The sequence below is a fragment of the Coregonus clupeaformis genome, chromosome 28 (assembly GCF_020615455.1).
Source record: "Coregonus clupeaformis isolate EN_2021a chromosome 28, ASM2061545v1, whole genome shotgun sequence".
NCBI classification, from domain to species: domain Eukaryota; kingdom Metazoa; phylum Chordata; class Actinopteri; order Salmoniformes; family Salmonidae; genus Coregonus; species Coregonus clupeaformis.
In genome coordinates this window covers 27,847,848-27,919,936 of record NC_059219.1, presented here as the reverse complement: position 1 = coordinate 27,919,936, position 72,089 = coordinate 27,847,848, and the positions used below count along the sequence as shown (strand labels likewise).

The 72,089-nt window shown below is 45.3% G+C and overlaps 1 protein-coding gene across 1 annotated transcript; it reads right to left on the bottom strand.

The window, feature by feature from the left end:
• Window positions 1-40,876: 40,876 nt before the first annotated feature.
• LOC121542476 (delta-type opioid receptor-like) lies at window positions 40,877-49,011 on the bottom strand. Its single transcript, XM_041851869.1, has 4 exons — window positions 48,776-49,011; window positions 46,449-46,624; window positions 41,497-41,676; window positions 40,877-41,406 (listed from the first exon to the last, which is right to left on the bottom strand). The coding sequence occupies exons 1-4, from the start codon at window positions 49,009-49,011 to the stop codon at window positions 40,877-40,879; spliced, it is 1,122 nt and encodes a 373-aa protein (XP_041707803.1).
• Between the last annotated feature and the right edge of the window lie 23,078 nt (window positions 49,012-72,089).

Sequence of the window (72,089 nt, the reverse complement as noted above, 5' to 3'; positions counted from 1 at the left end):
TTGGCAAACTTCAGACGGGCCTGGACATGCGCTGGCTTGAGCAGGGGGACCTTGCGTGCGCTGCAGGATTTTAATCCATGACGGCGTAGTGTGTTACTAATGGTTTTCTTTGAGACTGTGGTCCCAGCTCTCTTCAGGTCATTGACCAGATCCTCCCGTGTAGTTCTGGGCTGATCCCTTACCTTCCTCATGATCATTGATGCCCCACGAGGTGAGATCTTGCATGGAGCCCCAGACCGAGGGGTGATTGACCGTCATCTTGAACTTCTTCCATTTTCTAACAATTGCGCCAACAGTTGTTGCCTTCTCACCAAGCTGCTTGCCTATTGTCCTGTAGCCCATCCCAGCCTTGTGCAGGTCTGCAATTTTATCCCTGATGTCCTTACACAGCTCTCTGGTCTTGGCCATTGTGGAGAGGTTGGAGTCTGTTTGATTGAGTGTGTGGACAGGTGTCTTTTATACAGATAACGAGTTCAAACAGGTGCAGTTAATACAGGTAATGAGTGGAGAACAGGAGGGCTTCTTCAAGAAAAACTAACAGGTCTGTGAGAGCCGGAATTCTTACTGGTTGGTAGGTGATCAAATACTTATGTCATGCAATAAAATGCAAATTAATTACTTAAAAATCATACAATGTGATTTTCTGGATTTTTGTTTTATTCCGTCTCTCACAGTTGAAGTGTACCTATGATAAAAATTACAGACCTCTACATGCTTTGTAAATAGGAAAACCTGCAAAATCGGCAGTGTATCAAATACTTGTTCTCCCCACTGTATATATTTTTGGATTTTTATTTTTTTAAGTAATCATCTTTGTAAATGATATTATAAATAGGACTGGTGGAGGTATGTCACACATACAGCTAACAAAAATATATGGAAATGTTTGCTCTACTCAAAATTACAAGCAACTAATTGCAGCATTACCGAAAAATGGAAGAGGCAAGTGGAAGGAGGAGAAAGTAAGGAACTTGTCTGTCGGCCATGCATTAAAGACCAAAATTGGCTAAAGAAAATTGTGATAATTAAAAAGTTTACCAGTTTCATTTAAGGATCTAAAAATGGACAGCTGTGCCATATAGATAGCAAAATAGTTGGGAAGAGATTTTCGATGTACAGATTCCATGGCACATGGTTTATGAACTGATACACAAAACAACGTTGGATTCAAACTTTGAGTTTTTCTATTTAAATTATTATACAACATTCTTGCAAGCAATATAATGTTATACAGTGCATTCGGAAAGTATTGAGACCCCTTGACTTTTTCATCATTTTGTTACATTACTGCCTTATTCTAAAATTTATTAAATTGATTTTTTCCCTCATCAAGTCCCCTGTAGCTCAGTTGGTAGAGCATGGCGCTTGCAACGCCAGGGTTGTGGGTTCGTTTCCCAAGGGGGGCCAGTATGAAAAATGTATGCACTCACTAACTGTAAGTCGCTCTGGATGAGAGCGTCTGCTAAATGACAAAAATGTCAACGTAAAATCAATCTACACACAATACCCCATAATGACAAAGCAAAAACAGGTTTTTATACATTTTTGTAAATGTATAAAAAATAAATACAAATGAAATATCACATTTACATAAGTATTCAGACCCTTTACTCAGTACTTTGTTGAAGCACCTTTGGCAGAGATTACAGCCTCAAGTCTTCTTGGGTATAACGCTACAAGCTTGGCACACCTGTATTTGAGGAGTTTCTCCCATTCTTCTCTGCAAATCCTCTCAAGCTCTGTCAGGTTGAATGGCTGCACAGCTATTTTCAGGTCTCCCCAGAGATGTTCGATCGGGTTCAAGTCCGGGCTCTGGCTGGGCCACTCAAGGACATTCAGAGACTTGTCCCGAAGCCACTCTGCGTTGTCTTGGCTGTGTGCTTAGGGTCATTGCCCTGTTGGAAGGTGAACCTTCTCCCCAGTCTGAGGTCCTGAGTGCTCTGGAGCAGGTTTTCATCAAGGATATCTCTGTACTTTTCTCTGTTCATCTTTCCCTCAATCCTGACTAGTCTCCCAGTCCCTGCCGCTGAAAAACATCCCCACAGCATGATGCTGCCACAACCATGCTTCACCGTTGGGATGGTGCCAGGTTTCATCCAGACGTGACGCTTGGCATTCAGGCCAAAGAGTTCAATCTTGGTTTCATCAGACCAGAGAATCTTGTTTCTCATGGTCTGAGTCCTTTAGGTCCCTTCTGGCAAACTCCAAGTGGGCTATCATGTCCCTTTTACTGAAGAGTGGCTTCCGTCTGGCCACTCTACCATAAAGGCCTGATTGGTAGAGGGCTGCAAAGATGTTTGTCCTTCTGGAATGTTCTTCCATCTCCACAGAGGAACTCTTTAGCTCTGTCAGAGTGACCATTGGGTTCTTGTTCACCTCCCTGACCAAGGCCCTTCTCCCCTGATTGCTCAGTTTGGCTGGGCGGTCAGCTCTGGGAAGAGTCTTTGTGGTTCCAAACTTCTTCCATTTAAGAATGATGAAGGCCTCTATGTTCTTGGGGACCTTCAATGCTGCAGACATTTTTTGGTACCCTTCCCCAGATCTGTGCCTCGACACAATCCTGTCTCGGAGTTCTACGGACAATTCCTTCGACCTCATGGCTTAGTTTCTGCTCTGACCTGCACTGTTAACTGTGGGACCTTATATAGACAGGTGTGTGCCTTCCCAAACCATGTCCAATCAATTGAATTTACCACAGGTTGACTCCAATCAAGTTGTAGAAACATCTCAAGGATGGTAAATGGAAACAGGATGCACCTGAGCTCAATTTCGAGTCTCATAGCAAATGGTCTGAATACTTAGATTGATGAGGGGAAAAAAACAATTTAATCCATTTTAGAATAAGGCTGTAACGTAACAAAATGTGGAAAAAGTCAAGGGGTCTGAATACTTTCCAATTGCACTGTTGCTCTGTAAAATGGTGTATTTTCTCCAAAGGGAGAGCGTCATATGGGAACATGTACAGTTCCTCTGGTTATTTCACATATTTTCAATCCATTGATTAAACCTTTCAAAATGAGCAACTGGGTGGGAGGTTTTTCAATGTGAAACCTGCAGTGTTCATCACAGACGAGACAGGAAACACTCTAAAGCACCTAGACCAGCTAGCATCCATCTCCCTGATACTAATAAGAAAAGGAGCAGAAATAATAATAATTATCTGCTCCTCTAACAGCTCATACAAACCATTCATAACATCCAATAATTTTACCCTAACCCTCATTGGCTTGAGGTGGTTCTTGAATCATCCCCTCTGCTTACATAATGAAGTTGTCATTTAGAATTTGGTTGAGTGCAGTAATCAGGATATCCCAAGTTCTGTGCTGATACCACAGTTTGTCGACAACACAACAGTGGTAGGCCTGATCACCGACAACGATGAGACAGCCTATAGGGAGGAGGTCAGAGATCTGGCCGTGTGGTGCCAGGATAACAACCTTTCCCTCAACGTGATCAAGACAAAGGAGATGATTGTGGACTACATTCTAATCGACGGGGCTGAAAAGATGTGGCATGGGTCCTCAAATCCTAAATAAGTTATACAGCTGCACCATCGAGAGCATCCTGACTTGTTACATCACCGCCTGGTATGGCAACTGCTCGGACTCCGACCGCAAGGCACTACAGAGGGTAGTGCATACGGCCCAGGACATCACTGGGGCCAAGCTTCCTGCCATCCAGGACCTCTATACCAGGCGGTGTCAGAGGAAAGCCCCCCCCACCTCCTCTTTTTACGCTATTGCTACTCTGTTTATTATCTATGCATAGTCACTTTACCTCTAACCACATGTACATATTACCTCAATTACCTTGACTAACCTGTGCCCCCGTACATTGACTCTGTACCGGTACCCCCTGTATATAGACTCGCTACTGTTATTTTACTGCTGCTCTTTCGTTATTTGTTATTTTTCTATTTATGTTTTAATTTTTTACTTAACACTTATTTTTCTTAAAACTGCGTTGTTGGTTAAGGGTTTTTGTAAGTAAGCATTTCACTATAATGTGTATTCGGCGCATGTGACAAATAACATTTGATTTGATTTGACATCAGTGCTTGAGTTGGAATTCAGATTTTGATTAAATTCAGAGTGACCCCAGGATAGTAGTTTTACCTTTGGGAGCTGAACCTGTGAGCTGCATTGATCCAGTTCAGTTTCAGCCATTGATCCAGCCAGTGATCCAGTTCAGTTTCATTCACATCAGCCACTGTATTCTCTCTTGAATGGTTGACTGATAACTTAGCATCAGCCACAACATTAGGGGAGAGTGGGGTAATTTGCTAAATTTTTTACATTCAGCATTTGTTTTCTTTCTAACAAAGATATCTACCTACAACTTTCAGAATGTTGTATATCCCTGGAAATAATCAGAATTCATATAAACATTACATTTTTGAAAACATTGCTTGCCCCAAAAAAGTGGTCTTTTGGCACAAATTACCCCGGGTATGGGGTAAGTTGGGCCACAGGACAGGGTAAGTTAAGCCGCCTACACATTTCTGTACTGAATGAAATATTACAACTACCTTCTTAAAACCATGTCCATCTTTTTCAATTCCCAAAAACAATTCAACAAAATCACAATCGCTTTTGTATCTTTTAATAATTTTAAGGATCTTTTAACGCCTAATAAACACTTTACTTTTTTAAAACACTTATAACATAGTTGTTACCTCATATCCCAGCGATAATGCCTTGCATTATGCCTGAGAAGAAAACCCTTACATTTCCTCAACTTGCCATTGGCTCAACTTACCCCAAAGCAAACATTTTGACGACGTTAGTCCACACAGCTACAAGGATGCACTTTCATACTAGGCTTAGGACCTCATATTGAATCTTATACAGACCCCAACTGATTTATAGAACAAATGTAACACCAAGGTTCCTGACTGTGGAGTTTGAGTGGATGGTGCAGCCGTCGATTGTCATGTTGAGTTGACCCAGTTTCTTCAGCATGATCTCTTTTGCCGTTGTTTAGTTTAAAAAAGTTATTGCTCATCCAAGTTTTCACTTCACGGAGACAGTCAACAACCGAGGGGGGTGGCAGAGTAGAGTTGGGTTTTGTGTTGATGTAGATTTGTGTGTCATCTGCATAACAGTGAAATCTGAGTCCAAATTGATGGAGGATCTGACCAAGAGGTAGCATGTAAATACTAAACAGTAATGGACCTAACACTGAGCCTTGTGGGACACCTTGTGATACAGGGGCAGGGCAGACCTGCAGTTGTCAAGGGAGAAAAACTGTTTTCTATCAGATAGATAGAAGTGGAACCAGGCAAGAGGTGTTCTGGAAATTCCAAGAGGCCTCTCCATGTGGTCAGTTAAAATCTGATGACCGACAGTGTCAAATGCTGCAGACAGGTACAGGAGGATGAGGATGGAGATGTTCCCAGCATCAGCAGCACAGAGGAGGTCATTCACTACCTTTACCACAGCATTCAGAGGTTACCTGCAGTACAGATGTGACTTTGATCTTCAAGTCAGACCGATGAAGGACAGCATGCCCACCTCCATGACTGACAACATGTGGTTTGTCAAAGTAACATAGCCAGATGGTGTTGCTTGGTTAAGCAGGTAATAGTCATTGAGATGTTTGCCATGTCTGTTAGGCACAGAACATCAATACATTTGTACACAATGTCACTGATGAGTAGGGCTTTGTTGTTCAGGAAACAGGTATTAAAAATAGCAAAATTGCCAGCTGACTGGCGAGTTGAGTGAAGTAGAGTGGGCTGAGATGGCTGGGCATTTCGGCAATGTTCTTAAATTGCTGCGGACAATACCATGATGTTCAGCCACGAGAGGGGGAAGAGAGGGAGACATGCAGTTCTGTGTGGACTCTTTTGGCTTATGAGTGGATTTCCTACTGCCTCGCCGTCCTTGAGTTTTTTCCGTAGGATTCCAAGTTGAAGAAGTCAATTTTTTAGTTCCTTACTAAAGGTTTGTTTAATCCTCTTGAAACTACGAAGGAATCGTCCTGAGTAAAATATGCAAGTGTCCCCCATTCTACTTTGTGGTCCTTTGTAGTCCTCCAGGAGATAATAGGTGAATCACTTCAACGCAGGTGTTTAAACCAAGTATTCAATGCAGGAATTAAAAAGAAAACAATCAGCTGGCTATCTAGACTTTGTTGAAGTTTTGAGAGGACATGTCATTTGTCTGCACTTTCACACATACACACATACACACATACACATACATACATACATACATACATACATACATACATACATACATACATACATACATACATACATACATACATGCATACATACATACATGCATACATACATACATACATGCACACACACTGCCTCTGATTCAAATATGTTTCACAATCTGTCATATGCAAGGGACAACTTTGGAACAAGTGGGAATTTCAACTGCAGTGGAATGTTTATCCAACAGCAAACCAACTAAATTCTTAAACTGTTGAACATTATCAGCATCAGTCACAAACCATGACATGCATCTGTGTGCATCACTGACTTTTTTATCCCCATTTGCAGATGTTGAAGGCTTTGTTCACTCTGGGTTGAGAACCCTGTTGATGGTGTGAGGACAGCCAGGTTCATACAGCTACACTGAACAAAAATATAAATGCCACAAGCAACGATTTCAAATATTTACAGTTCATATAAGGAAATCAGTCAATTGAAATAAATAAATTAGGCCCTAATCTATGGATTTCACATGACTGGGAATACAGAATACATCTGTTCACAGACAATTTTTTTAAATGTAGGGGCGTGGATCAGAAACCCAGTCAGTATCTGGTGTGACCACCTTTTGCCTCATGCAGCGCGACACATCTCCTTCGCATAGAGTTGATCAGGCTGTTGATTGTGGCCTGTGGAATGTTGTCCCCCTCCTCTTCAATGGATGTGCGAAGTTGCTGGACATTGGCGGGAACTGGAACACGCTGTCGTACACGTCACGCCAGAGCATCCCAAATATGCTCAATGGGTGAAATGTCTGGTGAGTATACAGGCCATGGAAGAACTAGGACATTTTCAGCTTCTGTTCACAACGTTGACATCAGCAAACCGCTCACCCACACAACGCCATACACGCTGTCTGCCATCTGCCCGGTAGAGTTGAAACCGGGATTCAGCCGTGAAGAGCACACTTCTCCAGCACGCCAGTGGCCATCGAAGGTGAGAATTTGCCCTCTGAAGTCTGTTACGATGCCGAACTGCAGTCAGGTCAAGACCCTGGTAATGAAGAAGAGCATGCAGATGAGCTTCCCTGAGACGGTTTCTGACAGTTTGTGCAGAAATTATTCGGTTGTGCGAACCCACAGTTTCATCAACATTTCTGGAATCTTGTATTTCGGCTCATGAAACATGGGACCAACACTACATTTTGCGTTTATATTTTTGTTTTATATTTTCAATAGCCGCCTTCAGGGAGAAAGCTAGCAGCTCTCAACTGCTGTGCATAACTGTAGATGAGAGTTGAAGTAGCTGAGGGCCAGTGTTTATGGGTGTTGAGATTGAGGTAAAACCAAACAGCCTATGGGTTCATCATGAAGACTGCTGTTACTGTTTAGCAGATTATGAAAAGAAGGCAGCAGAGCTAGTATTGACTCATTCAACCAACAGAATGACAATTACTATTGTGTGACTCTGAAGCACCATCAACCGTTGCCATAGCAGATGTCCAAACCATCATAGGCTATACCGATAAGGCAGCTGTTTACATTGAGTGAACGCCAATTAGAGCCCTGTAAGGGTTGAGAGAGTGTGCACTGAAAGCCAACTAAGGTATTATTTGAGAAAGGGATAACATACTCATTGGTTTGTCTCGCTCTCAAAGCTCCTCCAGTGCCACTGGACCCTACCTCTATAATTAGCAGAGATTGCCTTGAAAGATTGCTTTTCTCTCAGACCTCTTCAGTGCGCTGAGCTCCTCTCACACTCTTGTGAGACATTCTGATCCACTCCACACACTCTCCAGAGCCATGGAAGGTGTAATCCTGGATGTATGCAATGCAACATGGTCCCGTGTTGACACAACGACACAGCGGCAGATATCTCTAGGTGTCCCCCAGTTGTCAAGCCCTTCTGAAACACAACAGTTTGACTCATTCAGTTGAATCCTCCTGGACTTTCCTTGTTCACATGCTAGAATGACAGCAATTTAACTCCCTATAGTCGATTGACTCACCGGTGCGTCAGTCTAAGTTACATAACAAAACAATCCCCATCAAATCTGTCAGTTTAAGCTGGAGATATCAGGTTTTTTGCATTGGATGCGTCTCAATCCACCGCATCTGCCAGTGTCGCACATCCGCATCTGCAGTGAAAGGTGGCAGAGCTAGATTGGTGTTTGTCTTCTCACGTAAAACGTATTTAGTGTCTAAACGGTTTGACCTACTATTATGACCACTCTATGGAAAGGCAATACTCTCAGTAACACGATGTTGTTCTCCGTTGTGCTCTACGACCCCCACAAGTGTTACAGGACTCGTCTGAAGGTAAACGATACTGGTTTAAAAAGACAAATGGAAGGACAGTATGAAGGTAGTTTTGTACCTACCCCAAAAAATTGGGTTACATACAGTGCATTCAGAAAGTATTCAGACCCCTTGACATTTTCCACATTTTGTTACGTTACAGCCTTATTCTAAAATGGATTCAATCGTTTTTTTCGCTCATCAATCTACACGCAATACCCCATAATGACAAAGCAAAAACAGGTTTTTAGCAATTGAAATATTCCATTTACATAGGTATTCAGACCCTTTACTCAGTACTTTGTTGAAGCACCTTTGGCAGCGATTGCAGCCCCGAGTCTTCTTGGGTATGATGCTACAAGCTTGGCACACCTGTATATGGGGAGTTTCTCCCATTCTTCTCTGCAGATCCTTTCAAGCTCTGTCAGGTTCGATGGGGAGCGTCGCTGCACAGCTATTTTCAGGTCTCTCCAGAGATGTTAGATCGGGTTCAAGTCCGGGCCACTCAAGGACATTCAGAGACTTGTCCCGAAGCCTTGGCTGTGTGCTTAGGGTCATTGTCCTGTTGGAAGGTGAACCTTCGCCTCAGTCTGAGGTCCTGAGCACTCTGGAGCAGATTTTAATCAAGGATCTCTCTGTACTTTGCTCCGTTCATCTTTGCCTTGATCCTGACTAGTCTCCCAGTCCCTGCCGCTGAAAAATATCCCCACAGCATGATGCTGCCACCAACATGCTTCACTGTTGGGATGGTGCCAGGTTTCCTCCAGACGTGACGCTTGGCATTCAGGCCAAAGAGTTCAATCTTGCTTTCATCAGACCACAGAATATCACTTCTTATGGTCTGAGAGTCCTTTAGGTGCCTTTTGGCAAACTCCAAGCGGGCTGTCATGTGCCTTTTACAGAGGAGTGGCTTCCGTCTGGCCTCTCTATCATAACGGCATGATTGGTGGAGTGCTGCAGAGATGGTTGTCCTTCTGGAAGGTTATCCCATCTCCACACAGGAACTCTGAAGCTCTGTCAGAGTGACCATCGGGTTCTTGGTCACCTCCCTGACCAAGGCCCTTCTCCCCCGATTGCTCAGTTTGGCCGGGCGGCCAGCTCTAGGAAGAGTCTTGGTGGTTCCAAACTTTTTCCATTTAAGAATGATGGAGGCCATTGTGTTCTTAGGGACATTCAATGCTGCAGAAATGTTTTGGTACCTTTCCCAGATCTGTGCCTCGACACAATCCTGTCTCGGAGCTCTACGGACAATTCCTTTGACCTCATGGTTTGGTTTTTGCTCTGACATGCACTGTCAACTGTGGGACCTTATATAGACAGGTGTGTGCCTTTCCAAACCAATCAATTGAATTCACCACGGTGGACTCCAATCAAGTTGTAGAAACATCTCAAGGATGATCATGGGAAACACCTGAGCTCAATTTCGAGTCTCATAGCAAAGGGGCTGAATACTTATGTAAATAAGGTATTTCTGGTTTGTATTTTTAATAAATTTGCAAAATATTCTAAAAATCTGTTTTCACTTTGTCATTATGGAGTATTGTATGGAGATTGATGAGGAAAACACTTAAATTACAGCCTTATTCTAAAATTGATTAAATTATCAAAATGTGGAAAAAAGGAAGGGGTCTGAATACCTTCCGAATGCACTGTAGATGCAAACGGCTTACACTTCTCTTCACAAAGATTGAATGGTTATGGGTCTGAATAAATAACTGCTATAGCCTACCGCCATCGCGCGTTCGCTCTTCTTTCAAACTACATTTACATTTTACATTTACGTCATTTAGCAGACGCTCTTATCCAGAGCGACTTACAGTTAGTGAGTGCATACATTATTATTATTATTATTATTTAAAAAAAAATAATACTGGCCCCCCGTGGGAATCGAACCCAGAACCCTGGCGTTGCAAAAGCCATGCTCTACCAACTGAGCTACATCCCTGTCATCAAGGCAAAGGGTGGCTATTTGAAGAATCTCAAATATAAAATATATTTTGATTTGTTTAACACTTTTTTGGTTACTACATGATTCCATATGTGTTATTTCATAGTTTTGATGTCTTCACTATTATTCTACAATGTAAAAAATAGTAAAAATAAAGAAAAACCCTTGAATGAGTAGGTGTGTCCAAACCTTTGACTGGTAGTGTATATCTTTAACAATTTCGGATGCAATCTGAATGGAATTGGTGGAGAGAGAGACTGCTCGCGCATGCTCTGATTTAAAGCAACGATATTTGAGTGATAGGCTGTTTTAAAACTCTACAGATGCAATAAGAAAAATCTTTACAATTAAAAAATGTGCTGACCCCCGAAAGCTAGATGGAGATGTGTAAATTAGACGCGCATTCGGTTCTTATATTACTGTAGCATAGGCTATGCTGCAGCAAATGTAGCCCTTCCTGTCACAAGAAAAAAAGTTACCATGCATTGTGAACTGCACTCCATACTGAGATGGGCTGTCTGTCCCCACTGTTATGTTTGTTCCTTTAAATAATGACAAACCGGGGCGTAGGTTCAACTACTTTTAATAAACTGATACTTTAGCTTGCAATCTCCTTGTGTAGCCATGCAAGGCATACTTCAACTTCCCCCCCTCGCATAGCCTGCTGGGTAACGTAGTCTTCATGTTATTAACACATAATAACACATCTTCCTTCCTTTAAAAGAAAACTACTTTTTCTCTAACTAAAAATATCACATCACATTTGTTTACTCAAAAAAAGGGGAAAGAAATGTGTGTTATTGAAAATTGCATTTTATGCAGGATAACATGCAATTTTCAATAACACACATTTCTTTCCCCTTTTTGTTTCTCAACTAAATGCAGTCTCTGTCCAACAATACTTTATTGTGGCTCTATTTCTTTTCACATAAACAAACATCCAATCCAGGTGCCCCTTTAAAAAAAAAATATATATATATATATATATATATATATATATATATATATATATATATATATATTTAGCAATTTCAATAAGCCTTTCAGGGGCTCTGACAGTCCTTTTTGGTCGTTCTGCTTAAGTGCTTCCTGAAGCAGTTGGAGAGCGTTCATTGTCAGTCAGGGTGTTCTGACTGAATTGTCCATTGGTAAAGCCATTTGACACTTCAGCAGTATCCTCCTGTTGATCCTCAGTCCCTTGAGTGAATGGCTGAAGCCTTAGATCCACTCTGTTTCGTCTGAGTTGTGATCCATGCTCCGTTTGGATCTCACAGGTTCGCTTGGATCTCACAGGTTCGCGGTGCAACTTCTCTCTGCACGCACCCTTGCTGCATCCAGGTTCCTGTAGTGATGTCTCGGAGTAGTACATGATCTCTAGGTTTCAGTTCAGCTAAGTGTCTTGCACTTTTGTCGTGTCGCTGTTTTTGTTTGTCTTTCTGTTTTTCCTTTGTGAGTTTGATGTTGTGAGCACCTCTGGGTGTTAGAAAGTCCTCATGGATGGGTAGGTTGTTCTGATGCGACGTCCCATCAACATTTGTACAGGTGAATGTCCATTCTGCAGCGGTGCGCTGCGGTAAATCATCAGACTTTTAAGGAAGTTGGCCATTCCATCATGTGCCTTTTTCATCAAACCTTTGACTATTTTGACTGAACTTTCTGCTAAGCCGTTGGACCTTGGGTAGTTGGGGCTTGAGGTGTTGTGTCGGAATCCCCAGTCATTAGCGAACGATCGGAATTCAGAACTTGAGAACGGCGGGCCATTGTCCGAGTACAGTTCAGACGCAACCCCATGTCTTGCGAAGACTGATTTCAGGTAGGTGATTGCAGCTTTGCTGGAGGTAGTTGGCAGTGTTGCTACTTCAGTGTAGTTTGAGTAGTAGTCGGTAACAACAATGTGACTTTTGCCATTGCAGTCAAAAAGGTCAGCTCCAACTTTGTAGTAGTACCTGGTTGGGTACTGGATGAGGTATTAGCGGTTCTGCTTGCTGCTTTGGCCTGTAGGTCAAACACAGTTCACATGAAGCAGTGGTCTGGCTGATTTCCTGGTTCATTCTTGGCCAGTACATTACTTCTCGTGCTCGTCATTTGCATTTTTCCTCACCCAAGTGGCCCTTGTGTATTTTCTGTAGCATTTCTTTGCGTAGTGTCATGGGAATGACAATCTTGTTGCCTTTGAACAACAGTGAGCTCTGCTCTGCACATCCAGTAATCCTGTATTCTCCTTGGACAGTTGTTTTTGTGTGCAGGCCATCCTATCAGTATTGTTTCTTTCAACTCTGTCATTGTTTGGCCAGCTGCTGTCTCTCTTTTGATCTGTGCCATTCTCTCAGAAGACACAGGAAGTGATGCTACGATCATGTCGATGTAGGCCTGAATCTCAGTGTTTTTCTGTGTGTCGGCGCTCTCTTTCTTGTCGACTGCTCGAGAGAGTGTCAGCGGCGAACATGAACTTTCCCATGGTGTAGTTCATTGGACAATCATTCAGTGGCTTAGACATGATTGACACCAATGGTTTGTGGTCGGTTTCTACTTGGAATACTGGTCAAAACTGACTCCCTGTTTCTGATCATGAGAGAAAAACGTGTATCTCTCAAACATTAAGTTCTGGCTTGGTACAAAGTACTCCTCAAATTTAGCCATGAGCACAGTCAATGTCAAGTTTGCCTCGTCTAGCTGAAAGCTATTGTAAATGTCCAATGCATCCTCTCCAATAACATGCAGAAAAATGGAAGCTTTCAATTTGTCATCTCCCCCTGCTCCACTGGCTGCTAGGTAGATATTGAATCTCTGCTTGAAACGTTTCCAATTGTCAGCTAGATTGCCTATTAACTGCATAGGAGTAGGAGGACTAAGCCTATCCATGATGGGAAACAGGTACAGTTTCAATTTCTCTTACTTCGGTAGGTTGCTCATCAACTTGCTCGTCAACAGATTCCAATGCAGCCTCGCTCTCGCTGCTGTCACTCTCGCTGCTGCGGCTCGTTGGCATCGCTCTTGCAAGCTAGCATCTTCGACTACTCACGTCACTTGACTTGTGGTAGAATGTTCAATTTTCATCACGGAAATTTGCAGAGTTACTCCTTTCTTTTCTCTGTCTCGTCATAGCAACTACCAATCTGACACCGTTATGTTTGTTCCTTTAAATAATGACAAACAGGGGCGTAGGTTGAACTACTTTTAATAAACTGATAATTTAGCTAGCAATCTCCTTGTGTAGCCATGCAAGGCATACTTCAACTTCCCCCCCTCGCATAGCCTGCTGGGTAACGTAGTCTTCATGTTATTAACACATAACAATACACCCACCATGAGCGTTAATGATTGATCATGCAGAGAGCAGAGAGAAGGTCGTAGAGAAGCCAGATTTAGACATCGCATATAATTTCACAGTTCCATTTCACGTCATGCTGTTGATATACATATTGTATTATAATTTACCAGTTTCTCTCAGTTATTTATCCTGGGAAAAGGGAGGTAAATCTCGGTAAATCTTGGTAATCGGGTTCCCGCCATTCAACCCTAGTAGGCACCAAAAACAGATATCTTCATTTAGATTTCAAGTTGATACAATTCAATACTCTTATGATACTCTTTTGATATACTGTGTGATTAGATTATCTCTGTTCACTGAATCTTATGAAATGACTGCATCCTGGCTCATGGAACACTTTTGTGTTCAATCAAGGCAAGCAACAAACATGTTAAATATGCCCTACAGTGCAGTCAAGAACAAAATACATGCAATTGGCATAGTTCTGTCTGCAGATCAGTTCACAAACTCTCCCAGAGACATGACAACAGTAAGTACGGAAAAAGACACCCCGCTTTGTTAAAACAGAGTCCCTGCGCAGAAAACTCCACTCCAAAAATACCATGGGCTCAGAGCATTCACAACCATCAGCTGAGAATTCTGGCTTTGCAATATTCAAGGCTGTTATGAACGCTTCAGGAGAAGCAACTCTCTTATGCTCTCTCTCAGAGGCAAACGTCAGTTTTCTCTGTTCTTGCATGAACAGCTTTAGGGAATAAATACAAACCCAAGGGTCAAGGGTCAACCTGCCACTGTCATCCCCATCAGGACCATTGTGTCCAAAGCCAAGGCCTCTCAAACCCATCTACAAAAGGTCCATGGATGCAATTCAGCAATACATACACCCAGAGAGAATTATTTAAATATGTCAAAAAACGATGTCAATAAAAGAGAGTTCTGGTCAAAATAAAGGTGCAAGATACTCCAGATAACCTCCTGAGACCCAGCCCATTGACTTATGTCCACTGTAGTGTACATTTGAGTTTCATCCCTCTTCTTGGAATCTTTTGTGCAAGTCTCTTAATTCCTGATGTACTGTACAGAGGACACCCTGGGCTTTTCAGTGATATGTCATTTGATTGGCTGGGAGGCCGAGAACCGCCTCTATCTTTCCTTTCAAAATGGACGGCATAGGAACAAGCACATTTTATGGAAAGATGAGAGGTAAGTCAAATATTGTTTGTCTATGGTTTTGTTACTATGATAATCATATATTTTCTTGTTCATGAAGGTGTTAGGAATCATATATTTAGTTCTGATAGCAACTAAATTATGTATCTTTTGAAAGATTTGCCATTTTATGAATGTCAATTATAGTGGACATCAGGACTATCTTCATGTAAATAATGACTCCACATTGTCGTAGGAAACAGAACTGAAGCAGAAATAATTCTTTACCGAATAGTCGAGGGAGATTCAGATTTGGAGTTGTCAGATGATGAGAGAGATGAGGATAAGTTTCAACCAGTGATACAAAACGGTGATGAAGAAGAGGAAGACAATGCAGAAGGCTCAGTTGAAGGGACAGATGCAGACACAGACACAGATACAGATAGGGATGAACAGGAAACTCGTCGCCCTCTGTGGGCCAGGAGTAACATGTATGTTTGATGCAGTTCCACAATTTTAAATTCAGCTGCATTGAGTATTTAAACTGTTATTACTTATCATTTATTATTCTTTTTTCCTTCATATCAGATTTGCACCTGTGTTACCTGGGCTTCCTGTGTGTCAAGATGACCCTACAACACGTGCAGACTGGAGTCCAATTGAATACTTTTCACAGTACATTGACAACAATGTCTTTGAAGATTTGGCAACATACACAAATCAAAGAGAGCTGCAAATCAAAGGAGTGTGCATGAACACCACGCCACAAGAAATAAAAATCTTCTTGGGCATTTCAGTCCACATGGCCTGCCTTGGCTATCCCAGAATTAAAATGTTTTGGGCCAACAAAACTAAAGTGCCAGTCATAAGTAGCAAAATGACTAGGGATAGATTCTTCAGGATAAGAAATTCCCTCAAGATTGTCAATGACCTGGCTGTAACAGAGGAAACAAAGAAGGCAGATATTCTTTGGAAAGTCAGGCCAATACTCGATCGTGTGCGCCAAGGCTGTCTCAGCCTTGCAAAGCCAGAAAGGGTCTGCATTGATGAGCAAATCATCCCATTCACAGGCCGTTGTCCAGTCAGGCAATATGTTCCCGGCAAGCCAAACCCTACTGGCCTAAAGGTCTTTGTCCTTGCATCCCCAAATGGTCTGATGCTTGATTTTGAAGTCTACCAAGGGAAGAATACCTTTACAGTCCAAAGGTTAGGAGTTGGAGCTGCAGCAGTTCTACGCATGGTTGAATCTGTTCCAACAGGAAGCCACATATTCTTTGACAGGTACTTCACAACCATAGATCTATTGGATGCATTGCTGGCAAAGGGCCTTCCTGCAACTGGAACTATAATGAAGAACCGTGTCCCAAAGCTGTGCCAGCTGCCAGTAGACAAACAGTTGAAAAAAGAGGGGAGAGGAACATCAGTGTCAGTGGCTAGAAAGAGTCCTGAGCTGGCCATCACAAAATGGTTCGACAACAAACCAGTGCTCATGGCATCCACTGTACATGGGAAAGACCCAGAAGACATCTGTACCAGATGGTCCCAGAAAGAAAAGCACCTGGTCCAGGTTAAAAGACCAGCAGTAATTAAGCAGTATAATGATAACATGGGTGGCGTAGATCTTTGTGATCGCATGCTTAGCTTCTATCGTATGTCAAGCAGGACCAAGAAGTGGATATCGCGCGTGATCAGTCACTTCTTTGATGTTGCCATCACTAACTCCTGGATACAATACCAGTCTGACAGCAAAGCTCTGCACAGACCATCCAAGAACACACATCAGTACCTGGACTTCAAACTACTCCTAGCTGAGGAGCTGTTGGAGAGTCCGGAACTGGAAAACAGCTGTGAAGAGAGTGAGGATGAGTATGAGCCACCATCTAAAATGAGGATCCCACAACCAGAGCCATCTGTGCGCAGACTAGGAGCCATGCACATGCCTGAGATGATGGATACCAAGCATGCAGAAAGATGCAGAAATAAGGGCTGCAAGAGCAAGACGTACATGAGATGTACCAAATGCAAGATGTTCCTCTGCATTACCAAAAAGAGAAATTGCTTCCAGGACTTTCACCACTAACAAAGAAAATACTAAGAACAAAATGAAGAGTGAAGGAAAAAGCTAGATTGGATTCAGTTTGACAGAAGGAAAAAATCCAAAATAAATCTGTTACACATTAGTTATATGTTCATTGTTCAAATAACACTGAAAGGATTCAAGGGGACCAATCAAAGGATATGGACATAACAAAGTGTTAAGCTTTAATAGTAAAGCTATCCTTGCGAAATGTAAGGAAAAGGATTCAAGAATGATTAATGTGTATTGTATAATCAAAATGTCTGTATTCTTGGATAATAATCAATCTACAGCCCAAAATGTATGTATTCTTAGTTCATAAAAACTCTGTAATCTGTAAGAACTCTGTAAAAATTTGTATCTACCAAATGTGTCTCTTTTCGTACTCAAATGATCCTGTTGTCCACTACAGTGGACATGCTGTAAAATAAAAAATATAAATTAAAATTAAAATGTGGAAATTGTAGGATGCTTTTTTAACCCTAAACAGTTATTGAATCACAAAAAATATGATTAGGAAAAACAATATTTTCCTTGGTTCTCAGGAGATATACTGTCCTCATAAGATTGGAGATGGGTATGTCTTGGACAATGTACTTATTTTGTATCTTATTGTGAGAATTTCTATGGACTTCTGGTCAATGTAATTCATAGTTCTTCTCACAGAGTAACTGCTGGTATGAAAAGACCAGTCACAGTGTATTCTAAACAGCCCATTTATTTCAGGCCTGTGTGCCTCTACAGTCTGATTGCTATTCATGAAAACATATTCTCTTCTCTTCCTGAAATAACTCAGAATTCCTGAATTGTATAACAAAAAAGGCTGTGTGTGTGATCACGCACATGTACTTGCGATGGTCAAAACATGAGTGTTTAATTATTTGCTGTGACTCTGGAACGAGTCTCCCTCATTTGCATACTGCATATTCATGACAGCCACTGCTGAAAATGCATAGCCTCCCTGTTGCTTATGCACATACACGACTATTCAGGAGCGAAGTCATGTCAATGCTCCTTTAAAGAATAGCATATTCTAGTCAAGATTTCTGAAAATCTTGATGACACTGGTACAGAATTGGTTTTAGAATTGGCAGGAGAACGAGTTCCTATTTGGAGTACCTTAATTGGACTCCACCAGATTGACAGATCAAACCTTGTGGTTAAGATCAAAGTCAAGGAATTTGATGTCTGTCTCCTCTTGAAATATTCATTTTGTTGCTAAGTTCTCTTTCTCCAGCGGTTTGCTCTCTATCTCAGTAGGCATGTCTGGCACACTGTGACACTGACACGTGCCCTAACCTCACATCACTGTGAAGGAAAATGTAAGCTTAATGACAACTGTGTTAGACAACTGTACTGTGTGCTTTAAAGCTATTATCCAAGTTGAAGAGGAGTATGGAACGTGGCAATCCCACGTGTTATACATTGAAAGGGGGGCTCACTTGGATACCAATATGTACAGAATGTCTTATATAATAGATAAGCTTTCCAAGAAAACTCAGTAAATTTGGTGTACTTTTAATTATGATTTTCTCGACAGACTAGAATATATGGAGAGAACAGTTCAGAATATTAGGGATCAATTAAAGAAAGCCATGTAAATACATGCATATTGGTCTCCTTTTCAGCATCAATTGGTAGATTAAAAGAAATACTCTAATCTTGTACACTGAACAAAAATGTAAACGCCACATGTAAAGTGTTGGTCCCATGTGACATGAGCTGAAATAAAAGATTCCAGAAATGTTCCATATGCACAAAAAGCTTATTTATCTAAAATGTTGTGCACAAATTTGTTTACATCCCTGTTAGTGAGCATTTATCCTGTGCCAAAATAATCCATCCACCTGACTGACAGGTGTGGAATATCAAGAAGCTGATTAAACAGCATGATCATTACACATGTGCACCTTGTGCTGGGGACAATAAAAGGCCACTGTAAAATATGCAGTTTTGTCACACAATGCCACAGATGTCTTAAGTTTTGAGGGAGCGTGCAATTGGCATGCTGACTGCAGGAATGTCCACCAGAGCTGTTGCCAGAGAATGTAATATTCATTTCTCTACCATAAGCCGCCTCCCACGTCGTTTCAGAGAATTTGGCAGTACATCCAACCGGCCTCACAACCACATGTAACCACGCCAGCCAAGGACCTCCACATCCAGCTTCTTCACCTTTGGGATCATCTGAGACCAGCCACATGGACAGCAGAGGAAACTGGGTTTGCACAACCAAATAATTTATGCACAAACTGTCAGAAACGTCTCATGGAAGCTCATCTGCGTGCTCGTCGTCCTCACCAGGGTCTTGACCTGATTTTAGTTTGGCGTCGTTACCGACTTCAATTAGTAAATGCTCACCTTCGATGGCCACTGACACGCTGGGGAAGTGTGCTCTTCACGGATGAATCCTGGTTTCAACTGTACCGGGCAGATGGCAGACAGCGTGTATGGGGTCGTGTGGGCGAGTGGTTTGCTGATGTCAACGTTGTGAACAGAGTGGCCCATGATGGCGGTGGGGTTATGGTATGGGCAGGCATAAGCTACGGACAACGAACGCAGTGGCATTTTATCGATGGTAATTTGAATGCACAGAGATACCGTGACGAGATCCTGAGGCCATCACCTCATACTTCAGAATGATAATGCACTGCCCCATGTCGCAAGGATCTGTACACAATTACTGGAAGCTGAAAATGTCCCAGTTCTTCCATGGCCTGCATACTCACCAGACATGTCACCCCATTGAGCATTTTTGGGATGCTCTTGATCGACGTGTACGACAGCGTGTTCCAGTTCCCGCCAATATCCAGCAACTTCGCACAGCCATTGAAGAAGAGTGGGACAACATTCCATAGGCCACAATCAACAGCCTGATCAACTCTATGCGAAGGAGATGTGTCGCGCTGCATGAGGCAAAAGATGGTCACACCAGATACTGACTGGTTTTCTGATCCACGCCGCTACTTATTTTTTAAGGTATCTGTGACCAACAGATGAGTATTTGTACTCCCAGTCATGTGAATTCCATAGATTAGGGCCTAATGAATTTATTCGAATTGACTGATTTCCTTACAGTATATTAACTGTAACTCAGCTGAGGAGTATTTCTGTCAGTAATAAAGCCCTTTTGTGTGGAAAAACTCATTCTTATTGGCTGGGCCTGGCTCCCCAGTGGGTGTGCCCCTGCCCAGTCATTTGAAATCCATAGATTAGGGCCTAAGTTATTTATTTCAATTGACTGATTTCCTGATATGAACTGTAACTCAGTAAAATCGTTGAAATTGTTGCATGTTGCGTTTATATATTTGTTCATTGTATGTTTCAGATATTTTCTCTTGAAATTCAGTGGTTTTCTACTCATTCTAAGGAGGGGTATGAAAAGAGAACCCGTTTTCAGCCTTTGAAATGGTCTCTGAGGGGGCACCTGTTTGTGATTCACACTGGGGAAAGGTAAACACAGACATTTTGTCACGGTTTCGGCCGAGGCTGCTCCTTCTCCTTGTTCGGGCAGGCTTCGGCGGTCGTCGTCTCCGGAGTACTAGCTGCCACCGTTCGATGTTTCTATGTTTGATTGGTTTTGTCTGTTTTGCTACACCTGTTCCTCATTAGTGTTTATTAGGCGTCCTATTTAGTTCTCTTGTGGTTGGTCAGGTGTTGTGTGTAATTGTTCCTCGTCACGTTGTGTGCTAGTTCGTTATTTCTGTTCTCTCTGTATTTTGTGTTTTGAGAGAGAGTTCCGCACTTTGTGCGCCTTAGCATACTTTACTGTTGTGCGTAAAGTTCGCCTGTAGCCTGTTGCCGTGTTTGGCTCGTTTTTTGGACTTTACTAAAGACGCTGTTCGAAACCTCTGTGTGTCCTGCGCCTGATTCTACACCACCTCTACACTCAACCCTGACATAATTACACACCAGTTATGGAATCAGCAGGAGCTACCGCACCCAGTGAAATCATCGAGGAGCGTCTTCGTGGACAGGAGGACAGGATTAATCAAATCGGACACGCTCTGGATAGAGTTATGAACACCCTCCATCGATGGGAGACCAGCGGGGTACCCACGCTCCCACCTACCACACCATCACCATCGATCAGTCCGCCTGTCCAACTTCCGGAACCCAGTGGGATTCGGCTCTCGCTCCCGAGGGCGTACGACGGCACCGCTGCCGGGTGTCAAGGGTTCCTGCTGCAAGTTGAACTCTACCTCGCCACCGTACACCCGGCGCCCTCGGGACACGAGAGCGTTTCCGCCCTCATCTCCTGTCTCACCGGCAAGGCGTTGGAATGGGCCAACGCCAAATGGAGGAGAATAGACGCCGCTACTATCACCTATGCGGAGTTCTCCCGTCGCTTCCGTGCAGTGTTTGACCATCCACAAGAGGGGAAGGCGGCGGGGGAGCGTCTATTCTACCTCCGGCAGGGGATGAGGAGCGCTCAGGAGTTTGCACTGGAGTTCCGGACTCTAGCGGCAGATGCAGGGTGGAATGAGCGGGCCCTCATAGATCACTTCCGCTGCAGCCTCCGGGAGGACGTCCAGAGAGAGTTGGCGTGTAGGGATACCACGCTTTCGTTTGACCATTTGGTTGACATGGCCATTCGGCTGGACACCCTGCTCGCCACTCGCGGGCGTCCCGGGTGGGGGTCGCCCATTCCACCCTCCAGCGCCTCCGAGTCGAGTCCTATGGAGCTCGGAGGTGCTGGCGCTAGAGAACGGAGGAGAAGGAACCCGAGGGGGGCCGTCCCCTGCACCAACTGTGGCCGTGGAGGGCACACCGCGGCTAGGTGCTGGGGAGGGTCTCCTGGTGGAGGAGAAGGCAGGCCACGCATTGGGGAGTCCTCCCAGGTGAGTAGGCGCCCCACTTACCCAGAGCTTTCTGTCGTACACATAACTATACCTGTTTGTTTTCCACAGGTTGCACCTCGTTCCCAGCATAAGGCGCTAGTAGATTCAGGCGCAGCTGGGAATTTTGTAGATCGTAAATTCTGTGTAGAGTTAGGGATCCCTCTCCTTTCGGTAAATAATCATTTCCCGGTACATGCCCTAGATAGCCGTCCGTTAGGATCCGGGTTGATTAGGGGAGGTCACAGTGCCACTTAGGATGGAGACGCAGGGGGTCATGAGGAGACGATTCAGCTCTATCTGATCGACTCTCCTGCGTATCCGGTGGTACTGGGGCTTCCCTGGTTGATTACCCATGATCCTACTATTTCGTGGCGAGAGAAGGCTCTTAAGGGGTGGTCTGCCCAGTGTGAGGGGCTATGTCTGGGTGTTTCCGTAGGGGCAACCTCGGTGGAGAGTCCGAACCAAATGCCCGCACTGCACATTCCCCCCGAGTATGAGGATTTGGCACTCGTGTTTAGCAAGACGAGAGCGGCGCGGTTGCCGCCTCATAGACAGGGGGATTGTGCGATAGACCTCCAGGCAGGAGCGGCGCTCCCGCGGAGCCATGTGTATCCTTTGTCACAAGAGGAGAAGAGGGCGATGGAGACATACATTGCCGAGTCTCTGAGACAGGGATATATACGGCCCTCCACTTTGCCCCGCGTCCTCGAGCTTCTTTTTTGTGAAGAAGAAGGATGGAGGTTTGCGCCCGTGTATTGATTACCGCGGTCTCAATCAGATTACTGTAAAATATAGTTATCCACTCCCTCTGATTGCGACTATGACGGAGTCATTACACGGGGCACGGTTCTTCACAAAATTGGACCTCAGGAGCGCATATAACTTGGTGCGCATTAGAGAGGGCGATGAATGGAAGACAGCATTTAGTACTACCTCCGGTCATTACGAGTATCTCGTCATGCCATACGGGTTAATGAATGCTCCATCAGTCTTCCAATCCTTTGTAGATTAGATTTTCCGGGACATGCAGGGGCAGGGAGTAGTCGTGTACATAGACGATATTCTGGTGTACAGTTCTACCCGAGCCGAGCATGTAGCCCTGGTGCGCCGAGTGTTGAGGAGGTTGTTGGAGCATGACCTGTATGTCAAGGCAGAGAAGTGTCTGTTCTTCCAGGAGTCGGTCTCCTTTTTGGGTTATCAGTTGTCTGCGTCAGGGGTGAAGATGGAGGTTGACCGTGTGTCAGCCGTGCGTAATTGGCAAACCCCAACCACGGTTAAAGAGGTGCAGCAGTTCTTGGGTTTTGCCAATTACTACCGGAGGTTTATCCGGGGTTTTGGACAGGTGGCAGCTCCCATAACGTCCCTTCTGAAGGGGGGTCCGGTGCGCTTGCGGTGGTCAGCTGAGGCGGACAGGGCTTTTGGGAGACTGAAGGACCTGTTTACCTCGGCTCCGGTGCTGGCGCACCCGGATCCCGCTTTACCATTCCAAGTGGAGGTGGACGCGTCTGAAGCCGGTATCGGGGCCGTTCTCTCACAACGGTCCGGCACACCACCTAAACTCCGCCCCTGTGCTTTTTATTCGAAGAAGCTCAGTCCGGCGGAGCGTAATTATGACGTAGGGGACAGGGAGCTGTTAGCCGTGGTACAAGCCCTAAAGGTGTGGAGGCATTGGCTTGAGGGGGCTCAACACCCTTTTCTCATTTTGACTGACCACCGTAACCTGGAATGCATTCGGGCAGCTAGGAGACTAAATCCTCGCCAGGCTCGGTGGACTATGTTTCTAGCCCGGTTCGTGTTTAAGATCACTTACATCCCTGGGTCCCAGAACGGGAAGGCAGATGCCTTGTCTCGGCGGTATGACACGGAGGAGAGGTCCGTTGAGCCCACTCCCATACTACCTAAGTCTTGTCTGGTTGCACCGGTGGTATGGGAGGTCGATACGGAGATCGAGCGGGCGTTACGCACCGACCCTAGCCCTCCACAGTGTCCGGTGGGTCGGACGTACGTCCCGCTCGATGTCCGGGATCGACTCATTTATTGGGCTCACACGTCACCCTCCTCTGGGCATCCAGGTATTGGCCGGACAGTGCACTGCCTTAGCACAAAGTACTGGTGGCCAACGTTAGCCAGGGATGTGAGGATTTATGTCTCCTCCTGCTCGGTGTGTGCCCAGTGTAAGGCGCCCAGACACTTGCCCAGGGGTAAGTTACAACCCCTGCCCGTTCCACAACGACCCTGGTCTCACCTCTCGTGGATTTTGTTACAGACCTTCCCCCCTCCCAGGGGAATACCACCATCCTGGTCGTTGTGGATCGGTTCTCGAAGGCCTGTCGTCTCCTTCCCATGCCGGGTCTTCCTACTGCCCTACAGACCGCTGAGGCTCTATTTACCCACGTCTTCCGGCATTACGGGGTACCCGAGGATATAGTGTCTGATCGAGGCCCCCAGTTTACCTCCAGAGTTTGGAGAGCGTTTATGGAACGGTTGGGGGTTTCGGTGAGCCTTACCTCAGGTTACCACCCGGAGAGTAATGGGCAGGTCGAACGTGTCAACCAGGATGTGGGTAGGTTTCTGAGGTCGTATTGCCAGGGCCGGCCGGAGGAGTGGGCGAGATATGTTCCATGGGCCGAGATGGCACAGAACTCTCTCCGCCACTCCTCCACTAAACTAACCCCTTTCCAGTGTGTGTTAGGGTACCAGCCGGTTCTGGCACCTTGGCATGAGAGCCAGATCGAGGCCCCTGCGGTGGATGAGTGGGTGCGGCGCTCTGAGGAGACGTGGAACGCTGCACACGTCCATCTGCAGCGGGCCATCCGTCGACAGAAGACGAGCGCCGATCTCCACCGCAGTGAGGGGCCAGTGTACGCACCTGGAGATCGAGTCTGGCTCTCGACCAGAAACCTGCCCCTCCGCCTGCCCTGCCGGAAGCTGGGTCGGCGGTTTGTGGGGCCTTTTAAAGTCCTGAGGAGATTGAACGAGGTGTTACATGTTACAACTGCCCATTGATTACAAGAATATTAACCCCTCGTTCCATGTGTCTCTCCTCAGGCCGGTGGTAGCTGGTCCACTCCAGGACTATGAGATAGAAGAGACTCCTCCGCCCCCGTTGGACATTGAGGGGGCTCCGGCGTACACTGTTCGGTCCATCCTAGATTCGAGACGCCGGATGGGGGGTCTCCAATATCTCGTGGAGTGGGAGGGGTACGGCCCGGAGGAGCGGTGCTGGGTGCCGAGGAGGGACATCCTAGACCCGTCTCTTCTGACCGAGTTCCATCGTGGTCATCCCACGCGCCCTGCTCCGCGTCTTCCTGGTCGTCCCCGAGGCCGGGGTCGGCGCACGGCTGGAGCCGCGCGTCAAGGGGGGGGGGTACTGTCACGGTTTCGGCCGAGGCTGCTCCTTCTCCTTGTTCGGGCAGGCTTCGGCGGTCGTCGTCTCCGGAGTACTAGTTGCCACCGTTCGATGTTTCTATGTTTGATTGGTTTTGTCTGTTTTGCTACACCTGTTCCTCATTAGTGTTTATTAGGCGTCCTATTTAGTTCTCTTGTGTTTGGTCAGGTGTTGTGTGTAATTGTTCCTCGTCACGTTGTGTGCTAGTTCGTTATTTCTGTTCTCTCTCTATTTTGTGTTTTGAGAGAGAGTACCACACTTTGTGCGCCTTAGCATACTTTACTGTTGTGCGTAAAGTTCGCCTGTAGCCTGTTGCCGTGTTTGGCTCGTTTTTTGGACTTTACTAAAGACGCTGTTCGAAACCTCTGTGTGTCCTGCGCCTGATTCTACACCACCTCTACACTCAACCCTGACACATTTGTGATATGTGCAGTGAATCAAATGTTAATATATCTCACATTTACTGTATCAGAAGGCAAAAAGGGTAGTCTGCTGTATTTTTAAAAAAAAATTATGTCCACTAATTTGATCCCAGCACTTGCCGATCTTTCTCAGTCTTTTGCTCAATTCTCTTATTCACATCAATGGATGGTTTTTACTTTTAAACTCGGACAAAACAGAAATGCTAGTTCTAGGTCCCAAGAAACAAAGAGATCTGCTGTTGGATCTGACAATTAATCTTGATGGTTGTACAGTCTTCTCAAATAAAACTGTGAAGGACCTCTGCATTACTCTGGACCCTGAGTAATGCCAAAAGCTAATCCATGCATTTATCACTTCTAGATTAGACTACTTCATTGCTCTACTCTCCGGCTACCCGGATAAAGCAATAAATAAACTTCAGTCAGTGCTAAACACGGCTGCTAGAATCTTGACTAGAACCCCAAAAATGTATCATATTACTCCAGTGCTTGCCTCCTGTTAAGGATAGGGCTGGGCCGATTTCAAGGTTTTACTGCTAACCTACAAAGCATCACATGGACTTGCTCCTACCTATCGCTCTGATTTGGTCCTGCCGTACATACCTACACGTAGGCTACGGTCACAAGATGCAGGCCTCCTTATTGTCCCTAGTATATCTAAGCAAACAACTGGAGGCTTTCTCCTATAGAGCTCCATTTTTATGGAATGGTCTGCCTATCCATGTGAGAGACTCGGTCTCAACCTCTATGTATTTACCGAAGACTCATCTCTTCAGTAGGTCCTATGATTGAGTGTAATAATAATAAATAATATAATAATAATAAGAGTGTAGTCCGGCCTAGGGCTGCGAAGGTGAACGACTCGACCTTGATGTCTCTGCCTGGCCGGCTCCCATCTCTCCACTGGGATTCTCTGCCTCTGACCCTATTACGGGGGCTGAGTCACTGGCTTACTAGTGCTCTTCCATGCCGTCCCTAGGAGGGGTGCATCACTTGAGTGGGTTGAGTCACTGACGTGATCTTTCTGTCCGGTTTTGCGCCCCCTCGGGTTCGTGCGGTGGAGGAGATCTTCGTGGGCTATACTCAGCCTTGTCTCAGGGTAGTAAGTTGGTGGTCTGTTGATATCCCTATAGTGGTGTGGGGGCTGTGCTTTGGGAAAGTGGGTGGGGTTATATCCTGCCTGGTTGGCCCTGTCCGTGGATATCGTCGGACGGGGCCACAGTGTCCCCCGACACCCCGTCTCAGCCTCCAGTATCTATGCTGCAATAGTCTATGTGCCGAGGGGCTAGGGTCAGTCTGTTATATCTGGTGTAATTATCCTGTCTTATCTGGTGTCTTGTGTGAATTTAAGTATTCTCCCTCTAATTATCTCCCTCTCTCCTTCCCTTCCTGGAGGACCTAAGCCATAGGACCATGACTCAGGACTACCTGGCCTGATGACTCCTGACTGTCCCCAGTCCACCTGGTCGTGCTGCTGCTCCAGTTTCAACTGTTCTGCCTGCAGCTATGGAACCCTGACCTGTTCACAGGACATGCTACCTTGTCCCGGACCTGCTGTTTTTGTCTCTCTCTACCGCACCTGCTGTCTCAACCTCTGAATGCTCGGCTGACAACTGACATTTACTCCTGAGGTACTGACCTGTTGCACCCTCTACAACCACTGTGATTATTATTTGACCCTGCTGGTCATCTATGAACATCTTGAAGAACAATCTGGCCTTAATGGCCATGTAGTCTGCTGATCCCACAGCTATTGTATGCAGTAATCATATGCCTATGACCCAGAGTGATCCTGTTAGCACTGAGGCGGTGTGCCATAGTAGGAAATCCACTGTGTGCAGCACACCCTGCACTAACATAAATAACCTGCGCATGCTAAGATTCCCAGTAACGCAATAAAAATAATCAAGCATCCCAGAAAAGTGCAAAAAATATTAACATATGTAGCTTAAGGTTCATGAAATCAATAATTTGCTAGTAACAGATGACATTCATATTCTGACAATCTCTGAAACTCACTTAGATAATACATTTGATGATAAAGTGGTAGCAATACATGGTTATAAGATCTACAGAAAAGACAGATATGCCAAAAGTGGAGGTGTGGCCATTTATATTCAGAACCACACTCCTGTAAAGCTTAGAGAGGATCTCATGTTAAATACTGTTGAAGTAATATGGCTACAGGTTCATGCTGCAGAAATTTGCTTTAAAGCAGTATCCAAATCCATCGGATGTAGTGATCACAATATAGTAGCCATATCTAGGAAAACCAAAGTTCCAAAGACTGGGCCTAATATAGTGTATAAGAGGGCATACAATAAGTTTTACATTTACGTCATTTAGCAGACGCTCTTATCCAGAGCGACTTACAGTTAGTGAATGCATATTCTTTTTTTAAAAATATATATTTTTATTTTTTTCATACTGGCCCCCCGTGGGAAAAGAACCCACATCCCTGAAGGCCAAACCCTCCCCTACCTTGGACCAATTGTGCGCCGCCCATGGGTCTCCCGGTTGCGGCCAGCTGCGACAGAGCCTGGACTCGAACCAGGATCTTTAGTGGCACAGCTAGCACTGCCATGCAGCGCCTTAGACCACTACGCCACGCGGGAGATTGTAGGGAATTCTATGATGTTGACATAAAGAATATTTGTTGGTCTGTGGTATGTAATGAGGAGCAACCATTTTTTAAATAGCTTATCACGGTTACTAATAAGCATGCACCCATTAAGACAATGACTGTAAAAACCGTTAAATCCCTTTGGATTGATGATGAATTGAAAAATTGTCACACCCTGGCTCTGGGACTCTATATGTTGAGCCAGGGTGTGTTCATTCTATGTGTTAGATTTCTATGTTGGTAGTTCTAGTTGTGTTTATTTCTATGTTGGCTAGAGTGACTCCCAATCAGAGGCAACGAGTGTCAGCTGTCGTTGGTTGTCTCTGATTGGGAGCCATATTTAAACTGTCTGTTTTCCCTTTGTGTTTGTGGGTTCTTGTTCCGTGTTGGTCATTGTTACCGTGGACTTCACGAGTCGTTTCTTGTTTTGTTTATTGTGGTCTATTATCACTAAAGATAATAAAGTTATCACGCTGCGCCTTGGTCTATTCCCTACGACGATCGTGACAGAAGAACCCACCAAGTAAGGACCAAGCAGCGTGTCCCGGGGCAGAACTTGGACTGGACATGGGAGGAAGCGCCGGGAAAGGCCCTGGCGAAAGAGGAGCAGCGGCGTCAGCAGTGTCAACGTCGGACAGGCGAGAGGCAACCCCAGAACATTTTTAGGGGGGGGCACACGGCATGGACGACGGGGCTGACGGAGGCAGAAAAGGGGCGGATTCAGAAGGCCACCAGGTTACGGGGGCCACTGGTCAAAGCAGGGAAGGAAGGTGTAGAGGCACGGCGAGAGGTACTGGGGTGTGTTACCAGTCCGGTCCGGCCTGTTCCAGATCCCGAGGTAGAGCCAGTGGTGTGTGTCCCCAGTACGTTCCGGCCCCTCGCACCAAGTGTACGGTGCGCGTCGCCAGCCCGGTCCGGCCTGTCCCTGCTCCTCGCACCAAGCCTACGGTATGCGTCGCCAGCCCGGTCCGGCCTGTCCCTGCTCCACGCACCAAGCCTACGGGGTGCGTCGTCAGCCCGGTCCGGCCTGTCCCTGCTCCATGCACCAAGCCTACGGTGTGCGTCGCCAGCCCAGCCCGGCCTGTCCCTGCTCTACGCACCAAGCCTACGGTGTGCGTCGTCAGCCTGGTAAGGCCCGTTGCTGCTCCACGCACCAAGTCTACGGTGCGCGTCGCCAGCCCGGCCCGGCCTGTTCCTGCCACTCGCACCAAGTCTACGGTGCGCGTCGCCAGCCCGGCCCGGCCTGTTCCTGCCACTCGCACCAAGTATACGGTGCGCGTCGCCAGCCCGGCCCGGCCTGTTCCTGCCACTCGCACCAAGTCTACGGTGCGCGTCGCCAGCCCGGCCCGGCCTGTTCCTGCCACTCGCACCAAGTATACGGTGCGCGTCGCCAGCCCGGCCCGGCCTGTTCCTGCCACTCGCACCAAGTCTACGGTGCGCGTCGCCAGCCCGGCCCGGCCTGTTCCTGCCACTCGCACCAAGTCTACGGTGCGCGTCGCCAGCCCGGCCCGGCCTGTTCCTGCCACTCGCACCAAGTCTACGGTGCGCGTCGCCAGCCCGGCCCGGCCTGTTCCTGCCACTCGCACCAAGTATACGGTGCGCGTCGCCAGCCCGGCCCGGCCTGTTCCTGCCACTCGCACCAAGTCTACGGTGCGCGTCGCCAGCCCGGCCCGGCCTGTTCCTGCCACTCGCACCAAGTATACGGTGCGCGTCGCCAGCCCGGCCCGGCCTGTTCCTGCCACTCGCACTAAGCCAGGGGTGCGAGACGTCAGCCTGGTAAGGCCCGTTCCTCCTCCACGCACCAAGCCAGGGGTGCGAGTCGTCAGCCTGGTAAGGCCCGTTCCTCCTCCACGCACCAAGCCAGGGGTGCGAGTCGTCAGCCTGGTAAGGCCCGTTCCTCCTCCACGCACCAGGCCAGGGGTGCGCGTCGTCAGCCTGGTAAGGCCCGTTCCTCCTCCACGCACTAAGCCCGGGGTGCGCGTCGTCAGTCCAGCACAACCCGTGCCTGGGCCACCGGTGCCTGGGAAGGTACCGGTCAACTGCTCCACTACGGAGCTGAAGCTAACCGCTCCTGCTACGTCCAGTTCAGCTCCAGCCAGCGGGGCCAGACTGGACCAGGGGCGCTATGGGGGGTTTATTGGAGGGTGGTGGTCAAGGCCGGAGCCAGAACCGCCGCCGAGGAGGTATGCCCGCCCAGCCCTCCCCTGTTTTGCTCTAGTTGAGGCGCGGTCGCAGTCCGCGCCTTTAGGGGGGGGTACTGTCACACCCTGGCTCTGGGACTCTATATGTTGAGCCAGGGTGTGTTCATTCTATGTGTTAGATTTCTATGTTGGTAGTTCTAGTTGTGTTTATTTCTATGTTGGCTAGAGTGACTCCCAATCAGAGGCAACGAGTGTCAGCTGTCGTTGGTTGTATCTGATTGGGAGCCATATTTAAACTGTCTGTTTTCCCTTTGTGTTTGTGGGTTCTTGTTCCGTGTTGGTCATTGTTACCGTGGACTTCACGAGTCGTTTCTTGTTTTGTTTATTGTGGTCTATTATCACTAAAGATAATAAAGTTAAACATGTTCGTTCATCACGCTGCGCCTTGGTCTATTCCCTACGACGATCGTGACAAAAATGTATGGTTGAGAGGGATCAGGCAAAAGGAATGGCAAATAAGTCTGGCTGCACAACCAATTGGCAAACGCAATGCAAATTCAGAAAGCATGTGACTAAACTGAATAAAAAGAAGAAGAAACTACACTATGAAACAAAGATAAATTACATAAAGAATGATAGTAAGACGCTTTGGAGCACCTTAAATGAAATTTTGGGCAAAAAGGCAAACTCAGCTCCATCATTCATTGAATCAGATGGCTTATTCATCACAAAACCCACTGATATTGCCAACTACTTTAGGGACTTTTTCATTGGCAAGATTAGCAAACCTAGGCATGACATGCTAGCAACAAACGCTGACACTACACATCCAAGTATATCTGACAAAATTATGAAAGACAAGCATTGTAATTTTGAATTTCGTAAAGTGAGTGTGGAAGAGGTGAAAACATGTTTGTTGTCTATCAACAATGACAAGCCACCGGGGTCTGATAACTTGGATGGAAATCTACTGAGGATAATAGCGGATGATATTGCCACTCCTACTTGCCATATCTTCAACTTAAGCCTTCTGGAAAGTGTGTGCCCTCGGGCCTGGATGGAAGTGAAAGTCATTCTGCTACCTAAGAAGAGTAAAGCCCCCTTTACTGGCTCAAATAGCCGACCAATCAGCCTGTTACCAACCCTTTGTAAACTTTTGGGAAAATGTGTGTTTGACCAGATAGAATGATATTTTACAGTACACAAATTGACAATAGACTTTCTTCACACTTATTGGGAAGGACATTCAACAACCACAGCACTTGACTGATGATTGGCTGAGAGAAATTGATGATAAAAAGATTGTGAGGGCTGTTTTGTTAGACTTATGTGTTATGGCTTTACACCCCCTGCTATATTATGGATAAAGTCTAACAGAACACAGAGGGTGTTCTTTAGTAGAAGCCTCTACAACATAATCCAGGAAGAATCAGGAATTTCCCAGGGCAGTTGTCTAGGCCCCAACTTTATTTTTATTTTTACTAACAACATGTCCAGAGCAGACTATGGGAGGCACACAGTACTACATAGAGCCATGGCTACATGTAACTCTATTCCACATCAAGTAACTCATGTAAGCAGTAAAATTAGATTTAAAAAACAGGTACAAATACACCTTATGGAACAGCGGGGGCTGTGAAACAACACAAACATAGGCACAGACACATGCATACACACACACTATAACATACGCACTATACACACACGTACACATGGATTTTGTGTTGTAGATATGTGGTAGTCAAGTAGGGGCCTGAGGGCACACACTTAATGTGTTGTGAAATGTGTTCTGAATGTATTGTAATGTTTTTAAAATTGTATAACTGCCTTAATTTTGCTGGACCCCAGGAAGAGTAGCTGCAGCCTTGGCAGCAGCTAATGGGGATCCATAATAAATACAAAATACAAATACTATTATAATCTCCACCCGGAGATTATACTGCAATTATACTGCAACCTCGCACTTCAGTGAGATTGTACAATACACCATCACAAAATCCTCACATGTAGCCCACTGCATGCATCAAGAAACTCATAAATGGAAGAAACCAATAAATAAAGGCACATAGTGTATACTGTATGCATCACACACATTCAGGACTTCTGAAACACAATACTGATATTTATTTACCTTAACACGTTAATGCTTCCCATTATTAAATTAGTTGAGCATCTACTACAGCAAACCAATAGAAATCCAGATTTATCCATTAAAACACAAAATAAATTTGTAATTTTAAATTAGGTCAAATAAATAGCTTTTTTTGTCTAAAACAACTCAATTGCTGCCAAAAGCGACTGACAATATTGATACATAGTAAGGCAATATGGTACAACATTTCATTAAACTGCAAGACATCTCTACCTGATATTTTCTAACCAGTAATGCTACACACTGCCCACTGGCCAAAAACTGGTTGAATCAACGTTGTTTCCATGTCATTTCAACCAAAGAAATCTATGTGATGACGTTGAATCAACGTGGAAAACTGATTGGATTTGCAAAAAGTAATCAATTTAAGGGCATTTTGTATTTTTATTCACCCAAAATCCAATGATGTGAATTTTTTGTTGAATTCACTTTAGTTGAAAACTCAACTAAATGTAAATCAAAACTATACGTTGAACTCCGTGGCGTAGCTCACTTATAGCGGGGCCCACCGCAAGGTCCTAGCAAGGCCCCCCCAACCACAAAAAATAACCCCCACAAAAATATTTTATTTTCGGATTTATCGTTTTTTTCCATGGGGCATACGTTTAGATACTTTTTAAAGCTGTTTTAGAGCTCAGGGATTCTTCAAAGATGGGACAATCCACAAATATTTGTCTTAATATTAACAACATTTGAAATAAATATATTTTTTATAGACCAAAGTATCAGCTATCACACCATCTAACGGAACAACCTGTTTTTTTTTATTCTATTATAAAATGCAACTAACCGGATTTAATTTCAACTCCGCCAGACACCATAAAAGGCATTCACTTTTTACAATGATAGTCCGACAAGTGTTTAAAGGCCTTAATTGTTTAATTCTAACATTTGATTATTCAAATATGTAATACTTATTTCCAAACGTCTTTTTGTTTTGAGTTATTTTTTCTAGATTTAGAATATAAAGCAACATTTATAAAGCAAACATGATCTTTTAGGTCTAGCACAGCAAATACTTCAAATTGTTTAAGCATATGTTGCAGAACAGTGATTACAATATTTGTTCAGAATATTGACAAAAGTATTGAACTTAAGGGGCTTAGCCATCAGTGACGTAGTTGACAAGCCACTGACGGAGTTGACAACATATACTCAAAACAGACATATTGTCACGAATTCAGCCGAGGCTGCCCCTCTTCCTTGCTCGGGCAGGCTTCGGCGTTCGTCGTCACTGGAGTACTAGTGTCACGATCGTCGGGAACAGAGGACAAATGCGCAGCGTTGAATGCAAACATATTTATTAACACTGAAGGAAACACGAACAAAAACGATAACGTGACAGTCAACGGTCTAACATAAACCAACTAGAACAAGAACCCACAAACACAACGGGAAAAACAGACAGTTTAAATATGGCTCCCAATCAGAGACAACCAGCTGACAGCTGACACTCGTTGCCTCTGATTGGGAGTCACTCAGGCCAACATAGAAATAAGCAAACTAGAACTCCCAACATAGAAATAGAATACATAGATCTACACACCCTGGCTCAACATAACAGTGTCCCCAGAGCCAGGGCGTGACAGTACCCCCCCCCCCTAAAGGCGCGGACTCCGACCGCGCCAACTAAATACCACAGGGGAGGGACCGGGTGGGCACTCCGCCTTGGCGGCGGATCCGGCTCCGGGCCTGATCCCCACTCCCTCTCCAACCCCCCAAAAGTACCCCTGGTCCGGTTTGGCCCCCCTGGCCGGAGCTGGACTGCACACTGATGGAGCGGATTGCTCTAGCTCCGGCGTAACGCATCTGACCGGTGCCGGACCAGGCACCAGTGGAACAGGCACGGGCCGTGCCGGACTGACGACGCCCACCACTGGCTTGGTGTAGAGAACAGGCACGGGTCGTGCTGGACTGACGACGCACACCACTGGCTTGGTGCGGGAAGCAGGAGCGGACCGGACCGGGCTGGCGACACGCACCATTGGCTTGGTGCGGGAAGCAGCAACGGGCCGGACCGGGCTGACGATACGCACCCCTGGCTTGGAGCGTGGAGCAGGAACGGGCTGGACCGGGCTGACGACTCGCACCCCTGGCTTGGTGCGAGTGGCAGGAACAGGCCGGACCGGGCTGGCGACGCGCACCATAGGCTTGGTGCGGGGAGCAGGAACAGGCCGGGCCGGGCTGGCGAATCGCACCATAGGCTTGGTGCGAGGAGCAGGAACAGGCCGGGCCGAGCTGGCGACGCGCACCGTACACTTGGTGCGGGGAGCAGGAACAGGCCGGGCCGGGCTGGCGAATCGCACCATAGGCTTGGTGCGAGGAGCAGGAACAGGCCGGGCCGAGCTGGCGACGCGCACCGTACACTTGGTGCGGGAAGCAGGAGCGGACCGGACCGGGCTGACGATGCGCACCCCTGGCTTGGTGCGTGGAGCAGCAACGGGCCGGACCGGGCTGACGATACGCACCCCTGGCTTGGAGCGTGGAGCAGGAACGGGCTGGACCGGGCTGACGACTCGCACCCCTGGCTTGGTGCGAGTGGCAGGAACAGGCCGGACCGGGCTGGCGACGCGCACCATAGGCTTGGTGCGGGGAGCAGGAACAGGCCGGGCCGGGCTGGCGAGTCGCACCATAGGCTTGGTGCGAGGAGCAGGAACAGGCCGGGCCGAGCTGGCGACGCGCACCGCAGGCTTGGTGCGAGGGGCAGGAGCAGGCTGGGCCGGGCTGGCGACGCGCACCATAGGCTTGGTGCGAGGGGCAGGAGCAGGCCGGGCTGGGCTGGCGACGCGCACCGTACACTTGGTGCGGGGAGCAGGAACAGACCGGACCGTACTGGGGACACACACCACTGGCCCTACACCGGGATCTGGAACGGGCCGGACCGGACTGGTAACACACCCCAGTACCTCTCGCCGTGCCTCTACACCTTCCATCCCCTCTTCGACCAGTGGCCCCCATAACCTGGCGGCCTCCTCTGCCAACCCGCTGGACCGCTCTATCGCGGCCTCCTGCTGCCCCGACGTCGTGAGCCCCCCCCTATAAATTTTCTGGGGTTCTCTCCTCCCCGTGGGCCAGGCCTCTATAATTCTCGCCCAACTCTCGCTCTTCTGCTTCCAACTCCCGCCATTCAGCTCCTCATTGGGCTTGACCCAGTCGAAGCTCTTCCGCCACTGTTCCCAAGTCCACCCTCTCTGCTCCTCACTAGGCTTGACCCAGTCGAGGTTGCCACGGAGATCTGCTAGCGATGGCTCCTGGACACGCTGCTTGGTCCAGTTTTGGTGGGTTCTTCTGTCTTTTATATATATTGCACTAAAGCCTTTGGACTGAGCCTCTGCGTCCTGCGCATGATTCATACACCACACCCACCTTCAGCACGCCTTGACAGAATCACACACCACAATGGAATCAGCAGGATCGGCAGTGACGCCTGTGTCGCTCGAGGAGCATCTCCGTGGGCAAGAGGGCCAGATAAGACAACTGGAGACCGCTCTACAGGAGGTAATCAACACCTTGCACCGATGGGAGGCCAGCAGGGTACCCACACCTCCACCTACCCTGCCCACCCCATCGGTCGGTCCACCAGTCCCAGGTTCGGAACCCAGGGGGATTCGGCTCTCGCTCCCGAGGGCGTATGACGGAACAGCTGCCGGGTGTCAGGGGTTCCTCCTGCAGGTGGAGCTCTACCTGGCCACTGTACACCCGGTGCCCTCGGGATACGAGAGCGTTTCCGCCCTCATCTCCTGTCTCACGGGCAAGGTGTTGGAGTGGGCTAACGCCGAGTGGAGGAAGATGGACGCCAACACCATCACCTACGCCGAGTTCTCCCGCCGCTTCAAGGCCGTGTTCGACCATCCACCTGAGGGCAAAGCGGGGGAGCGTCTCGTCCATTTGAGACAGGGGAAGAGGAGCGCTCAGGTGTTCGCTCTAGAGTACCGGACTCTAGCGGCGGATGCAGGGTGGAATGAACGGGCTCTCATCGACCATTTTCGATGTAGCCTACGAGAGGACGTTCAACGTGAGTTGGCCTGCAGGGATACCCATCTTACCTTCGACCAGTTGGTCGATATGTCCATCCGTCTGGACACCCTGCTGGCCACCCGTGGACGTCCCGAGGGGAGTCCGTCCATTCCGCCCTCCGGCACCTCCGAGCCGAGCCCTATGGAGCTTGGGGGTGCCGGCGCTAGAGAACGGAGGAGGAGGAGCCCGAGGGGGCCTGTCTCCTGCACCAAGTGCGGTCGTGGAGGGCACACTGCGGCCAGGTGCTGGGGAGGGTTCTCCGGGGGAGAAGACAACAGGCTACGCACTGGGGGGGCCTCCCAGGTAAGTAGACGTCCCACTTACCCAGAGCTTTCTGTTGCGCCTCTGTTTCGTGTTTGGAGCTACATTTTCCCTCCAGTGTTTTGGAGAGGTTATTTTGCACATGTTTGTGCGCCGTTTGTTTTGTCGCCTGTGTGCGCCGTGTATTCGCCTTCGGGCTTATTGGGCTTCTGTCTTTTATATATATTGCACTAAAGCCTTTGGACTGAGCCTCTGCGTCCTGCGCATGATTCATACACCACACCCACCTTCAGCACGCCTTGACAACTAGCTGCTACCGATCCATGTTTCTATGTTCGACTTGTTTTGTCTTTATTGGTCACACCTGTTTTCCATCATGTAGTTATGTCTTCCCTATTTAACACTCTGTCTCACACTGTGTGTTGTGCGTGTTTGTTCATGTTTTGGTTGTTGTATGTGAGCGGGTTTGTTCCTCCCTGCGTGGAGGTTTGTTCTTTCTATTACCTACGAGTAAAGTACGTTTTTTCGATTAGCTCTGTGTCCTGCGCCTGACTTCGTCCTACCTAACGCCTTGACACATATTTTTGCCTCTAAAAGTAAAAGTTAAATACAAACATTTATAAGATATGGAAAATGATTAATTTGAAAATCCCCAATTAAATCAGATCTTTCAGCAGATCTTTCAGCAATCTGACGGACTTTTACGGAGTTGACAAAAATGTCATTTTTCTTCTTCATTCAAGTGGTATACACAGTAGCAATTTAGTTTTTCCTCAGTTGCTTTATGACTAAAATCCAATTAAATGTAACATATTTGAACCAAAATTCATATTATATTGTAATCTATCAGGCAGATGGAGTTGACAGTTTATGATTGTGACCATGGTGATTCCAATATTGTTTGTTTAAATCTATCAAAAGTAGAGAACTTTACAGACCATGAGTGGTCTTGTTGCACTAGTAATGAGGACATGAATAAGGGGTCCTTAAGGTATAGCTGACCATTTTAGACAAATCTGACGGAGTTAACCAAATCTCTGGACACATCTTTTAGGAAGCAAGTTTTGAGAGAAATATTCTTTATAGTCACAGAGGGCTATAGCAAGAAACTACATACAATCATTTTTCAGTTAATATCCATTATTGCCAGAGAATATTTTGCAGTTTTAAAGCTAATTTCCTGTAATAAAAAATAAATAAAAATCATGGTTTATGAAGTGTTCATATGCTATCTGGGGGGCCCGACCTCCAGGGGTGTGCTACGCCAGTGGTTGAACTGATGTCTGTGCCCAGTGGGTGGTAGCATATTGGTCATTATGCAACAATACCATCGCAAGTAGAGTATAGATAGAGGATTTGTATACAGTGATCATTTACAGTTGAAGCTTTAAGCTACCTTGACAGCACATTGCCACACAATCCTTTACAGTATCACTTAATAAATACAACAACAAAAACATTAACCTTCAAAACAAAAACGTCAAACTTCACAGTCAAAAGAGAAACGAGTGGCGCAGTGGTCTAAGGCACTGCATCGCAGTGCTAGCTGTGCCACTAGAGATCCTGGTTTGAATCCAGGCTCTGTCGTAGCCGGCTGCGACCGGGAGACCCATGGGGCGGCGCACAATTGGCCCAGCGTCGTCCAGGGTAGGGGAGGGAATGGCCGGCAGGGGATGTAGCTCAGTTGGTAGAGCATGGCGTTTGCAACGCCAGGGTTGTGGGTTCGATAAAATAATGTATGCGCTAACTGTAAGTCGCTCTGGATAAGAGCGTCTGCTAAATGACTAAAAAAAAAAAAAAAAAAAAAAAAGAAGCCCTGACAAAGAAGAAATGACACAAACTGGGGGAGTTTCCACTTTTTCAGGAGGAGCTGCTACTATTTGTTGTTTGTTTGTTCTTGCTCAAGTTTCTGCAGCAGGTGTTTATCATAATTCACGGTTCAGGAGTTCTGGTCATGAGTTCATGAGTGAAAAGACTGATCAGAAGAGAAGCTTTGAGTGCTGAGAAACACTGCCATTTCACTGCCATTTTCAATGCCATTGTTTTTTGGCCAAAGTCTGAAAAGACTCCTTGCTCATTGATTCAATAAATCGAGTCTGAAGCAATTAAATCCTTCTCCCTTTAAAGTTCCACTCACCTTAAAGTTCTTCTGACCAAAGCTTAAGTTTGTTGTGTACAGTGTGGTTTTTAGTGGTGAAAAGGCTGGAGGCTAAACACCATGTGTCAGCTGTGCAGTGGTGTGACAGTGAATCCATGCTGTCAGACTCAACCAGCTCGGCTCTCTCATACACCGGCTGCAGTCCTGTGTTTTAGGTCAATTTCCTCAAATCTCTTGTATTTCTTGTATGACACGACCATCGAACAATTTTGCTGAGTTCATACGAAATGTTACCTAAAAAATGTGACTAGCATGGATGATAGGGCAAAATTTAGATTTTCGCCTAAATAGACATACCCACACGTAATTATTTTTCATGAGATGGCCATAAACAATAACTGGTAATGTTGCATAGTTTTAAAAAGGTCTGGAACTCACCTTTCTGGTAAAAAAAATGTTTTAATTGCTGAGGTGTACTCACTTTTGAGGACACAAGCGCAAATACATAGTATAAATATTGTGAAAATATGAAAAGTCATATATATTTTTCCTATTCAACAAAAGTGGAGCAAAAGGGCTTGAAATCACTGAAATGGTTTCTAAATATAGTAACAATCAAGTTATAAAGGACTTACTGTAAGATTTCACATTTGTTATAACTGTCAAATATATATGATCATACTGACAGTACAATATTGACACTATTTCATATAACTGCCAACAGAGAATTTTCTCCTAAACGTCCACTGAGTGACGCAGAGACACCATTCAAATGTGTGTAGACTCGTTACAACTTCAACTTTAAGCACAAAGTAATTTTGGCCATCTGTGACCAAGAGAAAGTGGTATCAGAGCCATATATTCAGAGAGTTAGGCCAAGTTTTAGAATTTTGAATATTGTTCTAATTCTAGACATTCAGTTACATAGCTTTGTTTAAATATTCCCCATGTAATGTTAATGGGGAGCTAACATGGCTGCCATAGAATGATGAAGTGTCATGTAAATGCATCATAATGCAGAAACTACATTGGCCCAACTCTGTAAATACCTGTCTCTGAGTGTTATTGTTTCAATTCAATGAAAATATTTCATATTTTTTCATGTTGAGAGCTCTAAATCCAGCTGAGAATATCACAGCGAGATGAAACTACAATTGCTAGATCCACTAGACTGTTACCATTCATATGCCGTCTCACAGGCTGGGCCCACTCACTCAGAGGAAAATAACTCTTAGCAGAGTTGCCAACAACCGGATGTATCTGGTTTTCAGGGATACAGCTATTTCAACCTAGCTTCCTTTTCCACTGAAAACCGGATGTGGGAACTTATGCCTACTATGTTAGGTTAGAGGAAGAGTAAATCTAGTTTTTGTCTGGATAGGCCAGAAAATGTGACATCACGCCCTATGCAAATGTAGGGTGTGAAAGCTGACACTTCATGTCAGCCCTGCTAAGAGAGTGAAAGGGGAGAGCAGACAGAGGGGGCTTTCTGGCATTATAAGGCACAGGACCCTATGGCATTCACAGAGCGCTTTGTACACCAAAATGTCAGTCGGAACTGGTTCAGAACTGCTTATATGGGAGACTTAACATCTTTAACTATTCAATACAATATTTTCTCATTATTTTCAATATTTACACTGTTTACCTTGCAATTTAACTTACTCTGTCTGAAAATACATATTACAGAATAGTCACCTGGCATGACCTTTTCCCCTGGAGGATTCTGCCTCCAGTCCATGGCCCAACTCCTATGCAGGAGGCCTGAGCTGAACAACATCATAACCCAAAGTTATAGTTTCTGTGACTCTGCCTCTCAACACTGAAACAATCATAATGCACAAGATTTAGTGGGAAATGGTGATGTTGACAGACATTAGCATTGCAGTGGGTTTTGCCAGTAGTACTGTAGGTCTAAAGCCAGAGCTACTGTCAGAACTCTGTGGAGAACTGTGTGACATCAGTCTGTAAGTCGTCCTGGACTGTCCGTGAGCGGGAGTCTCCAGGCCGCTGCTCCATTCCTAGTCATACAGGCTTCCTCACCAACTCTCTCGGAGCACACACGGTGGTGGGCTCTCGCGTGGAGTTGCGGGCTCTGGAGAAGCTGCTCTGGTCCATGTTGGAGCGGAAAGGCAGGCAGAAATCCCTGAAGCACCTCTTGAAGTTCTCGTCTAGGAAGGCGTAAAGCAGGGGGTTGAGGCTGCTGTTCATGTAGCCCAGCGCAATGCACAGGTGCCAGCTGGCGATTACGTAGGGGTTCATGCTGTTGATCTGCACCATGGTCCTGAGGATGATAAAGATGTGGATGGGCGTCCAGCAAATTATGAATGCCGCCACCACCACCAGGACCATGCGGGTAATGCGCCGCATATTCCGATCTTTCTCCTTGGAGCCGGAGAGCAGACGGACACTCTTCAGGCGGAGAATCATCAGGCCGTAGCAGATGGTGATAACCAGGACTGGCACCACGAAGGCAAAGATGAACACGCAGATCTTAGTTACCGCGTCCCAGTACCAGTCTGGCTGAGGGAACTGCAGCATGCACCCTGTATTGCCTGAGGGATAAACAATCAAATGGTTAGCATATGGATATGTGGATGTTGGTGTCTGGAGCACATACGGTACAGCTCATATGGACTGCTCACCTTTGTCTGTCACCTTGGTAACCGCCATGACCATGATGGGCACTCCGATGGCAGAGGAGAGGATCCAGATGCACGCGTTGATCATCTTGGCCTTGGCGGGTGTTCTAAAGTCCAGGGCCCTGACCGGGTGGCACACAGCGATGTAGCGGTCCACGCTCATCATGGTCAGGGTGAAGATTTACATTTTACATTTTAGTCATTTAGCAGACGCTCTTATCCAGAGCGACTTACAGGAGCAATTAGGGTTAAGTGCCTTGCTCAAGGGCACATTTACGTCATTTAGCAGACGCTCTAGTCCAGAGCGACTCACAAATTGATGCATTCACCCTATAGCCAGTGGGATAACCACTTTACAATTTTTTTTTGGGGGGTAGAAGGATTACTTTATCCTATCCCAGGTATTCCTTAAAGAGGTGGGGTTTCAAATGTCTCCGGAAGGTGGTGAGCGACTCCGCTGTGTGGGGGGGGGGTAGAAGGATTACTTTATCCTATCCCAGGTATTCCTTAAAGAGGTGGGGTTTCAAATGTCTCCGGAAGGTGGTGAGTGACTCCGCTGTCCTGGTGTCGTGAGGGAGCTTGTTCCACCATTGGGGTGCCAGAGCAGCGAACAGTTTTGACTGGGCTGAGCGGGAACTATGCTTCCGCAGAGGAAGGGGAGCCAGCAGGCCAGAGGTGGATGAACGCAATGCCCTCGTTTGGGTGTAGGGACTGATCAGAGCCCGAAGGTACAGAGGTGCCGTTCCCCTCGCTGCTCCAAAGGCAAGCACCATGGTCTTGTAACGGATGCGAGCTTCAACTGGAAGCCAGTGGAGTGTGCGGAGGAGGGGGGTGACGTGAGAGAACTTGGGAAGGTTGAACACCAGACGGGCTGCGGCATTCTGGATGAGTTGTAGGGGTTTAATGGCACATGCAGGGAGGCCAGCCAACAGCGAGTTGCAGTAATCCAGACGGGAGATGACAAGTGCCTGGATTAGGACCTGTGCCGCTTCCTGTGTAAGGCAGGGTCGTACTCTCCGAATGTTGTAGAGCATGAACCTGCAGGAGCGGGTCACCGCCTTGATGTTAGCGGAGAACGACAGGGTGTTGTCCAGGGTCACGCCAAGGCTCTTCGCACTCTGGGAGGAGGACACAACGGAGTTGTCAACCGTGATGGCGAGATCATGGAACGGGCAGTCCTTCCCGGGAGGAAGAGCAGCTCCGTCTTGCCAGGGTTCAGCTTGAGGTGGTGATCCGTCATCCATACTGATATGTCTGCCAGACATGCAGAGATGCGATTCGCCACCTGGTTATCAGAAGGGGAAAGGAGAAGATTAGTTGTGTATCGTCAGCGTAGCAATGATAGGAGAGGCCGTGTGAGGATATGACAGAGCCAAGTGACTTGGTGTATAGGGAGAAAAGGAGAGGGCCTAGAACTGAGCCCTGGGGGACACCAGTGGTGAGAGCACGTGGTGCGGAGACAGCTTCTCGCCACGCCACTTGGTAGGAGCGACCGGTCAGGTAGGACGCAATCCAGGAGTGAGCCGCGCCGGAGATGCCCAGCTCGGAGAGGGTGGAGAGGAGGATCTGATGGTTCACAGTATCAAAGGCAGCAGACAGGTCTAGAAGGACAAGAGCAGAGGAGAGAGAGTTAGCTTTAGCAGTGCGGAGAGTCTCCGTGACACAGAGAAGAGCAGTCTCAGTTGAATGACCAGTCCTGAAACCTGATTGGTTTGGATCAAGAAGGTCATTCTGAGAGAGATAGCAAGAGAGTTGGCTAAAGACGGCACGCTCAATGGTTTTGGAAAGAAAAGAAAGAAGGGATACTGGTCTGTAGTTGTTGACATCAGTGGGGTCGAGTGTTGGTTTTTTGAGAAGGGGAGCAACTCTCGCTCTCTTGAAGACGGAAGGGACATGGCCAGCGGTCAAGGATGAGTTGATCAGCGAGGTGAGGTAGGGGAGAAGGTCACCGGAGATGGTCTGGAGAAGGGAGGAGGGGATGGGGTCAAGCGGGCAGGTTGTTGGGCGGCCTGCAGTCACAAGTCGCAGGATTTTATCTGGAGAGAGAGGGGAGAAAGAAGTCAAAGCATAGGGTAGGGCAGTGTGAGCAGGACCAGCAGTGTCATTAGACTTAACAAACGAGGATCGGATGTCGTCAACCTTCTTTTCAAAGTGGTTGACGAAGTCATCCACAGAGAGAGAGGGGGGAGGATTCAGGAGGGAGGAAAATGTGGCAAAGAGCTTCCTAGGGTTAGAGGCAGATGCTTGGAATTTAGAGTGGTAGAAGGTGGCCTTAGCAGCAGAAACAGATGAAGAAAATGTAGAGAGGAGGGAGTGAAAAGATGCCAGGTCGGCAGGGAGTTTAGTTTTCTTCCATTTCCGCTCCGCTGCCCGGAGCTCTGTTCTGTGAGCTCGCAATGAGTCATCAAGCCACGGAGCTGGAGGGGAGGACCGAGCCGGCCGGGAGGATAGGGGACACAGAGAGTCAAAGGATGCAGAAAGGGAGGAGAGGAGGGTTGAGGAGGCAGAATCAGGAGATTGGAGGGAGAAGGATTGAGCAGAGGGAAGAGATGATAGGATGGAAGAGGAGAGAGTAGTGAGAGAGAGAGGCGAAGGTTGCGGCGGCGCATTACCATCTGTGTAGGGGCAGAGTGAGTAGTGTGGGAGGAGAGCGAGAGAGAAAAGGAAACAAAGTAGTGGTCGGAGACATGGAGGGGAGTTGCAGTGAGATTAGTAGAGGAGCAGCATCTAGTGAAGATGAGGTCAAGCGTATTGCCTGCCTTGTGAGTAGGGGGACGGTGAGAGGGTGAGGTCAAAAGAGGAGAGGAGTGGAAAGAAGGAGGCAGAGAGAAATGAGTCAAATGTGGACATAGGGAGGTTGAAATCCCCCAAAACTGTGAGGGGTGAGCCATCCTCAGGAAAGGAACTTATCAAGGCGTCAAGCTCATTGATGAACTCTCCAAGGGAACCTGGAGGGCGATAGATGACAAGGATATTAAGCTTAAATGGGCTAGTGACTGTGACAGCATGGAATTCAAATGAGGAGATAGACAGATGGGTTAGGGGAAAAATTGAGAATGTCCACTTGGGAGAGATGAGGATTCCTGTACCACCACCCCTCTGACCAGATGCTCTCGGGGTATGCGAGAACACATGGTCAGACGAGGAGAGAGCAGTAGGAGTAGCAGTGTTTTCAGTGGTGATCCATGTTTCCGTCAGCGCCAGGAAGTCGAGGGACTGGAGGTTGGCATAGGCTGGGATGAAGTCAGCTTTGTTGGCAGCAGAACGGCAGTTCCAGAGGCTGCCTGCGACCTGGAACTCCAGGTGTGGGGTGCGTGCAGGGACCACCAGGTTAGAGAGGCAGCAGCCACGCGGCGTGGTGCGTTTGTGTAGCCTGTGCAGAGAGGAGAGAACAGGGATAGGCAGAGGCATAGTTGACAGGCTGTAGCAAATGGCTACAAAAATGCAGAGGAGATCGGAATGAAATGAGCTAAGCATCTGGGAGAGGAGAGAGCAGGGCCTCCCTCACCAAAAACTTCTACCTCAGAAACTAAAATTGTTTCACTGAACCACCCGAACAAAAACTCTCCCAACTTCCACCTTTAGAAATCAGAATTGTTGTGAACCACAGCGGTTCAATGTTTAAAGGAATAGACTCAACCCACTTTATTCAGCTAGCTAACTGTGACACCATAGCTAACTAGCATGCTAGCATCCAATAACAATAACACACAGTTTAGCACCAACACTTGGTCACAACAAACCACCAATAGTGTGTTAACTAGCTAACTAGCATGCTAGCATCCAGTAACACACAGTTTAGCACCAACACTTGGTCACAACAAACCACCAATAGTGTGATAACACACTAAACAGATCATTCGTGTCTGTGTCAAGTTCCTTTCATGACGCAGCAATGATTAAACGTTGGCTAGCTAGGACAAGTATATTGTATTTAGCTACTACAGTACAGTTAGCTGGTCGTGTTGGGTAGCTAGCAATGGCCACTGTGTTGACTTTGTTTGAAGAACGGCTAGCTAGCTAGCTTCGTGCTACACCCGGCACACAATGGCTACTGTGTTGACTCTGACTCTGTTCGAAAAACAGCTAGTTAGCTCGCGGCACGGCCGAAGACACTGCCAAGACACACCAATAGTGTGTTAACACACTAAACAGATCATTCGTGTCTGTGTCAAGTTCCTTTCATGACGCAGCAATGATTAAACGTTGGCTAGCTAGGACAAGTATATTGTATTAAGCTACTACAGTACAGTTAGCTGGTCGTGTTGGGTAGCTAGCAATGGCCACTGTGTTGACTTTGTTTGAAGAACGGCTAGCTAGCTAGCTTCGTGCTACACCCGGCACACAATGGCTACTGTGTTGACTCTGACTCTGTTCGAAAAACGGCTAGTTAGCTCGCTCGGTGCTACAGCCGGCACGGCCGAAGACACTGCCAACCTACAGTAACTACCCACAACAACCCACAATGCCTAGCTATGACGCCATAGCTAACTAGCATGCTAGCATCCATTAACACACAGTTTAGCACCAATACTTGGTTACAACAAACTGCCAAGAGTGTGTTAGCACACTAAACAGATAATTCATGTCCGTGTCTAGTTCCTTTCATAACGCATAACGCAGCAAAAATTAAACGTTGGCTAGCAGCACATTAACATTGGAAACAGCTCTCCACCGTTGCTAAACGTTACCAGTAGCTACCCGCTAGCTAGCTAGCCTCGTGCTTCGATACTAACCTACAATTACCTACGGAAACCTACAATAACAACAATACTAACCTACAATAACTACAATACCCAACTACAACTAACTACCTACCTACGATCTAATACATGGTTAAGCTTTACTCAACACCATATGAGAAGCTTACCTCCTGCTTACCTCCTGCTAGAGAAAAACACAACCTCTCCCGATGGTGTCCTGAGACGTAGTAGTAGACACTAGTGGTAGTGTCATGGTGAACATGTTGTAGTAGTCGATGGCGAGGATCACTTTACACAGAAACTCGCCGAAGAGCCAGGTGTTCATCAGGTACTTGGCACTCTGGAAGGGCAGAGTGCTGGTAGCCAAAGCATCGGCCAGGGCCAAGTTGAAGATGTAGATGTTAGTGGCTGTCTTCATTTTGGTGTATCTGGACAGAGAGAGGGCAATGTTGTTTATTAGCTTGGCAAATACTGTAGATCCAGGGTCTCAGAAGGCAAGGTATCTATATTGCACTGAGGAGTAATTGACCCAGATATTGGATAATAGAGCACTCTCTTGTGTGGTCGTGAGTCTGGTTCAAAGAACAATAAAAACTGCCAATCCTCTCTTACTGTGCTAATGCATTCATTACAGATACACTTAGCGTGAGACCTTGATTTAGCCTTTTCAATCTACTGTTGATGACTGTGTTGTATTTGCACTGAGAATGTATTATTATGGAGTTTCAATATGGAGCTTTAATACTGTATGCTGTGCTTGAGGCCTTGCCAGTTTAGCTGTATGGAGATTTTTGGTCTTTGTTTAATGTATTGTGTTCTGTCTGGCTTCACCTGAAAGCATCAGCTAATTGGTTATCATATTGAGTCCAACCTTCAGAGAGAGACATTGCTTAGAGTACATGCATCTGGTTCCCCAGGCAGGCAGATCCCACCCATTATACTCCCCTCACTGTAATGTTAATGAAGGAAAGTGGATCAAAGTGAGTGACATTGAGTGAGTCACCATTAAAATGCAGTATTGACACTTTTCTGAGTTTAGCATGGATTAAATGACAGATTAACATTTGCAATTGATAGTTGTCAGTCAGAGCTCCTTTGAAATTAGTTTGATGAGTCAGATTTCTGATGAGGGGGAAGTGCTTCCAAATTATCTAATGAACACGGTGTGATATCTGTCACACCAACGCACCCAACTTAACATCTTCTTAGTTACTCCACTTCGACTTTCCACAGGAAATGACATCATAATTTCATATATAATGGTACTGTTTATTCAAGGCCCTGGTGCAGCCAGAAGAGAAGTCAATACTTCAAATCAAAGCTGAGTTCTATAGAGAGTACAGTACCAGGTTCATAGGCTACTGTATCTTTAAGGCCAAAAAATCACAGTTCACAATTTGCAACATGACATAATATTCTGCAACAATTCACAATATCTTCTTACACACACTTAAAGTACATAACACAGCCAATCATGTAATAAGCATCACATAAAAGCAACAAAAGTTCAGTTGGCTACATTATAATGTATTAAACATAATGTATTAAACATTTTATGATGACATTGACAAGACATTGACAATTTTTGCTTGTGAATTTGTTATATAAATGTTTTATGTAAATGGAATTCATTTAAATCGTTCCTACTTGTCTTTGTGTCACTTACAGCCAGGTAGCACTATACAATTTAACAGTGTTGTAAAGTAATTAAGTAAAACTACTTTAAAGTACTACTTAAGTCGTTTTTGGGGGTATCTGTACCTTACTATTTATATTTTTGACAAATTTTAATTTTACTCCCATACATTTATTTTATTTTATTCCCATACATTTTCCCTGACAGCCAAAGGTACTCGAATGCTCAGGTAGGACAGCAATATGGTCCAATTCACACAACTATTCATATAACGCATTGTCATCCCAACTGCCTCTGATCTGGTGGACTCACTAAACTCAAATACTGTGCTTGTAAATTATGTCTGAGTGTTGGAGTGTGCCCCTGGCTGTCCATACATTTTAATAACAAGTAAATTGTGCCATCTGGTTTGCTTAATATAAGGAATTTGATGTATCGCATTTACTTTTACTTTTTACTTTTACTCAAGTGTGGCAATTGAGTAATCTTTCCAGCACTGTACTTAAGTAAATGTAAAAACTGATACTTTTAGGCTTTTACTCAAGTAGTATTTACTGGGCAACTTTCACTTTTAATTAAGTCATTTTCTATTAAGGTATCTTTGCTTTTATTCAAATATGACAATTGAGTACTTTTTCCACTACTGCAATTTACCTGCTTGATGCTAGAGCTTGGTGGATGGTAGGGCATGAGTGGGGTGGGTTGGTTGTCTCCATCTCTCACTATGAACCTGTGGCCCTATATAGCTATCCCAAATCATGTGAGTTAGCTGGAGGATGCAAATGCCTCTAATCATATAATAAAACTATATCAGTTTACTTGTGGTGATATTCAACAAAAAAATTATATCACTTTACAGTAAAAAACTTACATTTTAAGACTGCTTGTATCCATTATTTCCATTAGGGTCCCCAAAAGAGCTACAGTAGATAGGCTTTATTACCTCACTACTCCATACATAACGAGGATGTTTCCAAGCAGTCCAACAACGCATATAATAGAGTAAAGAGCCGTTATAGATACTGCAATTATAATACTTTTGGTGTCCTTCGAAGAACCCTTCTCGGTGTCATTGCCTCTTGATGGCAGCCCTGTAGAATCCTCAGACAATGTGGCATTGAAAGGGATCACAGAATACAGGTCGGCAAAATCAGCCGCGGACAGGGTAGTGAACTCCATCATATTGAGGTGCGATATTAGCCTAGTAGATAAAACTTCGTTATAGTCAGTGGAGTCACTGGACCGGATTCCTTTCCTGTAGTGCAGACGCCTGTGGACTCCCCAAATGCAGGTGTTATTGACCGCACGAGAGCAGATGAGGAACGTGTGAAAGTACTGGTCGGACCTCATTCAATTGTCATCACTGACGTCTCAGCCTCTGGCGAAGGTATGGAAAGATGTTCTGAAAGACAGGTATCCGGTCCTCTCCCTGTGCGAGGTACGCGCAATGCAACGGGGTGGTGACGGCGGGGGCAAGTGCAGTCTACTTCCCTTGGCGAGGACGCACTGGTAGTAAGCAAGACACGGGTAGGTGTGCTTTATCGCTTAAGTTGCTCTCTAATGTTCTAATTGACAGTAGGCTAAATGGCACAGTTAATGGGCATCGAGGCGACAGCCTGCATGATAGCCTACCCTAATGGATAAAATGCTAAAATGAAAGGCTGGTTGCTAAAATGAAAATAATATGCAGTAAAACATTGCCTATTATTTTCAGGCCCGCACAGTTTTCAAAAAAATAAATGGCTTGGTTTCAACAACCATTTCTAACCAAAATATTGCTTAGGGACACTTATGACAGCAACAACAATGGGCCTCATTCATTAACCGTTCTTACGAAGTAATGTGTTCTTAAACCCCATTTACGCACTTTTTACGAAGATTCTGACATTCACTAATGTTTTCTCGTCTTGGATTTGTTCTTAGCTAAGAACAAAATCCACGCACACTCAGAGCATTCTTACGCACATTTGAGTGATGACAGTTTGCTCCAAATAATTGGTTACTGTATTTCATTTAATTTTACAATGAAAGTATTTTACTGTAATGTATTTCTGATCATTTGTTGGGAAAAAAATCATAGTATGCAAAGAAACACTAACACTGCAATTTACATCAGCAATTAAGCTGATTAAATCCTGCATTATGTGGTGATTGATCGCGCTATTTATAGGGCCAAAGTGGGCCTGTTTCTGCACATCAGGCATGCTATCAAAAAGGCACATCTATTGCTGCTTGACGACATTGCCGAGCATGCTCTGAGAAGGGAACGCATCTTTGAGGATCACGTTGATTTATTTGCAGAGACTGACGAGTACTTGATCGGACGGTTTAGGCTTCCAAGACACGTTTTAATGGAGCTGTGTGATACTTTGGAGCCAGCGCTGCGAAGCCATACCCAACGGTCCAATCCCGTACCACCTCATGTGCAGGTACTCTCCACTTTGGGATTTTTAGCCACTGGGACATTTCAGCGGGAGTTAGCAGACCGGGTGGGCATATCACAGCCATCCATCAGCCGCGCTCTCCCACGAGTTGTGGATGGAATAAATCAACTGGCCACACAATATATTTTCTTCCCCTACACAGCGCAACAACAGCTGCCGGTCAAGAGAGGGTTCTACTCTATTGCGGGTCTGCACAACGTAATCGGGGCAATAGACTGCACTAACGTGCGCATTAAGGCACCCTCACCAGACCCATTCCCATACCTCAACCGCAAGCAATATCACTCAATGTACAAGTCATCTGCGACTCCGACAACCATCTCTTGAACGTGGTTTCCCGCTTCCCAGGAGGTGCACATGAGGCTTATATTTTGCAGAACAGTTCTGTGGAGATGCGCCTGGAACAAGGAGCTGCTGGAGACGCATGGCTCATTGGTAAGCATCGTTCAGTAATTTCAAATTCCAATAGTTGGTTTCAAAAAGTGGGTTTCTTCATTAATTACTTGTTTCATTAGGAGATCGGGGGTATGCCCTTGCGGCCTGGCTAATGACGCCACTAACAAACCCTCAGACACACCAAGAGGCCTCTTATAACCAGAGGCACGCACGCACCCGCTCCACCATTAAGCGAACCATTGGTATTCTGAAGGGACGCTGGATGTGTTTGGACACAGCAGGTGGTAAGCTGCTTTACACGCCAGAGAAGGTGAGTAGGACTACTTGTTTTATTCAGGTTAGAAAAATGGAGAATATGTTGTAGAATCATCTAATTCCAACAATTCATTTTATTTAGTTTTTCTAGCTTTTGATAATCTTTACACCGTTTTTAGGTCTGCAGAATAATCATGGCTTGTTGTGTGTTACACAACATCGCTATGAAGCGTGGTGTTCCACTTCCACTTCAGCCACCACACCAGGATGTGCATCCTGACCTATTGCTGGGTCCAAACAAGACTTGGCGTGGAAGTCAGACAACAAATAATTTGCCGTTTTTGATTTGTTTTGTCCTTTAAATATACGAATTAAACACATGAAATGACACAGGTTTCAGTGCGCGTTCTTTATATTTTTTAATGTGTGTTTATGTGTTTGAGTGTTTCTGATATTGTGGCCAGAGTAGAAGCGATTTCAGAGACTCCATCGGACGACACGTGCAGTTGGACGAGACCTGGGGGCACATACAGAGGCAGGCCTACTGCAGGAAGGCCGAATGGTGTCAGGTTCCTCTTCAGAGGGGTTGCCTGGATTGGAGATCTGTAAATAACAAAAACGATACTGAAAGTAAAACAGTCACAGTGCACAGATTTGTTTTTGTTGATGTTTCAGTTTGTTCAATATAGGCCTACTGCAAAAGCAATAGGATTTCAAACTGAATAAACTAGGAATTCAGGTGAGGACTCATTCACAGTCACATAGGCCCACATTTGGTTTGACAAACTGGTGTAAAATTCCTTTCCAATGGTTTCACCATTGCTTTCAGTTAAATTATGGCATGAAATTGTATAAATTCAGAAAGACTTGCTTACCGTCTGATTCACTGGTGGGAGATGGCCTTGGAGGATATGAAGCTGTTGATATAGGGCCCTTGTCAGTGTCCAGTTGCTCCGCTGATGGCACACCTGAGTCAATCTCAGATAACTCAGGGCCTGCATGCCCCCCTCCAGTGGTCAGCATATGTCTCTTATGTTTGGCAATTGATTTTTTTGTCTCTGATTTTAAGTCAAACCATTTATTTTTTACATCTTCAATTGAGCGACGTTTTCCAGAAACAGAGTTCACGGAATCCGTGATCTCCTTCCATGCCTCCATTTTGTTGGTGGCTTTAAAAGCACTGGAAACACTACTAAATATTATGCCTCGTTTGGCATTTACCTGTTGTAGTAGAATTTCTATTTCAGAATTACTGAAGTTCCTTTTTCGTTTGGTGATCGGTGGACCACCACCGTCTGTGCTTCTTTTGGACATTCTCCAACTTTTCTTGCACACGGCCCTGAAGTGTAATGTCCTTATATGGGAATTTGCGGGACATTTTCTTATGCTAATTAGGAACAACTGGCACATGCTTTCAATTACGAAGACTTGGGATTCATCCATCCTATTGGTGAATGAGGCCCATTAATATTAATTGATGGTGTAGCTTTTTTTTTGTAAAGAGAGGTGAGAAAGGTACTGTATCTTGGAAGACTTATCATTCATTCATATTTCCACATAATCTATGGGACCTGTATTTAGACCTGGATAGCTCACCAGAAAACATACCATAATGACAACATTTCTCTTAATATCTGTCTCATGGGGCAATTTATTGCATGGGTTATTGGGTTTCATCAACATTCCTGTGGCTTTTAGCACCTGCCATACAGTTTATGCTCCTCTCCCTCTCACCACCCCCACACTCTACTTACTTTAATATTAATATACAGTTGAAGTCGGAAGTTTACGTACACTTAGGTTGGAGTCATTAAAACTTGTTTTTCAACCACTCCACAAATTTCTTGTTAACAAACTATAGTTTTGGCAAGTCGGTTAGGACATCTACTTTGTGCATGACACAAGTAATTTTTCCAACAATTGTTTACAGACAGATTATTTCACTTATAATTCACTGTATCACAATTCCAGTGGGTCAGACGTTTACATACACTAAGTTGACTGTGCCTTTAAACAGCTTGGAAAATTCCAGGAAATGATGTCATGGCTTTAGAAGCTTCTGATAGGCTAATTGACATCATTTGAGTCAATTGGAGGTGTACCTGTGGATGTATTTCAAGGCCTACCTTCTCAGTGCCTCTTTGCTTGACATCATGGGAAAATCAAAAGAAGTCTGGTTCATCCTTGGGAGCAATTTCCAAACGCCTGAAGGTACCACGTTCATCTGTACAAACAATAGTATGCCAGTATAAACACCATGGGACCACGCAGCCATCATACCGCTCAGGAAGGAGACGCGTTCTGTCTCCTAGAGATGAGCTTACTTTGGTGCGAAAAGTGCAAATCAATCCCAGAACAACAGCAAAGGACCTTGTGAAGATGCTGGAGGAAACAGGTACAAAAGTATCTATATCCACAGTAACAACTGCACATAGGGACAAAGATCGTACCTTTTGGAGAAATGTCCTCTGGTCTGATGAAACAAAAACAGAACTGTTTGGCCATAATGACCATCGTTATGTTTGGAGGAAAAAGGGGGATGCTTGCAAGCCGAAGAACACCATCCCAACCGTGAAGCACGGGGGTGGCAGCATCATGCTATGGGGGTGCTTTGCTGCAGGAGGGACTGGTGCACTTCACAAAATAGATGGTGTCATGAGGAAGGAAAATAATGTGGATATATTGAAGCAACATCTCAAGACATCAGTCAGGAAGTTAAAGCTTGGTCGCAAATGGGTCTTCCGAATGGACAATGACCCCAAGCATACTTCCAAAGTTGTGGCAAAATGGCTTAAGGACAACAAAGTCAAGGTATTTGAGTGGCCATCACAAAGCCCTGACCTCAATCCTATAGAAAATGTGTGGGCAGAACTGAAAAAGCATGTGCGAGCAAAGAGGCTTACAAACCTGACTTGGTTACACCAGCTCTGTCAGGAGGAATGGGCCAAAATTCACCCAACTTATTGTGGGAAGCTTGTGGAAGACTACCCGAAACGTTTGACCCAAGTTAAACAATTTAATGGCAATGCTACCAAATACTAATTGAGTGTATGTAAACTTCTGACCCACTGGGAATGTGATGAAATAAATAAAATCATTCTCTCTACTATTATTCTGACATTTCACATTCTTAAAATAAAGTGGTGATCCTAACTGACCTAAGACAGGGCATTTTTAAATGTCAGGAATTGTTAAAAACTGAGTTTAAATGTATTTGGCTAAGGTGTATGTAAACTTCTGACTTCAACTGTATATTGTTTTAACTTTTACTTATACTCCACTACATTCCTAAAGAAAATATGTACTTTTTACTCACATACATTTTCCCTGACACCCAAAAGTACTTGTTACATTGTGACTAGTAATGTGTCTCAACTGAAATGTGTCTTCTGCATTTAACCCAACCCCTCTGAATCAGAGAGGTGCGGGTGGCTGCCTTAATCAACATCATCGGCGCCCGGGGAACAATGGGTTAACTGCCTTGCTCAGGGGCAGAACAACATATGTATTACCTTGTCAGCTCAGGGATTCAATCCAGCATCCATCGGTTACTGGCCCAATGCTCCTACCCGCCAGGCTACCTGCCGCCCCGAGCTGTAAGCTACTGTCAAATTCATGGTAACCCCTTTACAGTGTACTTTACAGATGAGGTTGCTTGTTAGGGTATTTGTATTGTTGCTAACCATGGCAATATATCCCCTTCTCCCCGTAGCCTTTGGCGTTCCATCAGTGAACTCCCTAGGCCTTCACCACAATTATATTACCTCACAGGGCCATAGCGGTAATGCAATGAATGAAGGCCGGGGGTAGCGGAGGTCTAATTAAATATTAAAGGGGGTATGATAACATATAACAGCCAGATATTGATCATAATGGCGCCGGAGGGGATGGCTACCATTTTACGGGCTCCTAACCAACTGTGCTATTTTGTTAGTTTTTTCTTGTTGTTTGTAACTTATTCTTTTACTTATTGTGTACATAATGTTGCTGCTACCATCTCTTATGACCGAAAATAAATTCTGGACATCAGAACAGCGATTACTCACCTCGAACTGGACAAAGATTTTTTCTTTAACGAGTCCGATGCGAAGGATATACTGCTTTCTCGGGAACGGGCCCAAATCCCCGTCATTTATGTGAAGAAAAGACTGAGAAAAAGGGGGCGGAGGTCGGGCTGCCTTCTGAGAATTTGTAGGCGAGTGAGTAAACCGCCACTACCATCCGTTCTATAGGCCAACGTGCAATCATTGGACAACAAAATGGATGATCTACGATCAAGAATATCCTACCAATGGGACATAAAAAACGGTAATATCTTATGTTTCACTGCGTAGTGACTGAACGATGAAACGGATAATATAGAGCTAGCGGGATTTTCCATGCATCGGCAGGACAGAGAAGCTACATCTGGTAAGACGAGGGGCTGGGGTGTGTGTCTATTTTTTTTATTTTTTTTATGCCATTTAGCAGACGCTTTTATCCAAAGCGACTTACAGTCATGCGTGCATACATTTATTTGTGTATGGGTGGTCCCGGGGATCGAACCCACAACCTTGGCGTTACAAGCGCCGTGCTCTACCAGCTGAGCTACAGAGGACCACTATTTGTCAATAACAGCTGGTGCGCGATGTCTAATATTAAAGAAGTCTCGAGATATTGCTCAACTGAGGTAAAGTACCTTATGATAAGCTGTAGATCACACTATCTACCAAGAGAGTTCTCATCTATATTATTTGTAGCCGTCTATTTACCACCACAAACCGATGCTGGCACTAAGACCACACTCAACTAACTGTATAAGGACATAATCTAACAAGAAAATGCTCATCCAGAAGTGGCGCTCCTAGTGGCCGGGGACTTTAATGCAGGCAAACTGAAATCCGTTTTACCTAATTTCTACCAGCATGTCACATGTGCAACCAGAGGGGGAAAAAAACTCTAGACCACCTTTACTCCACACACAGCGACGCATACAAAGCTCTCCCTCGCCCTCCATTTGGCAAATCTGACCATAATTCTATCCTCCTGATTCCTGCTTACAAGCAAAAACTAAAGTAGGAAGTACCAGTGACTCGCTCAATACGGAAGTGGTCAGGTGACACGGATGCTACGCTACAGGACTGTTTTGCTAGCACAGACTGGAATACTGAAGCATGCAGAGAGCACCAGCTGTTCCCGACGACTGTGTGATAACGTGTCTTCACTGACATTTTCAACCTCTCCCTGACCGAGTCTGTTTCAACCAGACCACCATAGTCCCTGTGCCCAAGGAAGCGACGGTAACCTGCCTAAATGATTACCGCCCCGTAGCACTCACGTCAGTAGCCATGAAGTGCTTTGAAATGCTGCTCATGGCTCACATCAACAGCATCATCCCGGATACCCTAAACCCACTCCAATTCGCATAACGCCCCAACAGATCCACAGATGACGCAATCTCAATCGCACTCCACACTGCCCTTTCCCACCTGGACAAATAGAACACCTATGTGAGAATGCTGTTCATTGACAACAGCTCAGCATTCAACACCATAGTGCCCACAAAGCTCATCACTAAGCTAAGGACCCTGGGACTAAACACCCTCCTCTGCAACTGGATCCTGGACTTCCTGACGGGCCGCCCCCCAGGTGGTAAGGGTAGGCAACAACATGTTTGCCACGCTGATCCTCAACACTGGGGCCCCTCAGGGGTGCATGCTTAGTCCCCTCCTGTACTCCCTGTTCACCTACGACTGCGTGGCCAAACACGACTCCAACACCATCATTACGTTTACTGATGACACAACAGTGGTAGGCCTGATCACCGACAATGATGAGACAACCTATAGGGAGGAGGTCAGAGACCTGGCAGTGTGGTGCCAGGACAACAACCTCTCCTTCAATGTGAGCAAGACAAAGGAGCTGATCGTGGACTACAGGAAAAAGAAGAGGGCCGAACAGGCCCCCATTAACATCGACGGGGCTGTAGTGGAGCTGGTCGAGAGTTTCAAGTTCCAATAGAGATTGCATCATATGTGGATCTGTTGGGGCGGTATGCAAATTGGAGTGGATCTAGGGTTTCTGGGGTAATGGTGTTGATGTGAGCCATGACCTTTCAAAGCGCTTCATGGCTAAAGACGTGAGTGCTACGGGTCGGTAGTCATTTAGGCAGGTTACCTTAGTGTTCTTGGGCACAGGGACTATGGTGTTCTGCTTGAAACATGTTGGTATTACAGACTCAGTCAGGGACAGGTTGAAAATGTCAGTGAAGACACTTGCCAGTTAGTCAGCGCATGCTCGGAGTACATGTCCTGGTAATGCGTCTGGCCCTGCGGCCTTGTGAATGTTGACCTGTTTAAATGTCTTACTCACATCGGCTACGGAGAGCATTATCACGTCATCCGGAACAGCTGATGCGCTCATGCATGCTTCAGTGTTGCTTGCCTCAGACCGAGCATAGAAATCATTTAGCTCGTCTGGTAGGCTGGTGTCACTGGGCAGCTCGTGGCTGTGCTTCCCTTTGTAGTCTGTAATAGTTTTCAAGCCCTGCCACATCCGACAAGTCGGAGTCGGTGTAGTACGATTCAATCTTAGTCCTGTATTGACTCTTTGCCTGTTTGATGGTTCGTCGGAGGGCATAGCGGGATTTCTTATAAGCGTCTGGGTTAGAGTCCCGCTCCTTGAAAGCGGCAGCGCTACCCTTTAGCTCAGTGCGGATGTTGTGTGTAATCCATGGCTTCTGGTTGGGGTATGTACTTACGGTCACTGTGGGGACGACGTCATCGATGCACTTATTGATGAAGCCAGTGACTGATGTGGTGTACTCCTCAATGCCATCGGAACATATTCCAGTCTGTGCTAGCAAAACAGTCCTGTAGCGTAGCATCTGCGTCATCTGACCACTTCTTTATTGACCGAGTCACTGGTGCTTCCTGCTTTAGTTTTTGCTTGTAAGCAGGAATCAGGAGGATAGAGTTATGGTCAGATTTGCCAAATGGAGGGCGAGGGAGAGCTTTGCATGCGTCTATGTGTGTGGAGTAAAGGACATTTTTTTCCTCTGGTTGCACATTTAACATGCTGGTAGAAATGAGGTAAAACGGATGTAAGTTTCCCTGCATTAAGGTCCCCGGCCACTAGGAGCGCCGCCTCTGGATGAGTGTTTTCCTGTTTGCTTATGGCCTTATACAGCTCATTGAGTGCGGTCTTAGTGCCAGCATCGGTTTTTGGTGGTAAATAGACAGCTATGAAAAATGAAAACTCTCTTGGTAAATAGTGTGGTCTACAGCTTATCATGAGATACTCTACCTCAGGTGAGCAAAACCTCATGCACCAGCTGTTGTTAACAAATATACACAGACCGCCACCACTTGTCTTATCGGAGGCAGCTGTTCAATCTTGCCGATGCAGTGTATATCCCACCAGCTGTATGTTATCAATGTCTTCGTTCAGCCACGACTCGGTGAAACATGAGATATTACAGTTTTTAATGTGCCGTTGGTAGGATATCTGTGATCTTAGTCAGTCTATTTTGTTATCCAATGATTGTAAGTTGGCTAATAGGACTGATGGTAGAGGCTAATAGGACTTGCCGTTGGATCCTTACAAGGCACCCCGAGCTACGTCCCCGATATCTCTGTCTCTTTCTCATGCGATTGACGGGGATTTGGGCCTTGTCGGGTGTCTGAACAAAATCCTTCAGTCCGACTCGTTAACGAAAAAATCTTCATCCAGTACGAGGTGAGTAATCGCTGTCCTGATATCCAGAAGCTATTTTCGGTCATAAGAGACGGTGGCACAAACAATATGTACAAAATAAGTTACAATTAACACGAAAGAACACACAATAGCACAATTGGTTAGGAGCCCGTAAAACGGCAGCCATCTCCTCCGGCACCATTCTTCACTTCTGTAGCACTGCTCAGTTTAAGAGATTTAAAAAACAATTCTAACCATACAGTGGGGGAAAAAAAGTATTTAGTCACCTACAAACAAGCAAGATTTCTGTCTCTCACAGACCTGTAACTTCTTCTTTAAGAGGCTCCTCTGTCCTCCACTCGTTACCTGTATTAATGGCACCTGTTTGAACTTGTTATCAGTATAAAAGACACCTGTCCACAACCTCAAACAGTCACACTCCAAACTCCACTATGGCCAAGACCAAAGAGCTGTCAAAGGACACCAGAAACAAAATTGTAGACCTGCACCAGGCTGGGAAGACTGAATCTGCAATAGGTAAGCAGCTTGGTTTGAAGAAATCAACTGTGGGAGCAATTATTAGGAAATGGAAGACATACAAGACAACTGATAATCTCCCTCGATCTGGGGCTCCACGCAAGATCTCACCCCGTGGGGTCAAAATGATCACAAGAACGGTGAGCAAAAATCCCAGAACCACACGGGGGGACCTAGTGAATGACCTGCAGAGAGCTGGGACCAAAGTAACAAAGCCTACCATCAGTAACACACTACGCCGCCAGGGACTCAAATCCTGCAGTGCCAGACGTGTCCCCCTGCTTAAGCCAGTACATGTCCAGGCCCGTCTGAAGTTTGCTAGAGTGCATTTGGATGATCCAGAAGAGGATTAGGAGAATGTCATATGGTCAGATGAAACCAAAATATAACTTTTTGGTAAAAACTCAACTCGTCGTGTTTGGAGGACAAAGAATGCTGAGTTGCATCCAAAGAACACCATGCCTACTGTGAAGCATGGGGGTGGAAACATCATGCTTTGGAGCTGTTTTTCTGCAAAGGGACCAGGACGACTGATCCGTGTAAAGGAAAGAATGAATGGGGCCATGTATCTTGAGATTTTGAGTGAAAACATCCTTCCATCAGCAAGGGCATTGAAGATGAAACGTGGCTGGGTCTTTCAGCATGACAATGATCCCAAACACACCGCCCGGGCAACGAAGGAGTGGCTTCGTAAGAAGCATTTCAAGGTCCTGGAGTGGCCTAGCCATTCTCCAGATCTCAACCCCATAGAAAATCTTTGGAGGGAGTTGAAAGTCCGTGTTGCCCAGCGACAGCCCCAAAACATCACTGCTCTAGAGGAGATCTGCATGGAGGAATGGGCCAAAATACCAGCAACAGTGTGTGAAAACCTTGTGAAGACTTACAGAAAACGTTTGACCTGTGTCATTGCCAACAAAGGGTATATAACAAAGTATTGAGAAAGTTTTGTTATTGACCAAATACTTATTTTCCACCATAATTTGTAAATAAATTCATAAAAAATCCTACAATGTGATTTTCTGGATTTTTTTTCCTCATTTTGTCTGTCATAGTTGACGTGTACCTATGATGACAATTACAGGCCTCTCTCATCTTTTTAAGTGGGAGAACTTGCACAATTGGCGGCTGACTAAATAATTTTTTCCCCCACTGTATATCTCTAGATAGGAGTCAAGTGTGTCGACCTGAAATGGTCCCTTCACACAGACATTGTGGTGAAGAAGGCGCAACAGCACCTCTTCAACCTCATGATGCTGAAGAAATCCTGCCGGGCTGTATCTCCGCCTGATACGGCAATTGCACCGTCCGCAAGGACCTCAGCCATCCGAGCCACAGCCTGTTTACCCCGCTGCATCAAAGCTGGAATCAAGAGACTGATAAATAGCTTTTATCTCCAGGCAATCAGACTGTTAAACAGTCACCACTAGCCGGCTTCTGCCCAGTACCCTTCCATGAACCTTAGTCACTGTTACTAGACGGCTACCACACGGTACACTATTCTGCACCTTAGAGACTGCTGCCCTATGTACATAGTCATTGAACACGGGTCACTTTAATAATGTTTACATACTGTTTTACCCGCTTTATATGTACAGTGCCTTCAGAAAGTATTCATACCCATTTACCTTTTACACATTTTGTTGTGTTACAAAGTGGGATTAAAATGGATTTCATTGTCATTTTTTGTCAACGATTTACATAAAATACTCTGTAATGTCAAAGTGGAAGAAAACTGTTGACATTATTAAAAAATTAATGGAAAATAAAACACTAATATATCTTGATTAGATAAGTATTTAACCCCCTGAGTCAATACATGTTAGAATCACCTTTGGCAGTGATTACACCTGTGAGTCTTTCTGGGTAAGTCTCTAAGAGTTTTGCACACCTGGATTGTACAATATTTGCCCATTATTCTTTAAAAAATTATTCAAGCTCTGTCAAGTTGGTTGTTGATCATTGCTAGACAGCCATTTTCAATTCTTGCCATAGATTTTCAAACCGACTTCAGTTAACACTGTAATTAGGCCGCTCAGGAACATTCAATGTTGTCTTGGTAAGCAATTCCAGTGTATATTTGGCCTTGTGTTTTAGCTAACTATATGAAAAATGTATGCACTCACTAACTGTAAGTCGCTCTGGATAAGAGTGTCTGCTAAATGACTATAATGTAAATGTAACTCCTGCTGAAAGGTGAATTTGTCTCCCAGTGTCCGAGTTTTTCTCTCTTTGCTTAGCTCTATTCCGTTTATTTGTATCCTAAAAAAACTCCCTAGTCCTTGCCGATGACAAGCATACCCATAACATGATGCAGCCACCACCATACTTGAAAATATGAAGATTGGTACTCAGTGATGTGTTGTGTTGGATTTGCCCCAAACATAACACTTTGTATTCAGGACATTAAGTTAATTTCTTTGCCAGATTTCTTGCAGTATTACTTTTGTATTTGTATTTATTATGGATCCCCATTAGCTGCTGCCAAGGCAGCCAAGGCAGCAGCTACTCTTCCTGGGGTCCAGCAAAATTAAGGCAGTTATACGTTTTAAAAACATTACAATACATTCATAACAGATTTCACAACATATTAAGTGTGTGCCCTCAGGCCTCTACTCTACTACCACATATCTATAACACAAAATCCATGTGTACATGTGTGTATAGTGTGTATATTATCGTGTATTTGTATGCACGTGTCTATGTTTGTGTTGCTTCACAGTTCATGTAGTCATGACTCTATGTAGTACTGTGCGCCTCCCATAGTCTGTTCTTGACTTGGGGACTGTGAAGAGACCTCTGGTGGCATGTCTTGTGGGGTATGCATGGGTGTCCGAGCTGTGTGCCAGTAGTTCAAACAGACAGCTCGGTTCATTCAACATGTCAATACCTCTCACAAATACAAGTAGTGATGAAGTCAATCGCTCCTCCACTTAGAGCCAGGAGAGATTGACATGCATATTATTAATGTTAGCTCTCTGTGTACATCCAAGGGCCAGCCGTGCTGCCCTGTTCTGAGCCAATTGCAATTTTCCTAAGTCCCTCTTTGTGGCATCTGACCACACCACTGAACAGTAGTCCAGGTGCGACAAAACTAGGGCCTGTAGGACCTGCCTTGTTGATAGTGCTGTTAAGAATGCAGAGCAGCACTTTATTATGGACAGACTTCTCCCCATCCTAGCTACCGTCGTATCAATATGTTTTGACCATGACAGTTTACAATCCAGGCTTACTCCAAGCAATTTAGTCTCCACAACTTGCTCAATTTCCACACTATTCATTACAAGATTTAGTTGAGGTTTAGAGTTTAGTAAATGATTTGTCCAAAATACAATGCTTTTAGTTTTTGAAATATTTTGGACTAACTTATTCCTTGCCACCCATTCTGAAACTAACTGCAGCTCTTTGTTAAGTGTTGCTGTCATTTCAGTCGCTGTGGTAGCTGACGTGTATAGTGTTAGTCAGCCGCATACACATAGACACACTTGCTTTACTCAAAGCCAGTTGTATGTCGTTAGTAAAGATTGAAAAAAGTAAGGGGCCTAGACAGCTGCCCGGGGGAATTCCTGATTCTACCTGGATTTTGTTGGAGAGGCTTCCATTAAAGAACACCTCCTGTGTTCAGTTAGACAGGTAACTCTTTATCCACAATATAGCAGGGGGTGTAAAGCCATAACACATACGTTTTTCCAGTAATAGACTATGATCGATCATTTCAAAAGCCGCAATGAAGTCTAACAAAACAGCCCCCACAATCTTTTTATCATCAATTTCTCTCAGCCAATCATCAGTCAAGTGCTGTGCTTGTTGAATGTCCTTCCCTATAAGCGTGCTGAAAGTCTGTTGTCAATTTGTTTACTGTAAAATAGCATTTTATCTGGTCAAACACAATTTTTTCCAAAAGTTTACTAAAGGTTGGTAACAGGCTGATTGATCGGCTATTTGAGCCATTTAAGGGGTTTTTACTATTCCTAGGTAGGGGAATAACTTTTGCTTCCCTCCAGGCCTGAGGGCACACACTTTATAGCACACACTTTAGTGCCTTATTACAAACAGGATGCATGTTTTGGAATATTTGTATTCTGTACAGGCTTCCTTCTTTTCACTCTGTCATTTCCGTTAGTATTGTGGAGTAACTACAATGTTGTTGATTCATCCTCAGTTACACTATATATACAAAAGTATGTGGACACCCTTCAAATGAGTGGATTTGGCTATTTCAGCCACACCCGTTGCTGACAGGTGTATAAAATCGAGCACAGAGCCATGCAATCTCAATAGACAAACACTGGCTGTAGAATGGCCTTACTGAAGAGCTCAATGACTTTCAACGTGGCACCGTCATTGGATGCCACTTTTCCAACAAGTACGTTCGTAAAATGTCAACCCTGCTAGAGCTGCCTTGGTCAAATGTAAGTGCTGTTATTGTGAAGTGGAAACATCTAGGCGCAACAACGGCTCAGTCGCGAAGTAATAAGTCACACAAGCTCACAGAATGGGACCGCTGAGTGCTGAAGCACGTAGCGTGTAAAAATTGCCTGTCCTCGGTTGCAACACTCACTACCGAGCTCCAAACTGCCTCTGGAAGCAACGTCAGCACAATAACTGTTAGTCGGGAGCTTCATGAAATGGGTTTCCATGGCCGAGCAGCCGCACAAAAGCTTAAGATCACCATGCACAACTCTGTTAGCTGGAGTGGTGTAAAGATTGCCGCCATTGGACTCTGGAGCAGTGGAAACACGTTCTGTGGAGTAATAAATCACGCTTCACCATCTGGCAGTCCGATGGGCGAATCTGGGTTTGGCGGATGCCATGAGAACGCTACATGCCCCAATGCATAGTTTGGTGGAGGAGGAATAATGGTCTGGGGCTGTTTTTCATGGTTCCGGGTAGGCCCCTTAGTTACAGTGAAGGGAAATCTTAATGCTACAGCATTCAATGTCATTCTAGACGATTTTGTGCTTCCAACTATGTGGCAACAGTTTGAGGAAGGCCCTTTTCCTGTTTCAGCATGACAATGCCCCTGTGCACAAAGCGAGGTCCATACAGAAATGGTTTCTCGAGATTGGTGTGAAAGAACTTCACTGGCTTGCGCAGAGCCCTGACCTCAACCCCATCGAACACCTTTGGGATGAATTGGAATGCAGACTGCGAGCCAGACCTAATCGCCCAACATCAGTGCCCGACCTCACTAATGCTCTTGTGGCTGAATGAAAGCAAGTCCCCACAGCAATGTTCCAACATCTAGTGGAAAGCCTTCCCAGAATAGTGGATGCTGTTATAGCAGCAAAGGGGGGAACAACTCCATATTAATGCATATGGTTTTGAAATGAGATGTTCAACGAGCAGTTGTCCACATACTTTTGGTCATGTAGTGTATCTCCTATCACAGCCATTAAACATATAACAGTTTTAAACTCATCATTGGCCTCACTGTGAAATCTCTGAGCGGTTTCCTTCCTCTCCGGCAACTGAGTTAGGAAGGACACCTGAATCTTTGTAGTGACTGGGTGTAATGATATACCATCCAAAGTGTAATTCATAACTGCAACATGCTCAAAGTGATATTCCATGTCTGCTTAATTTGTTTTTCCCATCTACCAATAGCTGCCCTTCTTTGCGAATCATTGGAAAACCTCCCTAGTCTTTGCGTTTGAATCTGGGCTTGAAATTCACTGCTCGACTGGGGACCTTACAGATAATTATATATGTGGGGTACAGAGATGGGGTAGTCATTTAAAAATCATGTTAAACACTAGTATTGCACACGGAGTGAGTCTATGCAACTTATTATGTGAATTGTTAAGCAGATTCTTACTCCTGAACTTACTTAGGCTTGCCATAACAAAAGGGTTGAATATTTATTGACTCAACATTTCAGCTTCAAATGTTTTATTAATTTGTAAACATTTCTAAAAACATAATTTCACTTTGACATTATGGGGTATTGTGTGTAGATACAGGCTGTAACAAGGGGTGTGAATACTTTCTGAAGGCACTGTATATACTGTATTCTAGACATGGCTCATCTTAAATAACTACTGCTGCACATACCTTTTGCGAAACCTCTCGAGGAGAAAGAACGGCATTGCACCAGCTGTCATCATCGGCAGTTCTATGGTCAGAAAACCCCTGTGCTATCCTGGAGCATGAGTACAAGACATTGCTAGGCTGCTTCCGACCGTTCTACGACAGATGTCGGGAGCTGACGCAGTCGTAGTCCCTGTGGGGTCAAACGACATTAGGAGGGCTAGCTTGGAACTTCTGAAAATTGATTTTGAAGAACTGGTTCTAACACCGAAAGATTCCAAAAAGCAGCCAATTATTTCCGTTCCAGTAATATCGTTGGGTCGTGAGTGTGAAAGATTCAGCAGGCTACTGGCATTACGCACCTGGCTAAAAGATTACTGTAGCTCTGTCGGAATCACTTTTATAGATAACTTCGACACCTTCTGGAAACAGAAGATGCTCTACAGGAATGACGGCGTCCATCCAAATCACCTTGGCTACTGGAATCTGTCCACGCATTTCAAGGCTGCATTGAGACAATGACTTATCAATGACCTAAAACCAGCTCAGTTAATCCCTACCATTGTGTCACTGAGTTGTCATAATGCTGCAGAAAATCTACATTATCCCAGGGGCGTTGGCAGACACAATGTAAGTAACATAATTTATGTCCCTCTAACTGCCCTGAATGCCTCTGTTGATCCTACAGCTATTGTATGCAGCAATCATGTGCCTATGAGCAGAGTTATACTGTTAGCACTGAGGCCGTTATTCCTAGTAGGAGGTCCACTGTGTGCAGCTCACCCTGCACTATCAGCTCAAACATAAATAACATGAGCATGTCTACTTCTGATAAGCTTCCCAGTAAAGCAATAAAAACAATCAAGCATCCCAGAAAAGTGCTAAGAACAGCCGACATTAACATATGTAGCCTAAGAAACAAGGTTCATGAAATCAATAACTTGCTAGTAACATATGACATTCATATTCTGACTCAATGAAATTCACTTAGATAATACCTTTGATGATACAGTAGTAGCAATACATGCTTATAACATCTGCAGAAAATACAGAAATTCCAATGGGGGCGGTGTTGCGGTCTATATTCAGAACCACATTCCTGTAAAGGTTAGAGAGAATCTCATGTTAAATATTGTTGAAGTAATGTTCATCTTCCTCACAGGTTCATCTTCCTCACCTAAAGCCCATTCTTGTGGGAAGCTGCTATAGACCACCAAGTGCTAACAGTCGGTATCTGGATAACATGTGTGAAATACTTGATAATGTATGTGATCTCAACAGAGAGGTGTTTTTTCTGGGTTACTTCAATATTGACTGGCTTTCATCATGCTGCCCACTCAAGAGAAAGCTTCAAACTGTAACCAGTGCCTGCAACCTGGTTGAGGTTATCAGTCAACCTACCAGGGTAGTTATAAACAGCACAGGAATTAAATCATCAACATGTATTGATCACATCTTTACTAATGCTGCAGAAACTTGCTTTAAAGCAGTATCCAAATCCATCGGATGTAGTGATCACAAAATAGACTAGCCATATCTAGGAAAACCAAAGTTCCAAAGGCTGGGCCTAATATAGTGTATAAGAGGTCATACAATAACTTTTGCAGTGATTCCTATGTTGAAAATGTTACAAATATTTGCTGATCTGTGGTGTGTAATGAGGAGCAACCAAACGCTGCACTTGACAAATTGTATGGTTGAGAGAGATGAGGCAAAAGGAAAAGCAAATAAGTCTGGCTGCACTACCGTTTGGCAACTGTATTGCAAATTGAAAAATCTTGTGACTAAACTGAATAAAAATAAGAAGAAACTTTAGGAAAAAATTGTGTTTGCACTGCACTTACACAAATGACTGATGATTGGCTGAGAGAAATTGATGATAAAAAGATTGTGGGGGCTGTTTTGTTCGATCACAGTTTGCTGCTGGAAAAACGTATGTGTTATGGCATTACACGCCCTGCTATATTGTGGATAATTGTTCTAACAGAACACAGAGGATGTTCTTTAATGGAAGCCTCTCCAATATATTCCAGGTAGAATCAGGAATGCTGTCTAGGCCCCTTACTTTTTTCAATCTTTACTAATGACATGCCACCGTCTTTGAGTAAAGCCAGTGTGTCTATATATGCGGATGACTCAACACTATACACATCAGCTACTACAACGACTGAAATGACTGCAACACTTAACAAAGAGCTGCAGTTAGTTTCAGGATGGGTGGCAAGGACTAACTTAGTCCTAAATATTTCAAAAACTAAAAGCATTGTATTTGGGACTAATAATTTACTAAACCCTAAACCTCAACTAAATCTTGTAATGGATAATGTGGAAATTTAGCAAGTTGAGGTGACTAAACTGCTTGGAGTAACCCAGGATTGTAAACTGTCATGGTCAAAACATGTTGATACAACAGTAGCTAAAATGGGGAGAAGTCTGTCCATAATAAAGCACTGCTCTGCATTCTTAACAGCACTATCAACAAGGCAGGTCCTACAGGCCCTAGTTTTGTCGCACCTGGACTACTGTTCAGTCGTGTGGTCAGGTGCCACAAAGAGGGACTTAAAAAAAGTACAATTGGCTCGGAGCAGGGCAGCATGGCTGGCCCTTAAATGTACACGGAGAGCTAACATTTCATGGCTCAAAGTGGAGGAGAGATTCACTTAATCTCTACATGTTTTTGTAAGAAGTGTTGACAAGCTGAATGAACCGAGCTGTCCATTTAAACTACTAGCACACAGCTCGGACACCCATGCATACCCCACAAGACATGCCACCAGAGGCACACAGGTACTTCACAATACCCAGATCCAGAACAGACTATCTGAGGTGCACAGTAAAACATACAACCATGACTATATGGAACTGTATTCCACATCAGGTAATTGATGCAAGCAGTAGAATCTTGTCTCCCGAGTGGTGCAGTGGTCTAAGGCACTGCATCACAGTGCTAGCTGTGCCACTAGAGATCCTGGTTCGAATCCAGGCTCTGTCGTAGACGGCCGCGACCGGGAGACCCATGGGGCGGCGCACAATTGGTCCAGTGTAGGGGAGGGAATGGCCGGCAGGGATGTTGGTAGAGCATGGCGTTTGCAACACCAGGGTTGTGGGTTCGATTCCCACGGGGGGCCAGTATAAAAAAAAATATATATATAATGTATGTACTCACTAACTGTAAGTCGCTCTGGATAAGAGCGTCTGCTAAATGACTAAAATGTAAATGTAGAATCAGATCTAAAAAACTGATCAAAATATACCTTATGGAACAGCGGGGACTGTGAAGAGACACACGCACAGGTACAGACACAAGAATACACACACGCTAGCACACGTACTCTACACACACGTAATATTGTTGTATGATGGTATCATACATTTTGTATTGTAGATATGTAGTGGTGTCTAATGTTATATGATGTACTGTTTTATCTTTTGTTTTATGTGTGATGTAAGTGCCTTAATGTGTTTGGACCCCAGGAAGAGTAGCTGCTGCCTTGGGTATCCCTAATAAATACAAATGCAAATAATCCAATGCTTCCTACAGTTATTTCAAGTTTTCTGGATGTCCTTTGAGTGGTGGACCATTCTTGATACACACGCGAAACTGTTGAGCGTGAAAAACCCAGCAGCGTTGCAGTTCTTGACAAACTCAAACCGGTGTGCCTGGGACCTAATACTATATCCCGTTCAAAGGCGCTTACATTTTTTGTCTTGCACATTCACCCTCTGAATGGCACACATACACAATCCATGTCTCAATTGTCTCAAGGCTTAAAAATCATTCTTTAACCTGTCTCCTCCCTACACTGATTGAAGTGGATTTAACAGGTGACATCAATAAGGGATCGTCGCTTTCACCTTGATTCACTTGGTCAGTCTATGTCATGGAAAGAGCAGGTGTTCCTAATGTTTTGTATTCTCAGTGGATATTCCGGACTCTGACATCACTCGTTCTGATATTTCTTAATTTCTTTCTTTTTACTATTTGTATTATGTGTGTATTGTTTGTATTACTGCACTGTTGGAACTAGAAACACAAGCATTTCGCTGCACCTGCATTAACATCTGCAAATCTGTGTACGCGACCAATAAACTTTGATTAGATTTTTTATTAGATTTTAATTGTTTGTGTTTAAAACAATCATTTGAACGCTTCGCCATGTGACCTTTTTAAAGACCCCTGTCTTTAAGACAACAGTCATCAGTGCAGCTGAAAGCCGATGAAAAGGACAATAATAGGCCTGCATGATAAACAGAAACTCCAAATGCCACCTTTTGGATTTGTCCCTTCAATACAATTGATATGTGTTTTCTAAATAGATTTTTCCTGTCCTGGAGCATACCCTTCAATCACTTTTAATTTTTGTGTGAGGATTAACGTTCGAATTTCAGAAGGAAAAAAAAGTATTATGCTACAAAAAGAAACACAATGCCCCTTTAGAAATTGGTTTCTGAAAGCTCCAAAAAGGAATGCGTTTTTAACCTTGTCACAAAAGTGCCATTTCATCTTTTAAGGGGATGAAGCAGAATAGCAAAGAGCAAAGGGCTAAGCTAGGGCAGAGTCAGTAAAAAATAAAGGACAGAGAAGACTATTTTTGGAAGCTAAAACTGCAGGTAAAAGAAAGTAGCTAGAAAGTAGCTAGAGAGAGCTTGTGAAAAAGTTAGCTTGAGATAAATAATTGTAACTGTGTGAACTGAGCGCCGTCAGGAGAATAACGTTATTTTCTTTAATCAGCTGTCATTTTTTCCCTCTGCCACAAGATTGGGTGGCTTTTTTCCCTTTCTCGTCATCTGAAAACTGTAATATGTCACTTTTTTAGGAAAAGGGAATTTGCCGTTGTCTGGTTGGCCTAAACAGTGAGCTGAGTGATGTTCGCTGTGCACACCCCAGAGGCGAATCAGTCATATTAGTCGCCACAGTAGGCCATAAGAATACTAATCCACTTCATGTGACCAGACCCATGCTGGAATTGGAATCTTGACAGTACATTCAGCTTCTTTGCCTAGTTGTATATTGGTTTCTAAGAAGTGTTGCTATGTTTAATACCTTTCAAAGGTCAAAGATATCCAGATTTTGTGTCTGCAGATTGTGCTGAATTTGAGGAGGACTGTGGTGGCTTAATAAACAAATGCTGAGGTTCAAACAGTAATACAGTTGGCTAGGTGTTGGCTGCATGGCTGCCAGTTTGAGGTGTCGCTGGAGAATTGGCCCTCTGTTGGTTGTAACAACAGATCCCTGTCCAACAATAGCTGGACATGCAATGCCACATGTGCACTACTACCCTTTTCAACCCTTCAAAAACTTTTAGCTGCTGCAGCAGAGAAACAAGAATAATAGATTTCTCTCTATACAGTGACCAAAACTTTTACACACTGTCCATTTAAGTTTGTCAAGCTTGTGAATACTAAAAGATGCACTATACATTTCAATCAAATCAAATCAAATCTAATTTTATTGGCCACATGCGCCGAATACAACAGGTGCAGACATTACAGTGAAATGCTTACTTACAGCCCTTAACCAACAGTGCATTTATTTTTAACAAAAAAGGAAAAATAAAACAACAACAAAAAAAGTGTTGAGAAAAAAAAGAGCAGAAGTAAAATAAAATAACAGTAGGGAGGCTATATATACAGGGGGTACCGGTGCAGAGTCAATGTGCGGGGGCAACGGCTAGTTGAGGTAGTTGAAGTAATATGTACATGTGGGTAGAGTTAAAGTGACTATGCATAAATAATTAACAGATTAGCAGCAGCGTAAAAGGATGGGGTGGGGGGGCAGTGCAAATAGTCCGGGTAGCCATGATTAGCTGTTCAGGAGTCTTATGGCTTGGGGGTAGAAGCTGTTGAGAAGTCTTTTGGACCTAGACTTGGCACTCCGGTACCGCTTGCCGTGCGGTAGCAGAGAGAACAGTCTATGACTAGGGTGGCTGGAGTCTTTGACAATTTTGAGGGCTTCCTCTGACACCGCCTGGTATAGAGGTCCTGGATGGCAGGAAGATTGGCCCCAGTGATGTACTGGGCCGTACGCACTACCCTCTGTAGTGCCTTGCGGTCGGAGGCCAAGCAGTTGCCATACCAGGCGGTGATGCAACCAGTCAGGATGCTCTCGATGGTGCAGCTGTATAATTTTTTGAGGATCTGAGGACCCATGCCAAATCTTTTCAGTCTCCTGAGGGGGAATAGGCTTTGTCGTGCCTTCTTCACGACTGTCTTGGTGTGTTTGGACCATGATAGTTCGATGGTGATGTGGACACCAAGGAACTTGAAGCTCTCAACCTGTTCCACTACAGCCCCGTCGATGAGAATGAGGGCGTGCTCAGTCCTCTTTTTTTTCCTGTAGTCCACAATCATCTCCTTTGTCTTGGTCACGTTGAGGGAGAGGTTGTTATCCTGGCACCACACGGCCAGGTCTCTGACCTCCTCCCTATAGGCTATCTTATCGTTGTCGTGATCAGGCCTACCACTGTTGTGTCGTCTGCAAACTTAATGATGGTGTTGGAGTCGTGCCTGGCCATGCAGTCATGGGTGAACAGGGAGTACAGGAGGGGACTGAGCACGCACCCCTGAGGGGCCCCCGTGTTGAGGATCAGTGTGGCAGATGTGTTGTTACCTACCCTTACCACCTGGGGGCAGCCCGTCAGGAAGTCCAGGATCCAGTTGCAGAGGGAGGTGTTTAGTCCCAGGATCCTTAGCTTAGTGATGAGCTTTGAGGGCACTATGGTGTTGAATGCTGAGCTGTAGTCAATGAATAGCATTCTCACGTAGGTGTTCCTCTTGTCCAGGTGGGAAAGGGCAGTGTGGAGTGCAATAGAGATTGCATCATCTGTGGATCTGTTGGGGCGGTATGCAAATTGGAGTGGGTCTAGGGTTTCTGGGATAATGCTGTTGATGTGAGCCATGACCAGCCTTTCAAAGCACTTCATG

Excerpts from the sequence above, each read along its gene's own strand:
- LOC121542476 (XM_041851869.1), bottom strand. The coding sequence starts at position 49,011 with ATGGAGTTCACTACCCTGTCCGCGGCTGATTTTGCCGACCTGTATTCT. Across the intron at positions 41,677-46,448 it reads CTACTACAACATGTTCACCA|AAATCTTCACCCTGACCATG; the intron begins TGACACTACCAC and ends AATGTAAAATGT. Across the intron at positions 41,407-41,496 it reads TACCAAGGTGACAGACAAAG|GCAATACAGGGTGCATGCTG; the intron begins GTGAGCAGTCCA and ends TTTATCCCTCAG.